Here is a 72,089-nt window from a genome sequence, read left to right on the forward strand (position 1 = left end):
GTCTCCTATTGGTTTCATGCCCCAAGGTCTTGTAATTACTCCTGGGGGTAACGTAAATATGGATGCATTTCGGCAATCCGTAATTTATACTCCTACATCTACTTCAGCATTTCACCCATTCCAACACCCTCTAATTCAACCATATCCGCTACCATTTCAAGGTTATGAATCACCTGATGCTACTCAACCACCATCTCAGAGTCCAAATAATGAGTTTTCTCATGAATATTGTTAGCCGTAGTTTTTTAGTTTGATAGGTTTGATAGATCGTTAATATGAATCATGCTTTGCTTTGTTAGTTTGTTTAAACCATTAATGTAATTGCTCTTTTTGTTTGATAAATAATAATTTTCATTCAAAGTTGTCTACATAAGTTAAAATTGAGAATTTAAAATTGATAAGCTAGATTAAATTGGGGCAACACTTTTAATATTTCATAACAACTTGCATATCGGAACTTCTCTACGTTGTCACGGAGCCACTTTACACAACATCTTTGATCAACCTCCAGCATGGATTCACCACTTCTCATGCTTGGAGCCTCTTCCCTCATCATCCGGATATACTTGTTAACATTCTTCGAAATTATGCTGAATCGACCACTCAACACCAGCGAATAACGATTCTCTAGGTTCCCTATTTCTTCTTCATATTTCATTAAAACGCGTCCCCAAAATGGAAGGGCCTATAATGCGCCATCAACAATTGGATGATTAGTGAATAAAACATAATTCATGCAGATATATTCATCTTCTAACGTGCTAAAGTTGTGCTGGTGTGCCCGATTATTTGCTCGAAGTTCAACTCTTTCATTTTTGGTCGCATGTTGCTCTTCTATGAATTAATCCATAGACATGTTTTGAACCATTGAAAAATCAATAAAATTAGGAAGAAGGTGTGAGTTAAAATGGAAGAGAAATTGGGTATTTATAGGGACAGAATTATAGCCGTTGGATCAGATTGTATGTAACGTTGTAGATTAGACCGACCGGTCTTATTAAAACCTCTAGTGGTTTTTTAAACATCGAGAGTTCGAGACTCGACCGCTCGGTTTTCCAGTCATCCAGTCCAATTTGCCTGTTTTCCAGCTCCATAGTGGGTGGATAAATGGCAAACTGTTGAGTTTGCCACACCCCTAGGAACTCGAATAACAGTGGATACCCAGAACACAAAATTTATTTGCATCAACCCCTGTTTGATAAAACGCTAGCTCTGCTTAGTGGTGATGGTGGACCAGCCCAAAAAATTATCTTCGTACAATACTTGCACTGTTCTTTGTATGACCACTGTTCAAAGGTTGATTTGTCAACACTTTGCCAGAGAAGAATCCATTAAGATAAAAACTGATCAAAAGAAAAAGAAGAAGATACTTGCTGAACTTTGGAAATTTTTGATCTCCCGCTGCTAGATCAATATCTAGCAGCATCTCAACCGTTACTATTGCTAGATATGACATCAGCTAACATGGCTACTTAACCATAGTCTCTTCCCAGTTCAAAGTATCCGTTTATCAATAAATATTCTGTATTTTGACAGAATTTTTATCAGGTTCTTTTGTTTTTGATTACAGAATTTACAAGATGGGTAACTGATAAAGATGCCTATATTTCCAAGTGTATCAATGATGGGGACCGAGTAATCATCAGTTAATTAACATTCTTATGTTTCCATTAACATCAAGTCATCAAGAACCAATAGCTGGAGCTCGAACCACAGACTTTAAATAGAATTTAATCTTACAAAGAAATCAAGCAAGATGAAATCACTGCAATGATATGAAAACCAATTACAAATTTTATTAATGTGACTTCTTAATTGAATTGGAGTACAAATATATAAAGATAAAACTTTCAACAAAGTTTCCAAAATGTGCATCATTCTGGATCCAAAAGCAGTTCTTCAAAAGATTTAATACATTTACCTCAAATCTTTGGTTTTATCATGTGCTGCATGCCGTTATCAAAATACAAAGAAGGATTGATGTTTCAAAGTTTCAAACGCTGTTTTCAGTTGGAATGCTTTCTTCCATTAAGTTTAGTTCCTTCTTGTATCCGTTCTGTGTTTGTTTTCTTTTTGATTTTGTCCAGTTCTCGTCGATTTTTGTTCTCTCTTGTATCCTTTGATTTTTCTCTGCAATAACAATCTCTCCTTCTCTTCTTCCGATCAAGAATACCAACCTTACAGGTAGGGTAGTAAATATCGAGAGATTTATTAGTAACAAACGTGTAACCGGAGTAGTAGCTTTAGGGAATAACTAAACATTGGGGAAGATAATCATGGTTAATTCTTTGGTTAAATGATGTCATATCTATAAAATTTAACGGTCTAGATGCTGCTACATATTTTTTGATCCAGCAGCGCGAGATAAAAAATTTTCCGTGAACTTTTAGATTTAGCATGGAAAACCGCTTATGTAAAATCCATATATTTCAGGTGATCACTACATATATATATGTGGATAGTCAGATATTTGTGGATATTTTTTCTACTATGGGTATCAACAGAAATCTCCAAAAATTCACTGATAGATCTCACATGAATTTAATTTTAATATATATTAATTAAAAAACCAAATTCCCTTGCATGTGGGACCCGGTTGAATTTAAGAAAGCAATAAAATAAAAAATATCCGGTCATCCAAAGAGACCGGATGAAATGAAAAAAAAAAAAAAAAAGATTATATGGAGCATCCACAATGATCCCCGCGAACAATGCAGAGTACCATCTGAACTTACATGATTTGTGGATATCAAAATCTATCTCGTTCAAAATCTTCCATAATAGCATTTTTTTCATCCAAATCTAATGGACCATCACAAAGTTATGGATGTTTTTACCTCCCATATGAGCTGTCCTATACTCCTAGTAACCGGTTGAAATAATACTTGCTAAAACATTTAAACAAAAATCTTGCCCATTTTTCAACCTGTTTTGATTGGGGTATATCCAAATTAATTGGGGCAATACCAAATGAGACAAAATAAGGTCATTTTGAAGTAAAACACAAAACCCCCTTATCCACATATTTACAAAAATTTCTAATCTACCCTTGATTAATTAATACTAATAAATGTGATTAGGATAATTAATTTAGTTAGTTAATTAGTTGATTAAAATTTTGAAATCAGTTTTTTTTTTAGATTGAACTCATGGATGTGAGTAGATTTTTAAGATTTTTTTTCTTTTTTTTTTTTTTAAAGAATTCTACTTGTAACGGAAATGAAATCGTACTACCCAAACACTTATAAATATGGGATTGTAGAGCTGCTGGGCGATTTTATACTCAAAATTATAGAAGGAATCAACATTTTCCGTTCTGAAAGTATGAAAAGTCGGCAAGGTCTACGGATGAAGAAAATGCCGATTATATCTGTCCGGCAAGGTCTGCGGATGAAGAACATGCCGACAACTTATGGCCGGCAAAGTCGATAAAAAAATGCACTGCCGACTATAAGATTTTTGACATACAGAGAAGGTGTTACAAATACATGATTAGTCGGCAAGGTATTAATTTGATAATCTGTCGACTAAAATATAGTCGACAAGGTATAGAGATGGATATCTTGTCGACCCTGTAACTGCTAATTTCAGAGATGAAAAGTCGGCATGGTATTCAACCTTATACCCTGTCGACTATATTTTGGTCGGCAAGGTCGACAAAAAATATCCTGTCGACTTTTGGTTCGTTTTGATTCTTCATTTTTTTCTTTTTTTTTTTTGATTTCACATGTATAGTTAGAGTGTAGAAGAAAGATTTTGATTTTTTTTTTAATATGTTTGGTCGGCATGGTTTTTTAATATGAGCAATTTGGTCTTTTAACACCTTTTAGACACCCCTTAGCACACTAGTTTGGATAGGAATAAAATGAGTATTACCCCAATCTCGCCAGGTTTTTCAAGGCTGCTAACACACCAATTTGCCTTACCAAATCCAAAGGCAAATTTTCAAGAATGCATAGAACAGTTTGGATAACTTTTCCTATGTAAGTGACGGTCCGAATTTATCCTTTATAAAGATAAATCTATGACTGTGGTTGATCTATGTATTTAGTTCTTGTATTTTTATCCGCGGACATTGTTAAGGGCATCAAAGGTCTGGTCCGAGGTGTTTTGTATTTCTTCTCTGAGAAAAGCTATTCAGTTCTTCTAGCCTTCTAGGAAATCTTTTTCTGTCTCCTTACCCCTTAAGTGAAGCAGTCGTGGAGGAGTGATGGGGTTTACATTAGTCAAATATTCTAAGTTGTTGAAGGTAACAATATCTTTATATATTCATGTTCATATTTTTTTATTGGATTTATTTACGGTTTTCTTTCTCTTTTGAGCTCTCTTCGTTTTCTTCAAAATAGAAAGAAGCCATTTTTCGTCCTTCATTTGTAATGATTTTCATTTTGATGATCAAAATCTCTTCTGCTTCAATTCAAATCCCATTCTTATAGACCTTGGTCTTATCTTCACAACAATCATTGTTTGGTCAAGGAATTTGAATGATCTCTCAGAAATCACTGGATAAAATAATACAAAATGGAGAGGTTTGAATCTCCAAATTTGGGTTGGTTTTTGTTTGTTGTTTGTCATTGAGAATAGAACCAACTTGGTGTTGATGAGGTTGTGTTCTGTTACAGATTTACAATCCTTGGTGAACTCAATCGTTTGCTGATGTCGGCCATTATTGAATACAACTTCTCTCAAATCTCCTCCTCCATATCCCGTAGAATTTTTCTGTGTCTACTTATCTCTTAGATGATATTCTTGAAATTTATCCGGCGAAACATGGATGAAAACGTAGCTTTTAAACTGTGATTTGATGATTCTGATGGACTCTCATATAAGGTTTGTAATAAAAGATACTCTGCCTTATTTACGGTCACAGGATATTCTCCTTAATTGACCAAAATCATAATAATATGTATGGCCATTATCTCTCGAAAGAGGGTAAGGCGTGTTATACCAAAACTCTAACATGGTATCGACCTAATAGCCGATCATCTCCTTCTTCTTCATCTTCTTCAACAACACCAACAATGACAGGAGATAAAAAGACAGTCCATCCGGCGTTTGCTATCAACAACATCAAAACCCTAATCCCTATTATCCTAGACATCAAACAGGATGAATACTCATCTTGGGTTTTTCTGTTTGAACTCCATCTTCAGGCTCATCGCCTTCTTTTTCTCATCAATGGAGACAAACCCCCCAAAGATGTTGACGCCGACACCGTGTTCCAACTCGACGCTCTCTGTCGTCAATGAATGTTCTCCACCATGGCCAAGGATTTAATGCTCACCGTCCTAAAATCTGGCAAAACTGCTAAAGAGATTTGGAATCATCTCAAGAAACTCTTTCAAGACAACAAAGGTAACCGCGATGCGACTCTTGAACATAAGTTTTTCAATCTTAAGTTTATTGATTGCACTAGTATTGATGATTACTGCGATAAGCTTAAATCCTTGTCCGATCGATTACTTGATCTTGACTTTCCCATGGATGATAAACGACTTGTTATTCAACTTGTCAATGGCCTTCCGGAGGAATACAACACGGTAGCCTCTTTCATCCAACAATCAATGCCGACGTTTGATGCCGCTCGATCCCAGCTGCGTACCGAAGAGATTCGCCGCTCCCAACAACAATCTCAGTCTGCACCTACTGCTCTTGCCGCTGCAGCTCCATCCACAGACCGCAGCAACCAGCGCTCACAGCGTGGTGGTCATGCCAGACGCGGTGGCCATCGCTCCTCAGCTCCAGCCACCGAACCGCCCCTGCTTCCAACACCTCCGCACCCCTACCAGCTCTACGGTGCACCCCATCTAACGTACAACATCCACTGTCCACCACAATGGGCAGTGCCACCTTGTCCGTACCCTACAACACCTCCGGCAACACCTTGGAAGCCACCTCCCAGTCGCGGTTCCTTCCAAGGCCGTGGCCGCACTGGTCAGTCACGCGGTCGAACCTCTGGCGTTGGACGTGCACAAGCATATCTAACTCCATCCACGGAATATATTCAACCCAGTGACATTGCCGAAGCGTACAGCTCCATGAGTTTATACTCACCTGACGATGCTTTCTATATGGATACCGGTGCCACATCGCATCTCACTGCGGATTCAGGTACTTTGCATACTGTTTTTAATACTAGTAATATTCATTCCATCTTAGTTGGAAATGGTCACAGTATTCCAGTCACTGCCTCTGGTACCAAGTTCATATATATTCCATCCCGCACCTTAAAGCTCAAAGATACTCTTGTTGCTCCCGACATAATCAAAAACTTGGTTTTTGTTCAAAAATTCACCACTGATAATCATGTGTCTGTTGAATTTGATCCGTCTGGTTTTTCTGTGAAGGATTTGAATTCGAGGAAGATTCTCCTTCGATGTAACAGTTCCGGGGAGCTTTACCCTATTACTGCTTCTGCCGTATCACCTTCAACATCGTCTCTGTCTCGTCCTATATCCCTTGCCGTGTGCTCTCATGACATTTGGCACAGCTGCCTTGGCCACCCAGGGAAAGCTATCTTAGATAATTTACGTGCAAACTCTTCAATTCAATGTAATAAAAATCAGTCTACCAAACTTTGTCATTCCTGTCACGTTAGTAAACATGTTCGTCTGCCATTTTTTGAATCAAATTCTGTTACTTTTGCTCCTTTTGATATCATTCATAGCGACTTATGGACCTCACCATTACATGTTGAGACTGTTTTTAATTACTATCTTATATTGTTAGACGACTTCACAAATTATCTATGGATCTATCCTCTCAAATTAAAATCCCAAGTTTATACCAAGTTCTTGGAATTTCGTTCTTTCGTTAAAACTCAGTTTGAACGAGAAATCAAATCTTTTCAGTGTGACATGGGTCGTGAATTCGACAACTCATCTTTTCATGATTTTTCTCACAAAAATGGGTTAGTTTTCCGTTTCTCATGCCCTCATACCTCCTCTCAAAACAGCAAAGCTGAGCGAATGATTCGTCGTGTCAATGATATCACTCGCACACTTATGTATCATGCATCTGTCCCTCCCAAATATTGGGCCGACTCCCTACATATGGCCGTCTACCTCCACAACATTCTTCCTTCCAAAATCCTAAATTTCTCTTCTCGGGTGTCCATTCTCTATCAACATCAACCAACGTACTCTCATATTCGTACTTTTGGTTGCCTTTGCTATCCCAATCTTTCCGCTACCACTACTCATAAGCTTTCTCCTCGTTCCACTAAGTGTGTTTTTCCTGGCTTTCCAACTCATCACCGTGGCTATCGATGTCTCGACTTAGCCACTAACAAAATCATCTTGTCTCGTCATGTGACGTTTGATGAAAACGTGTTTCCATTCAAGGACAATGTTTCTCTTCCATCAAACTGTCAAGACTCTCCCTCCACACCATCTTCCACTCTTCTTCCCATTCGCTTCCGTTACCCAACATCTCCTCATCCTCATGTCCAACCACCTTCCGCCACTACGTCAGTTTCTTCTTCCGCTACACAGCAGCGCCCAGACGTTGCTCCACCATCTTCCGCCACTGCACATACACCTTCTCCTGCAGTGCATCCCTACACACCTCCTCATCTTCGTTCTACTACAGCACCTCACCTCCACATTCCCCCACAACAGCAGTCATCTCCCACAGCTCCTGACAGCAACACTTCAGTGCGTACTGTCACTGCAACAGCGCCTGACTGCACTATCCAGGCGGTCACGCCTCCATCTTCCGCTCAGCCTGGAACTTCGGACAACTCCTCTTGCCCTGTTACTCGTGCCTCTCGTGGAATCTTCCGTCCCATTCACCGATTGAATCTCAATGTTCAGACACAACAACATATCTCCCATCTGCCAAAATCTCACCTTTATGCTCTTAGGGATCCCAACTGGACCAAGGCCATGCTAGATGAGTTTATTGCTATGTTAAAAAATAACACTTGGGACCTAGTACCACGACCTATTGGATCTCATGTTATTCGTTCCATGTGGTTATTTCGTCACAAGTTTAATGCAGATGGTACATTGCAGCGATACAAAGCCCGTCTTGTTGCCAATGGTAAATCTCAACAGGTTGGGGTTGATTGTTTTGAGACTTTCAGTCCGGTTGTTAAGCCTGCCACCATTCGTACCTTTCTCAGCATTGCCACATCAAGATCTTGGCCGATTCACCAATTGGACGTCAAGAATGCTTTTCTACATGGGGACTTGTCTGAGACAGTTTATATGCGTCAACCTCCGGGATTTGTTGACCCTGCTCGACCTGATTATGTTTGTCGTCTTCGCCGATCTCTTTATGGTCTCAAACAGGCGCCTCGGGCGTGGTTCCAGAGGTTTGCGACTTTCATCACAGGTTGTGGTTTTCTGGGTAGTGTTTGTAATCCATCTCTCTTTATTTACCGGTCCGGCCGGGAAACTGCGTACTTATTATTATATGTTGATGATATCATACTCACTGCCTCTACTAATGCTCTCCTAGCACGCTTTATCGACCTGATGAAACTGGAATTTTCTATGACTGATCTTGGCCCGTTACATCATTTTTTGGGTATTACTGCTTCTCGTTCTTCCTCAGGGTTGTTTTTATCTTAGTCACTCTACACAAAGGACATCATTGCTCGTGCATCCATGACGAACTACAATCCAGTAGCAACTCCGGTCGACACGCACTCTAAGCTCAGTGCTACTTCTGGACCTGCACTTTCAGACCCTACTTTATACCGCAGTCTGGCCGGAGCGTTACAATACCTCACTTTCACTCGACCCGATATATCTTATGCGGTTCAGCAGGTATGTTTATTTATACATGATCCTCGGGAGCCACACATGCAGGCCATTAAGCGCATTATTCGATACCTTCAGGGCACTATTGATCATGGTTTGTCTCTATCGGTTTCGAATATTTCTGGCCTCACCGCCTATTCTGATGCTGATTGGGCGGGCTGTCTTGACTCACGCCGATCAACATCTGGTTACTGCATTTTTCTTGGAGACAATCTTGTCTCTTGGTCTTCCAAACGTCAAGCAACGGGGTCCCGCTCCAGCGCTGAAGCAGAATACAGGGGTGTCGCTAATGCTGTGGCTGAAACGACCTGGCTACGGAATTTACTTCTTGAGTTACATATGCCATTACAGCGGGCTACTCTGGTATATTGTGACAATGTGAGTGCTGTCTACATGTCTGGTGATCCGGTTCAACATCAACGCACAAAACATGTGGAGATTGACATTCATTTTGTTCGTGAACGGGTTCGTATTGGTGATATCCGTGTCTTGCACATCCCTTCCGAACACCAATATGCTGATATCTTCACTAAGGGTCTTCCAAGACAATTGTTTATTAATTTTCGTTCTAGTCTTAGCGTTTGTTCCTCTCTCGCTCAGACTAAGGGGGTGTAATAGAAGATACTCTGCGTTATTTACGGTCACAGGATATTCTCCTTAATTGACCAAAATCATAATAATATATATGGCCATTATCTCTCGAAAGAGGGTAAGGCGTGTTATACCAAAACTCTAACAGTTTGCATTCTCAATCCAGATTCTGGCACTTTACTAAGCAAAACAAATTTTAATTTTTGTTTCCTGATTTATTGATTCCTTCCAATCTTTCAATCAAATTTCACCATTCAGGACACTGAATCTCTCCAATGGATTTTGAGTTCACAGTTCATGATGAATTGGTTTATTTACTCATAGTTTCATATCCGGGTTTTGATGTTTTGGTGTTTTCATGAATTTTGGACGATAACAATCTGAATGTAGCATGAATCAAGTACGTAAAATCCTATATAATTCACCTAATAAGATATTTTCAAGAGTCAGTTGGGTTTAGGATCTTGAATGACAAGACATAAAAAGAAACAGTTCAAACCTTTTTCCCAATAGAAGTCCTGGATTCATAGCGTTTTGTTTGCTGACACACAACCCATGGAACCCCTATAACCAAAAAGATATCTATTACATGCTCTGTGACTGCTAAATTTATGTAGGCCATGTGGTTGTGTTGTTGTTTTCTCGAAACACCATCCTATACACAGTAAGATATCTAGGCCATGCTATGCTTGGGTAGGAGAACTTGGAACAAACGCCTCTTTGTTTTTGGTGAAGAATAAAAGAAGACAGAAAGTTTTAGAGATAAGAGATAAAGGAGGTTTCTTCCCGTTAGTCTTAGGCTTTATAAATTTAGGTACTCATTTTACCTTGATTTTTGGTTTTGTCTTTCTTTTCACCTGTTTTCGTTAGTCTTAGGCTTTATAAATGTATCCATCACTGTGAACTTCATATGCGTCATTTACCCCAACTCAAGTTGACTTTGAGTATAACTGATGCAGTATTAAGGACCCTTGAATGAAAGAATTTGAGGTCTCTCTTTCCAGAATTTTGACGTCATGGGATGAGAATGGAATGGTTCTGCCTTGGATGATGGAGCTAAATTATCTGAATGGTTGTCCAATTATACAGGCGAACCATTTTGTTTAGTTCGTTTTAACACAGGTATAAAAAAAGTTCCCTCTCTAGATTATATCATTGAGCACACCCAATATATGGAATCTTAGTATGCCAACATCAGGTGGCGAAGATGTTGTCAGATGAGTTGGCTGCAAAGATAAAACAGTAATTTTGTTTGTTATCATTGAAATTTAAATTTTTGACATGAAAAAGAAAAATATTTTAATTTGCCGATATATTACTACTACTACATTAGAATGAAACATGGACAACATTGGACTTCCGTTCTTACTTGGCTGCAGGAACATATCTCACTTGCAGCTAATGGCTCTTTTCTAATTTATTTTTCCATGGTATGAAAGATATTTGGCTTCTTATGATGCTCCATATATTATAGGTTCTCTTCATGAGTTTTGAATCCATTTCAAAATCACATTAAGAGTTCCCATCCATCTCTGTGTACATGGACAAGAACTTAGAGACAAGTTTTTTATGATTGGTGGTAAGGGATTCAGTATAAAGTGATTAGTATGTTGCTGCAAAAGGTCATCCATTTGGTGAGTCTTGCTCCAAGAATTTTTATTATTTAGAGCAAGTCCCTTTGTATAGTTTAATTTGAGAAACTCAAGTATTACTCCAAAAATTCACCATTTTATTGTATATATTGTTCATCATAACCATTTTTTCATCCCGCACAATGTAACAGCCAAATGTGAGGAAAGTCTCAACAACTCGACTTTTTGCTTTATTTCCTTTGAATATTTGTTGTTTGAAATAGTTTTGTTGGATGATTATGTAATTGTGATATCTGTAAGTACAGTTTGTGGGTAGGTGTAATAGGAGTTTTACAGAATACTTCATTCGACCAGATGAAAAAAAAATGCATTGAGCTGCCAGTTTCATTTGGCTCAGTTGACATTCTTATTTACTTGGATTTTGGTACTAAATAAGTATATTTGTGTAGCACGACTATGCCTGTGTCTCGGGGTTGTAGTAGGATATAGGGACAAATGTGTCTAGGAAGCATTATTGGATGACTTATCAGGCTGACTAATGGGTCGTAGGGTTGCAGTAGATGGAAATGATTACGGTCGCCTTTGATGGCTTATGCTGCTTTTTGTTGAATTGCAGAAGAATTAGATTACTTGATGTACAAAACACCAAATGAGAGTTGGTTTGGTTTTAAACTTTTAATGAATATTGGTTGTCCATTAGTGGATTCAAGTTGTTGATGATTGTAAGGCTGCGAATTTGGATTAGACTAATTGCGCCCACATGAGTGCAATGAGCTAAGCTCCATCATGATTTTTCTTTTTCTTTTTTTTTTGAAGTAACTTCTTAAAACATCCTCCTCACGTGGAGGTACCAACGGGCCCTTTTTTGGGCCCTACAATTAAAAGTCACATGAGAGGGTTGTTTTTGTGGTATCCATATGTGTCCAGAATTTTCCCCGTTACTTTTTAGCGACTTTTAAATTCGTTTCAGAAACATTCATGGCGATTTTATACGGTAGGTATATTGGTACAGACCCCAAAAAATCTGGTACCTTGTTAGCAACCTTGCAATATGGTTCATATCTTTTGAAGTCTTAAACGTCGAAGCAAAAGAATTTCCGTCAACAAGACGAATTTGCCCTTCAAGTTTTCGAGTGAATTAGAAAACGAGAATGTTCGAGAAGTAAGGAGAGGTGACCGAAAAAACAGAATAGAGGCAGAAGGCGGGAAGATTACCATCAGGCGGGGTATATCCTTTTATCTCATCATTTCCCGTTTCTATTTATTTAGGTTACTTTTGATAGAGGATTAGCTTGTTGTTAACTAAGAAACGGTGAAGAAGATGAAATTGATGCAGTTATTTGTTGAAGAAATGGTGAACAAGAAGACTCACGCAACATTTTAAAGGTAAAATTCTGTGAAAACGATAACTTATTTCTCTATATTGTTGTTGTTGCAGTTCTTCATTGTTGTTTTTAATTCGACATAGTTAGGTTTATTCACTTGATTTTCAAATTAGCTCTTTTCAAATGGGGTTTTCAGTTTGTAATTAGGGCTTTTCAAATCAATTTTGAAATTAGGGTTTTGTTGATTTCAATGAGTTGGTATCTTATCTGTTTGTAAAGGTGATACGTGCATGAGCTGGAATGTTGTCCTATAGTTCTTTACTTGTTATGATTTGAAATTTCAATTAAGAAACAAAGTTAAAATGGATCACTGAGTCTAGTCATTATGTGAGTTTGTAGGAACTGGTGGAAACTTCATGGTCCATGTTCGCAGTTCGAATTTTGTATTTGCTGCATGCTTTGAATGTATGGTGTCAATTGATTTGGACTTGAAAACTTGTTAGAGTTATTAGTTACCATGAGTAGTACTGTATTGTTAGGCATGAATTGCTTTTAGCTTGCAATTTGATATATTTTGAATCTTGATTAGCTTCCGAGCTAGTTAACCTCGTAGGAGATAAGAAGCTTTTCGTGCTGAGTGGTTAGATTGGTGAGTTTTATGATCTTTGTCATATGAAACCGTAGGAATAGTGGTCACATCTACTAGATTATGTTGTTATTGGTCGAATATGTTACACAGAGTAAGTTGATTTATGGTTCCATGTTGAGAGTCTAGCTTTTGTATTGGTTGTATTGAGAGGAAGAAACTGTACACAGACTAAATGATGAAAGAGAATACTTTTGGGTCTGGAAAGATCACCGGGAAACATCCGAGGAGATATCAGAGAATAAGTTTGAATGTGCCACTCCTGTCAAAATCAACCTGAGAACAATTTTATAGGAGTGAAAGAGATAAATTTAACCAGGAAAGCACCTTATAAATTTCCAGACTCCTGTTTCTAGCTATGGCTTTTCACACTTAATGCTGCGCTTAAAAATTAGTCTCTATTAATTTGAAAAGCTATGTGCCAAGGATACAGAGAAATTTTGAACAAAGTCGACTATGCAAATGTTTTTCCTTTTCAGTTAATTGCAAGCAATTGAAATATGCAAGTAACAGGGAGTTGAAATGTGATGGAAATATATTTTTAAGCAGTAGTAAGTATAGCCAATAGTTTCATTCTGGGAGGGTTATATTTGGTGGCCAGAGTCGAGAGCAATTTTTAGCTACAAGAGGCTCTTTCATCTCAATGAGTGATATAAAAGTAGTATACCAAACCACTAATACATGCTAGTATAAACAATTTGGGCTACATAGATTGTACAGTTGCTTGACTTCCTGCTAATAATTATATTACTGTCGCAATTTCTCCAAGTTGCACAAGTAACAACCACTAAAACACATGTTTATTCCAATATAGTTCTGTCGCAATCCATAACATAGTTGTCTTTTACGCTATCATCCCAATTCTTTAATTTAATACTATCATTCTAATGCTTTCTTTCGATGACTTGTAATTAGTCATTCCCTTATCTTGTGAGCATGGTAGTGAATGATAATTGATTCCTTTTTCTTTAAGTTATTTATGGATATTCTTTTGCAGTGACATAGGCCTGATTCTGGAGTTTTGGTTGGAAAAAGTAGGAAACAGGCTCAAGCATATCACAGGTTATTCAAAGTGAGTATTACTCCTTTTTCTTTTCGTTAATTTCTTGTAAGTTCCTTTCTTAATTTGTTTATAGTGTTCAGTCTTCATACCACAAAAAGAGCTGATAGTAAGAGGTTCATTTCAATGATTGTAGGAAACCATCCTTGTCACGCGACTTGTCAGATAAACTGCAGCAGTTAAGCAGGAGTTCACTAAATCTGGGTAAGCATCTTATTTTATTGCTTGGGATTTTGGTGGTATGATCTTTGTACTTGTTTACTGCACTGCTGGTATCCAGTGTAAGCTCTCTATTGAGCTCATTTAGTCTTTTCTGTTGTGTGTTTCCTCTGAATTTTCTGTTTCTGTTGTGGGTTTCTTCTAATTTGTGCCTTTCTATGTGTTTTTTTGGTGGTCATATAAACCCTGCTGTTACTTTTGGACTATAGCAAGGAAACTGTCTGTAACTGTAGCTTTTTTCTTCGCGACGATGCAATCTTGGTACTGAAATTATTGGTCCTTTTATTCTTGTCTACACAGTTTTCTATGCTACTGGTACTAAGAGAAAAGCTAGCGATTCTCGTGCCCCTTTGTTTCTTTGAATTTTTCTTGATGTAAGTCAGCATGTTTAGTTGGTAATCTTAAGAAAGCTGAACCCCCAGTTGAACTCCCTCGCTTGTCAATTAGTACTTTCAATTTAGTCTTATCAGATAATGTTCTTCTACACTTGATCATTAACCATGATTCCAGGCGTGTAACCACATCTGTTGAAGTTAATGTAAGGGTTATTTTATGTATTTTGTTGTTTTTGGGTTTTACGTGGCAGGCAAAGAAGACTGACTATTAGGGTCTGCTGGATTTGCAACACGTGTTTACAGGTAACAAGAACTCTCAGATCTCATCCCGGCTGTCGACCTGTGAGTCCCAGATGCTCGCCTGATTCTAGAATGACTTAGGGTTTGGAAAAGCAGAGGGACTAGGAATACCAATTGGAACAAGAAAAGGATAGTGAAGACTATTATATATATTAAGTCAAAAAGTTGAGCGTCTCCAGATTCATCCACTACTCTTTTCTAGTGCTCTTCTTCAACTTCTGAAGAGCAACACAACCTTAACCAAGCCGGGCAGATATGGAAACCCCTAAGGAGATTTTCTTGAAGGATTACAAGAAGCCTGATTACTACTTCGATACAGTTGATCTGACGTTTTCTTTGGGTGAGGAGCACACAATTGTTTCTTCAAACATAACTGTTTACCCTAGAATTGAAGGTGCAGCAGAATCTTCTCCACTGGTCTTAGATAGGATGGATCTTAAGCTTCTATCAATCAAAATAGATGGCAAGGAACTGAAGACAGAAGAAAATTACCAACTGGATGCACGCAATCTGACAATCTCATCACCCCCAAGTACTGCAAGATTCACTTTAGAGATTGTTACAGAGATATATCCTCAGAAAAACACATCTTTGGAGGGACTCTACATATCTTCTGGAAATTTCGTTACACAATGTGAAGCTGAGGGTTTTCGGAAGATTACATATTACCAGGATCCCCTGACATCATGGCTAAGTACACTTGCAGGGTTGAAGGGGACAAGGCGCTATATCCAGTATTGCTGTCGAATGGAAATCTTGTAGAGGAAGGAGACCTCGACGGTGGTAAGCATTATGCAGTTTGGGAGGATCCACACAAAAAACCATGCTACTTGTTTGCATTGGTCGCCGGACAGTTGCAGAGTAGGGATGGCGATTTCGTCACTCGGTCGGGACGGAAAGTTTCGCTTAGGATTTGGACACCAGCAGAGGATTTACCAAAAACTGTTCATGCCATGTATCCACTAAAAGCAGCTATGAAGTGGGATGAGGATGTTTTCGGTCTTGAGTACGACTTGGATCTTTTCAACATTGTGGCAGTTCCAGATTTTAACATGGGAGCCATGGAGAACAAGAGTTTGAATATATTCAATTCGGTGATGGTTTTGGCATCACCTGAGACTGCTTTAGATAGAGATTATGCTTCAATTCTAGGGGTTATCGGTCACGAATATTTCCATAACTGGACTGGAAACAGGGTGACATGTCGTGACTGGTTCCAGCTGAGTCTGAAGGAAGGTCTTACCGTCTTTCGGGATCAGGAATTTTCTTCTGACATGGGAAGTCGTTCGGTGAAGAGGATAGGAGATGTTACGATTCTGCGTAAGTATCAGTTTCCAGAGGATGCTGGTCCTATGGCTCATCCAGTAAGACCACATTCTTATATTAAGATGGACAACTTCTACACCTCAACAGTTTAGGAAAAAGGAGCTGAAGTCGTCAGGATATGTAAAACTTTGTTGGGAAGTCAAGGTTTCAGAAGAGGGATGGATCTTTATTTCAAGAGGCATGATGGCCAAGCTGTAACCTGTGAAGACTTCTATGCTGCAATGCGAGATGCAAATGATGCTGACTTTGCAAATTTCTTACAATGGTACTCTCAGGCAGGAACACCCACTGTGAAAGTCACATCATTCTACAACTCTGAAGGCAAGACATACTCTTTGAAGTTCAGTCAAGAGGTGCCTCCTACTCCTGGCCAAGCAATGAAAGAACCAATGCTCATACCTGTGGCAGTTGGTTTGCTTGACTCAGACGGAAAGGATATGCCTCTCACATCCTTTTATCATGATGGAGTGCTTCAGGCTGCTAGTAAAGATGGGGAGCCAGCCTACACTACAGTTCTTCGGATAACTAAGAAGGAAGAAGAATTTGTGTTCTCTGAAATATCTGAACGCCCAGTTCCTTCTCTCTTGCGGGGATATAGTGCTCCTATCTGCCTAGACTCTGATCTTACTGATAGTGATCTCTATTTTCTTCTTGCTCATGATTCAGATGAATTTAATCGCTGGGAGGCAGGGCAATTCTTGGCTAGAAATTTGATGCTTAGTTTAGTTGCTGATTTCCAGCAAAACAAACCATTGGCTCTGAATGCAGACTTTGTGCATGGGTTCAGAAGCATACTGACTGATGGTACCTTGGATAAAGAATTCATTACTCTGCCCGGGGAAGGGGAAATCATGGACATTATGGATATTGCTGATCCTGATGCTGTTCATGCTGTCCGATCTTTCATCAGGAAACATCTTGCTTCTGAACTCAAAACAGAATTTCTCAAGACAGTGAAAACAATAGAAGCTCTGATCCATACGTCTTCGACCATTTCAATATGTCACGACGCACTTTGAAGAACATTGCTCTTTCCTATCTGGCTTCTCTTGGGTATCCCAAGATCACTGAACTTGCTCTGAATGAGTACAAAACCGCTACAAATATGACCGACAGTTTGCATCTCTAACAGCCTTGGTCCAAAACCCTGGTACAACCCGTGATGGTGTTCTTGCTGATTTCTATGGCAAGTGGGAACATGACTATTTGGTTGTAGATAAATGGTTTGGTCTTCAAGCCATTTCAGATATTCCTGGAAATGTCGAGAATGTAAGCAAGCTGCTAATGCATCCTGCCTTTGACTTGCGCAATCCTAACAAGGTGCACTCGCTCATTGGAGGATTCTGCGCGTCACCAGTTAATTTCCATGCTAAAGATGGATCAGGCTATAAATTCTTGGGAGAGATTGTACTGCAACTTGACAAACTAAACCCCCAGGGTGCCTCGCGTATGGTGTCTTCCTTCTCTAGGTGGAGGCGTTATGATGAGACTAGACAGGCGCTTGCTAAGGCACAACTGGAGATGATACTGTCAACTAATGGGCTGTCTGAGAATGTGTTTGAGATAGCCTCAAAAAGTTTAGCAGGTTAGTTATGTGTTCGGGTTCACTCCTATCCGCAGATTCATCCGCGGTAATTAGATATTATGCTTAAGTTTATATTTCTTATATGGATTTGTGTTTATTCATTTAATAGACTAGTTGGTCAACCGTGTTATGCACGGGCTAGTGTCTGGCTTATGATGTTTTAAAACTTTTTCTAGTTTTGGTATTTTTTAAATTTCTGGAGTTTATGCTTTCCTTTTTTTTTTTGCTTTTTAATGTATTTTATTTTTGCATTTTTTGGTCCATTCAATCACTATGTGCATGTATTTCATCAGCAAAAGCGTTATAGAGATCGCGATACATGATAATCTGCTCAAAAGATTGTCGTTTGGCCATTTGATTTTTTATAAGCCCCCAGTTTCGATGATGTCCTTCGATATTTTTGGTATATCATTGAGGTTAAATAGATGTAGTAATTTTTTCGATAACTTAATAACTTTTCTGGTTTTCTTTCTTTGCATAAAACTAAAAATACTTTAAATGAAAATTAATCACTAAATAAAGAATAATTAGAACTAAAATAACATAGAAAAATCAGAATCAAATACTCTCTCTGTCTTTTTTAATTTATCTGTCTTTTATTCTGTTTTGGTCTGTCCTTTTTATCTATTTGCTCTTTTTATAGATATATTTTCTCATTAAACTAATCATTTTTAATATAAACTTAATCCTAATTTTAAATTGTATCTCAATATATAAATAAACAAATCTATTTAAGATGTTTCTTATCAACTTTCATTCCTTTTTATATAAATAAAAATATTAACTATCAGATTCTTTTATAAAGTTTTTTATCTATCTCCATTCCTTTCTAAATAAAAATATTTGCGGCTATATTTTCTAAATAAAAATATTTATGGCTGTAAGACTCTTTTAAACATTCCCCAGAATAATAAAATTACCTGATACATTTCTTTTTATCAGTAATAATAATATAAGTTTAATATGGTTGGTCACGAGATTCTCACCGGTCTCTTTAATAACTTGACTTAGTCAAATAAGACAGTTAATAAAAAACATAAGAAATACAAAATAGAAATTACAAACATTCAAGGATCCACATAAGTTATTAATTAATTCAGAAAACATACTTACACAATGTTGTAACCCACTTGTATTTTTGATGGAGCAAATCATGTTGAACCACAAGCACTTTCATTTGTTCATGTACTTTGACTTATGTAGAAACTATAATCGCTTCCCTGGCGCAAGGCCGTCTTACTCGTCTAGGGTGTCCTATGCGAACTTGAAATTTGAGGTTTTTTATGGGTTACCAAATCATTGTAAGTGTTAAAATTTTAGATTATAGGAAAATAGATTTTGTATGTTTAACTCGATAACTTGAATTAGGCTATGGCCGTAACAAAAATTTCAGCTCTTTTGGTTAGATTTTGGGTTCTAAGCCGAAATTTTGGCATAAACTACCTCCCAAACTGGTTGCTGTTTTCAAAAGCTAAGATTTTAAATAACTTTTGTACCTGTTACAAACCATTTGCTAACAACTATAAGTGTTACAAATTATCTGTAATGCAAATAAGTGAGACAGAACACTTTACTCACTATATGTTACACATTAACTACTATTAGAAGAATCTTTTTTTATTTTGACCCCTTAAAATTTGGGGCCCTAGGCGACCGCCTAGTCCGCCTTTCCCCTAAGACGGCCCTGCCCTGGCGATTTCCACTGAAACGGATTACAGAGTCTCTCCAAATCATCGCCGTCTTTTCGAATAAAAATGTATCTGCGTCCACAAATCTCAGACATATAGTATACGCCAAGCAATAGTGGAGCGAGGAATTATTGTTCCTTAGTGGGGAGAGGGAGTTGATTAACCAAACCAAGGCTAGTTTTTTGATAAGCTTGTTTTATGACTGTATCTAGTTTATGTCTTCCATACAACGGTCTCATAGGTTGAAACTTATACATGCAATTTATAAAATAATATCTGATCTTTTTCAATTTTTAGTTTGGATTTTTGGTTCAGGTTCCATCATAAAGTTGGGTGCTCACATTTTCTTTAAAAACAACATTATCCGAGTATCTTAGTCACCCAAGTTATATACACCATAGAAGACAACATTATCCACGCATCTTATATGTTAAATGAAGTTCATTATATGGTTAATCATTTGTAATCCAAACCGACGCATTTTTAGTATTTGATGTCACTGTCACAGTGGAATAATCCAAGTACAATACGTGCTTCTCTATAAGTCTTCCAGAGGGCTACGTGGTCCTTCGAAAATGTTCAGCATACGAAAATACCTTTCTACTACATGCAGTATGATGAGCATTGTACATTCTTTCTTTTTTGATAAGATAGATGCATCTAGCACAATGAGGATTCAAGTTCCTGAACAACCGAGTCTACCAAATTCATTTCGTTTTGTTTTTTTTCTTATCATTCATTTTGTTGTTTTCTTCTACTCCACTGTGTCAGGTTATTGCTCCAAATGAACTTTGTTGGAAACCCTGCGTAAGTCAGTTCTCTAATCAACTCCCAAATGAAAATTCCCTTCTGCATCAACTACATATTTCAAGGAAAAATGACTATCCCTGATAAGTGTTCGTCCTTTGACTATCCTTGCAATATAAAAGCATGATACTCACGCGTGCCTGACGCTTCATCGTGGCGTCGTTGAGATATAAGTTTTGTGTATTTAATTTAGGAATTACAGACAAACTCAACCTGTACCCAAATCAAATCTTTGGTATCTCTTCACATGATTGCATCTCTATTCATGCTACGTTTACCCTTGCTTCTTTTGGATCCATCCTTGGCGATCTCGGAACTACTCCTATAACTGTATTCCTCCTTCGGACACTAAAAATGCATTTAAAACAGTAATTTAATATCTCATGCAAGTTGAACAATAATACACACATATATGTACATACATCTCACCGAGACGTATTCCACGTGTTCTCTTATTTTTCCTCTCTAATATCACACCCTACGTCGCAAACGATTTAGTCTTGCTTGTAACGGAGTTACCGGCTCCAACAGCCTAACTTGTTTAATTGATTTCCTGCATCAATTATTGCATTAACAAAAAAATAAAATTTTGTTCCCATGAAACTCAAGAATACGAAAGCATGCATCGGAATTGTAAATATGTGTATGTTAAACGTACATTCGGTTGATGTCGCTAACTAAATGAAAATTTTAGTTTGTTTTCCGCCACAATTTTCGCAATTATTTATAAACTTTTTAGAGTTGTTCCAAGGTACCGTGAGTTGCAATTTCAGGTTGATATCTTGTTGAAGCTTGTGTATATCCCAACAATAGTCTTGATTGGAAACTTCCCCACCATCTAATATATTTCAGGTAACATATCTCTTAATACAGTTGGAAATATGTGTTAGGAACCTTATCTAGTAATCAGTCCTAGCACCAACACTATCTTTGAATTCTCTTTAACATCCTAAAAAAATTTAACGAAAAGACGCGACTCTGGGTAGGATATCAACAGACATATTATTGTAAGAACCCACAATATCAATAGGGAACCAGCCACTAATTCGTAACTCTGAATTATCCTTAAATTGTAACTCAATTTTATCTTATCTGTTGGATGTGCTACCAGTATGCAAAAATGATATTCCTAAAGTAGGTTCTTGTAGTTTGGAATCACTCTAGTTTGAAAAATTATTGCCGCGCTAACCACACCGATGCATAAGGCCCTTTTGCATGTCAAAGAAACATTCCGTTAGAGAGACTTTTTATTATTAAAGTACCTGGAATCAGTTTTTTACTAACCCAAAAATCCATTGGATGCTGAAGTGTAAAAAATCTAATCAGCTGCATATCCATCAGCCCGTTTGTCACTTTTCTTGCACGACTTACGGTTAATATGGATATCCCGTTGGGCAGGCGGAGGAGGACTACGATTTGTTGGAGTAAGCAGGAGAAGTAAGTTTTGTTTTCAAGGCTTCAAGGAAGAGAAGTATCAGGTATGTCTGGGGACATTATAGCTCTTTTTTAGGGATAAGACGCTTGGATGTTACCTTCTTCTCCCCAATTAAGTCCTCAAGAGTATCATACAATATAATATTAGAGTGATGATACACACCTAAGGTGTGTACCACGATCTGCAGCTCAACCAAATCCAAGGGCTGTTAGGACAGCCCTAGGGGGGATTTGCAAGGGGGTGGGGCCAAAGGTGGGGCCCTTTTTTTCTCTCTCTCACATGGTGCAGACGCGGGATTTCCTCCACGGTACACCAATCATTTTCGATAATATTAAGTCTGCACCATTGTTATATATGCCATATCACCTATAATATTTCGTCTTCAAATCGATTGGGATTCGAGTGCAACCCTTACAACTATTGGTATTTGATACGAATGCAGATAAGCCAAGAAATTATAATGCAGTAGACAAACATGAAAGAGTTTATATCAGTAAACTGACTAAAGACTAAGACAAACCAAGAAAACTCAACCTATAATGTAACCGTGATGAACTCCTACGCCATATCACTTATTAGACCCCTTTGTCGAACCCTTGGATGCCACCCCATACAAATTCAGGGTCTTCATAAACACAAAGAACCTAAATTAACCTTTACGCAAAAGAAACGATTTAGTCGAACCAAACCAACAACATGAAAACACGCATTTGTTATTAGTAATCAACCAACAATAAGAAAAAGAAAAAACACGACCAACACCGTAGATGAAAAGCTTTTGAGCGTACTTTAAAAACAAAAACAAAAACTACGATCAATACCAAAGAACAAAAAAGAAATGTGCAATATTTTGTCCAATTTTAAGGTGCAACGTCAAACTTGCAAATAGAAAAGAGCTCGCGTTATCACCCACGGTGCCAAATTTCAGAATCAACTTATATTGAGTATCACAATATTTAATCAACTTGCATATAAGAAGATTCAAAAATTCCAAAGAGATATACCAAATCCTTTACCTCTTGCGGAAATTGATCAGGATTCCCATAAACAGTTTCGAGTTTCCCATGAAACACTTTTCAACGTACCTGGAAAACAAAAAACAAACGCAAAATATTGATCAACAAATAATAAAAAAAAAACTCGAACAATACCGTAGAAGAAAAAGCGACGTGCAAATAATGTCTTGTCCTATTCTTGAGTGCTTTATATAGAGCAAAGTCTGCAAAATTCATTAACTTAGTTTTGGAAATAATATAATAAATTTCTTATAGTTTTTAGTATATTTTTGGATAGCAGAATATTTTCCGATAACTATGTTATTTGTTGCAATATTTTGCCTAATTAATCCCTTATTTAACGATCCAAAAAATATATTTTGTACAAAAAATGTTAAATATCTATTTTCACGTCCAGGAATATAATTAATATTTTTTATTTTATTTTTTGTGTTTGCTTTTGTACACAAATGAGATATATTGAGCATTTTCTACACATTTAAGAATGAGAATCTTTTTTTATGGAATGAAAAATAATATTGAAACTCATTCATCATTTTGTATCTCATTCATCCTTGAATTGCTTCGATCACATATCACAAAAGTGAAGCAGCAGGGACAAAATCATAGGCGCAAAATCATAAAAGGGAAAAAATCATAGGAACGGTAGCAATAAAGATATGAAACAAAGATAACCATAGAAAAAGATGCTCATTACCTCACCTATACACTCGTACGAAAGTAAACGTCCAGATTTAATTTTATTATTTCAATATTGACTATGAGGAACGATTACGATCAACTGCAAAACAAAACCAAATATAAATTAAAATGAACAAAAATACTAAACAATAAAAGGAATAAAAAAAAAACTACGGTTGGGTAATAGAAGATGTTTAAGGAAAAACGGTGAACTATGAAAGATAAAAGTTCATCGCTTCATCCTTCGCTGCGAGGATATATCACCATAATCTGCAAAAAAATTCAATTTCCAAAATAAAAAACAATTAAATTATAGGAGAAGAAAAAAACAATAGGGTAAATGATAAGATTTTACCTTTGTGCAAGTGCTTTGTATAGAATTCGACCAAGCCCGGAAATTCAATAAATAAAAGACGATTTATTGGAAATAATATCAATTTATGATAGCCATATTTATCTTCTGAAGAAGCCAAAAACTAAATTTTGGAAATAATATCGATTGATATTCGTAAATTTCTTACCATAATCTGGTTGAAAAGAAACTGCATCATGCATTAATGAGGAAACAAAAAAAAAATATGAATTGGGAAAAGAAAAATAGAATAAGTCATGCTACTGTTGAAGGCAGCAAATGTAGGAAACAAACAAAAAAATTAAGAATTGGGAAAAATAAAATAAAGTAAGTCATGCTACTGCTGAAGGCAGTAACGATGAACCCAAAATTAGAAAAAGCAAGAATTTTGATTGCCAATGTAAGAATAAACAGAAAGTTGATCTGGTTTCAGGTACACATATTCTTCGCCCCAAATTCTTTTTTCCCATGGAAAACTAAAACTGCTCAAAACACAGATTCTAAGAAACAAAATATCAAACTCATCACCTCATCTTTACATGACATCATTGAATGTTGATTTATCGCCACTGAAGCAAAGAGATTCACAACCAACATCTGCAAATCAAAAACCAAACATCATCAAAAAGATCTGATATTCATTATTATTATTAACAATAATAAAAAAAATGAATAATAAAAAAGCAAGAAGAAAAAACCTTAGCGGAAAAAAACTCACCACGTGATCCCAACCTTGCAGAGCACTTTATATAGATAGCATGAGCATGAAATTTCCAGAAAAACAAAACCTCAAAATAGATAAAATAATATTTAATTTAAGGAATAAAATCGTGCTAGGTATCAAAATCTCTTTTAATTTTGGACATATATATTATATCCATATCATCATAATCAGTGGTTGGAAACATATTAATATACAAAACCTCGGGCATATCAAGACATAACAAAATTAACAATTCACCTTATTTAATCTTTCTTTTTTTATATTTATTTTACATATATTTTGTTTTAATTATGGTATAAACAAAATTAAAAAAAAAAGTAACGTGTAAATAACGTTAACTAATTCAACAATATTGCTCGTTTTTTTATGATTGTTTTGTATGACCTTAGCCCGTTATTTTTTTTGTTTGTTTGCTCGATTATTTATATGCTAATCAATATTTGTTCCTATTATTTTGTTTCAAATTCTAACGATTGCGCAATTTTTTTGTTGTCAAACAGGATTAACAGTAAAGTTATTTGCAAGAGAGACACATTTTTTGATCGAAAGGTTAGTATCCACAATCAATTTAATCATTTTTTTTAAGTTTCTCATTATCGGAAGTGTCATCGGGAATAATTGATTTTAATTGATAGAACGAAATTGTAATTAGGAAAAGAGAAATTCGAAGAATTGTAACAGGACATTGGACATTGGTTTTTCATAATTTTTTTTTAATTTATTAATGTTATAATCGATGATGCGATTGATTGCGTAATTATTTTCGTGATTGATGCATGATTAATTTAGTTTTTGGATGAAACCGTGAATGCATGACTTCATTATTTTTGTTAATATTTTATTTTTTGAGATAAACTTTTATTGGCAACAAAATATTTGTTTCCAAAAAAAATCCGTGAAATCTTTTTGCACTTTTCCTTATGGTACACGTCAAATAGACTTTCTTTTTAAAAATTCGGTGGAACCAGAATCAACCAGAAGCTCCGATTAACCAGATCGCTCGAAAAAACTCTGTTTTTATATAAAGAATAGATAGCAGTAATACGGTACCTTAAACAAACTTTGTTAGTATGGGTCAGAAAGATATTTCAGTCGTGTCTTATGCGCATATCTCTTTGAGCAACAAACATTGGTTTGTCCTATGTACTTTTAGTTGTCTTCCATTTAATTTAAAAAGATTTGCAGTTCATTTTTCAGAAGAGAAAAAACTTAAACAATGTCACAGTAAAACCAACAACACTTGCACGCCATGAATTCAAATTTCTACCAAGATACAACAGTTTTTTAAGAAGTTTCGTACTATTGCTACAAGGCCGACTTTCTATAAAATGATGTCGACGGAAGCTTGGAATGAGCCAGAGTCTCTGGCTTATTCGCCTGAAAAGATCATCTCAAAAACAAACTTATTCATGTCGAGCCTTGGCAGAGAAACTAGTACTAGACGACCCTTGCTCTACCGTCTATAAATACCATAATTCCTTTCAGTTTTCATTTACAACTTTTTTTTCCTTTTCTAGAGAGCAAACTAGAGCTATTTTTGTTTAAAAATGAGTAGTTCCAAAACAAATAGACAAACAAAAAGAAACGGGAAAAAAAAAGAAAAATCTATTGCAGATTGTATGGGCCCAGGATAAAGAAAATGAGTTGCAAATGTTAGGCAACTAGTTGGACCTGGTGTATTACCTTCGCATTTATCCAATCATCCCGAGCGAGTTGGTTTACCTAAACTAAGAGGTGGATGGTATGAGATAACCAAAGTGTTTGGGTTCCTCCCTGAAGCTGTTCAAGATCCTTGCGAAGATATCCTTGGCAGCATTAATATTTCATGAAAGGGAAAAACCACAGGACTCAAGTTGTACGAGTTATAGTAGAAAGTTGGTGGAACATTGCAAATACATTCTTTTTCATGGATTTCGAGTGTGGTAAGTTCTATTTTTCCATTCAATAGTTTAATTTTTAGTTCAGAAACAAATTAAAATATTTAGAGATTCAAATATTTAGTTTGATTCAAACTTTAGTTCCATATACAAACATTAATTTTATGTCCATGTTGTTTTTAAGGTTCACACCATTAATTTGTATATGTTGACGAGAATAAAATGTGAGGGTCAAATAGTACAATTTAACCAATTAAAGTGGATATCAAAAGGAAGATGGAAAAAACTACTTCCCTTGTACTCAAATGATACTGAAGGAAAGCCAGATTCCAAAATATTACACTCATATGGATTAAGAATGTCTGGGTTAAAGGATTTTTTGAACCGTTATGCTGCCAAGGGGATACACAGAGTTGAAGATTATCCCGAGATTGAACGTATTTTTGTGTTACGGTTGTTAGGCCAAGTTTTTCTCCCTAATGCTAGCTCAGTGACATTAATCGGTTTCTCGACTCTTTAGAAGATTTAACTAAAGCGCCAAATTATGATTGGGGTTCAACAATTTTAGCTGAGCTATACATAAGTCTTGGTGAATGCTCGAGTAAGGATAAAGATAGCTTGACTGGATTTTGGGTCGTATTGAAGGTAAGAACTACGATCCCTTTTTATTATTTGATTCATTTATCGAGTTAATTGTTAAACTGGAATCTACCTTAATGTGCCATTAATGATTGGATGATTAATGAAGAAATCATAATTCCTGCAGATGCATTCATCTTCTAACGTGCTAAATTTGTGTTGTTGTGCAATTCTTCCACTTCTTGTTCTTCTTATTTCATTTTGCACATTAGCTCAAAGTTCAACTCTTTGATTTTCGGTCGCATGTTACTCTTCTATGAGCTGAGTCATAGACATATTTTGAGCCATTGAAAAATTTAAGAAAAAAGGAAGAAGGTGTGAGTTGAAATGAAATTGTAATTGGGTATTTATAGACAGATGAATTTATGCCCGTTGGATTGGATCTAACGAACGGTCTTGTTTCCACCTATCGGCCTAGTCTAAGTCGCTATCGGTCTAAACAACACCAAATGGTCGAGACTCGACCTCTCGGTCGAAACTTGACCTTACCTGGCTAAGTGACATATTTTCCAGTTAGCCAACTCCATAATGGGTGCAAAAATGGCGAACTTTATATCATGCCATGCCCATAGGACCCGGCCTAACTTGACATGTTAGACCAAATTGGTTTGGTTTAGGTTGGATTATTCTTAGAATAACGTTGTCATAGCTGTTTGGTTGATGCATGTACATTGCAAATGGTTCAAGAATCAAGTCCCCGGGTGCGAGAGTCTCGCGGTAGTTATATATGCCAATAACCAAAGGGTTATTTCCAGGGACGGGTGTAGGAGGACTAATTTTTTCTACGCGCTAATAGCATGGCCATACAAAACAATAAGTTAAAGAAAATAAAAAATCAGGCTCATGGGATGGAAGGGCTACGTAGGGCAAAGCTTTGGTTAGCCTTCTCATAAGTCCAGTGTTGGATATTTGATAAGCGCATATTTCACATATATTTAGTATCATTTCCATGCTAGTATTTGTTGGTTTTTCTTGCAAATTATTGTATATTACGTTTGTTTTCTCTTATTTGTGTTTTGTTAGATGAATCATCCAAAAGAAGTGAAATAACACTTAATTGTGCAATAAAATAAGCTAGCTACAAGTGGAGAAGGGCCAAAGACCAATTGAAACTCGTTCAAGTAAAAGATTTCTACTTTTCATTCTGTAGAGGACGAGAAGGCAAAGACAATGGCGAAAGAACGGAGTCATTCTGAATTCGTATGAAGAAGTTATGAGCAAAAGAAGAACTTGGAAGCGTATGAGGGCAAAGTGGTCATTTTACAAAGAAGCAACTATAGACACCCCAACCAAATGTTATCTTCTTGTTAAGAGGCAGTCAAGTTCAAAGGAACTGCGAAAGGCAGTTCGGTCCTCTACAAAGGGGGAGGCAGGAATTCAAAATCTGTAAAAGGCACCCGACGTATTTACTCGGGGCACTTTTTCTTCATTGTTGCAAAACAACACACAATCAATGGACGCTGTTCTTGATGCTGATGATCATGATTTGATGACGATTTCTGATTGATGAGAGTTCGAGCAAGAATCCACATCATTGGGTTTCTGATGTTATTAAATGAGATGGGTCGATGTCTGATTCTCGATCTGGCAGAGCTAGGTATGATAGCAGCGATGAGTTTTCAGTCAAGCTAAAACAGGGAGGCGCTTCCATTGACGATGAAGTTGGTGGAATATTGACTGAAGATCCATTTGAATAGATAATGGCTTGCTGCCGTTGATGAAGGCAGTAAAGATAACATGATCTTGACAGTGGTTGCTGCCATTATTGATTGGAGCTCGAGCTAATGATGGGTCTGCGTTCGGAAGAGAAGATGAAGATGGCAGTCGTGAATGATGGAGAATGGAGCTGTGATTCATGCCAGCGATGGAAAGTTCGAGTTTCTGTGATGAATGGAGCTTGGGTTTGGCAGAGAAGTGAGCTCGAGTTTCTGCAAGACATGGAAGTAATGATGGTGCTCGGGTTTGGTGTTGATAATCATGGTTCAATGGTCTGTTGATTAACTGGTGAATGGTCGGAGATGGAGCCGAGCCTGAGAAGAAGATGTGCACGGAACAATGAGGGCTGTACGTGGATTTGAGCTGTTACTGCCGTGATGGAACTTGGAAGTCCAAAAGTTGTACAAGTCAGAAGAGGGAACAGGCAGAGGACGTGGTGGACCCCGGCTGCGATGCTTTGACGCGTTTTTGGAGAAGTGGGGATTTTGTGCTAAACGGTATACCGACGAAGAAGGACAGATTAACGGAGTAGATGAAGACATATGAGGTACCGAGGAGATCGAATGGATGAGAAGGCATGAAGACATTTCTAAAGTACGACCTGCTACACCGAATTGGCACTTGGATAAACTTCACCAGCCTTTTAATACTATGTTTCTGAAACACCCTCCTCTATTCCTTTTTTGTCGGTTTTAAAATTGTGTCCTTAAATTCTTTATAATCATAAATCCATTTTTAACATGACCCAATCTAAAATATTAAAGAAATCAGTATAATTGAGGAAACAAATATATCATTCATTGCTTTTAAGAAAATATACATTTAACTTTAAAATTTAAATTCCTTATAAAGTTTATACTTCATAAATTCGATATTTTTTTAAAATTTCCTTTTATATTTCGTATTTATAATTCTCACACAATTTTGGATACTTTTTATTGCTAATATTCTTATTAAAATAAAATAGATAAGTAACTGAGGGTAGTCAAGTAAAATAATATGATCTCCTTAATATTTTGAGAAAGTCAAAGCGGACTGTCTTTGTGAAAAAAAGGGAATACGAGTTTTGTGGATCGTGTGGGTATTTGAAAGCTATAAATAGCCAGCCAAAACCCACCGAATAAATCACTTCTTCTATTTTCTTATTACTCTGTAGCTAGAGCCAGAAAAGAAAAGAAAGGAGAAAGGTTCTTAATTTATATTTTAGGGTTTACCGTTTTAGGAAGAAACCAAGTTATTTTCTTCTTCTTATTTCATATATATTTTTCACGGGTTTTAGTAAATCCATGTGTAGCTGAATTTTTATTGATTATGGATGATTTCAAAGTCCTGATTAATAGAACTTTAATTCTTTTCACAAGTTTATTTTGAGTTTAGTTTCTCGTCGATTGTCTCTATTATTCTTATCGTTTAAGATTACTATTTGGTTATTCAATTGGCCATTTGAATTATTCTGATAGTAATTCTTCTACTAGTATTGGGGTTGGTGATACGTGTAATAGTCACTCAATTCCATAAACAAGTAGTAAATCGCAAAAGCTGACAGAGGGATTTTGTTAAGCAATTTGTATAGGATCAACCTAATTTACAAAACATAATACATTCTTTTGGGTTACACCTTGAGAGCTTGTTCATGGTGGCTCAGATGGATAGAATCTGGTAGTCGAGCGCTTCCATATCCAATGGAAACAGGAATTCCGGGGATAGCAGAGCTTATTGCTATTCTACGGTTGGTGACAATGGAAATTCTACAAGAAATAAACAAGTACTTTTATTAAGTTTCTTTCCAGTGACGGCGAATGATTCCTTAATCATCTTTCTTTTATTTGTTATTCTTTTCATTTTACTTTCATCAAACCAATCCCCCTTTTTACTTTATTTTTGCTCATTCAAATAACATATCAATTACACAGCTCTCACTACCGCTATATTACCAGTCAATTAATGAGAAATATCTTAATTAATTTTTTGTGGTTATGACACGCATCAATAATCAAATCATCTTGGTGCATGGAAAGATCTTTCAACGGGGAACAAGATGCGTAATTTGTTTTGGAGTCTGCTTTTCTTTTTATTTTTAACTAAAGAAGGTTAAAGTTTTATTTAACGAGGGGAAATGTAGTACAAGGAAAATACGCAAAAGAATTGAACAAAATAAAAAGGTGATCATAAAGTAAACAGTTAAGTAGGATTAACTTAAGAAATACATAAATATAGAATTTGGAGGTGACATATCCATGAGAATAACCTAATTTTTTTTTGATCAGTCAAAGAGAAAATTTATTAAAAAGAAAAGGTATTTAAGAGGGGTACCTCAACCCAATGAATACAAACCGAAACAAAAAAGAATAGACTACCGAAAATGAATTCGGCAATCCAAGACAATAAACAACGAGCTCAAGAAGGCCGAAAAAAAGAGTCACATAACGTTACTACCATATTCGCCGTTAGACCTAACATTTTTGTGTTTGACTCGTCCCAAAAGAACGCTTATATTTTAACGTTTCTAATGAGGCTAACTAAAATTTGCTTCTTGTTTTCGAAGACTTACATTTCGCTCTCTCCATATGCACCACCATATTGCGACCGGGATGTTATTCCATATTCGATTAAGTCTTTCGTCCCCCAATTAAACTTCCAAAACTTCACATTTGTGGTGAAATTTGAGTTATAAGTCCAACGAAAACGACAATCTTCAACAAAGTAATCCAAAATTCTCCGGGTCCTCCAACATTCATAGAACAAATGCGAGCTAGTTTCATCATTTTCGTCACAAAAATAACATAGGCTAGAAATATCCATACCCCTTCTTAAGAGCTTATCCGCCGTCATTATCCTATCAGGATAAAAAATCCACACCACATCGATAGGACAATTTGTCTCATTTGATCTTCTTCATTCCTAATACCATCTTTAACCGTATATTGACCATGATCATTTCCTACCCAAATTCGGTTATCCAAAATACCTTCTTGAATTGATATGGAAGAAAGAAGATTTGATATGCTTAACACTTCACTTGAAATAGTTTGAGAGTATCTTTTTCTAGACATGAATCCCCACCTTATACCATCTTCATTAACTTCATACATACTAGCCACCACAAACTCCTTGGTTCTTGAAGCTTCATATGCCAAAGGAAACATATCACATAATCTTCCTTCACCAGCCAAGCATCTTCCCAAAATCTAGTTTCCTTGCGCGCACCAATCTTGAATCTAATACTTTTGTTGAAATCTTCAAGCTCTTTATAAATATTAAACCACAAGCTACCACCTTTTGTTCCTTTTGGCACCGGTAAAGGTTTCGCCAAATTTGTCAATAACAATCTTCCTCCACAGTGCATCTTTCTTCAAACCAAAACGCCTCCACCATTTCTTTAGCAACTCCGAGTTCACTTGCTTAGTTCTCCAAATACCAAGATCACCCTTTTCCTTTGATTTTGTAGCATTTTTCCAACGAATATTATGAATTCTTTTCTTATTATGAGCATCATTCCATAAGAAATCTCTCACCACTGTTTCAATTTTCTTAGTAATGAAGTATGGAGCAAGAAAAATGGAGATATAATAAATGGGAAGACTAGCTAAAACACTTTTGATGAGAGTTAGCTTACCTCCTCTTGCTATTGTTTTCCCATTCCAAGAAGCAACTCTTCTCGCACAAGTTTCAAGCAACTTTTCCCATTTTTGTGTTCCTTGTACTTTGTCTCCCACAGGAAGACCAAGATAGATACTAGGAAAACTAGCAAACTTGCATCCTATCATGTTAGCAAACTTTTCAATTCCCTCTTCGAAGCCGACCCCAAATAAGCTATTCTTAGAGAAATTTATCTTCAATCCCGAAGTTAGCTCGAAGCAAAGAAGTAGGTAACGAAGGGCATCATGTTATTCTCTTTTAGCATCAAGAAAAACGATAGTATTATCGAAAAATTGCAAGTGATTTATTTTTGCTCTCCCCTCCTTCACCGAGAAACCCGAAATTTGATCAACATCTCAATATGCAACTTAGGACTTCACCAACGATAGTAAAAATAAAAGGAGAAAGTGTATCTCCTTGACGTAGTCCCTTCTCACTACCAAAGTAACCATAAGACGATCCATTAACAAGAACCGAGAACTTTGAGAAAGTTAAACAATTTCTAATCCAAGCCCTCTAAACACCACCAAACCCCATTTTGAATAGGATTATAAACAGATATAGGCCTGATTTTCAACCCGATAGACAACCATAGGCCTGTTTTTTTCAGTTTTGCAAATCTGGGCCTCCATCCATGTTTCCATCCAATTCCGTTACTTTTGTCAATTTCTCGGTCAACACAGTCAATTTCTCATCAGATGAGATGAGTTGATGACACTCAAATTACTGTTTTATCCTCGATACACGTGTAAGCTTTTTGGTGGATTATCTAAATCTATTGTAAATATCGGAAAAAATCAACAATTTAGATTAAATGAAATTGAAAGTGGCCACGTGTTGCAAGGTTGAGTATGGATCTCAGCTGTGAAAATCTCACTGAAAGTCAACGGCAGAGATTAGACAAAAGTGATAGTGGCACTTGTATTTATTTTGTCCACACATCTTATAAGAGAAATCTCCATGAGATCCAACGTAAGCACCGGCGACATCATCTTATTTAGATGCATGCTCTGATAGATATGCAGCATATGCTCACATTTTCCTCTTTTCTTCATAAGCACCAGCAACACCATCTTCTTCCGACTCCACCTTCTTCCGATTCAGAGAATGTCTACCACGTCCCTTCAGTTCAGCACCATCCCCACTCATTCCACTACTAGTACAACGACAGTCACCACCAATTCCTTCTTCTTCATCCTCTATTACATCTAATGATGATAATCACAAAATTTTTGATCAATTTCAATCAAAATTAACGGGTATCTGGAGAAATTAGTGATTATTACTGAATTAGGTATGAATCATTCTTCTATTTCCTACTTAAGCTTCAATTTTTTCTTGAATTTTAGCTAAACTGAAAACTTAGGGTTTCATAAGTTTGGGGATTTTATTGGGTGTTTTAGAAATTGTGTTGAAATATAACAATGGATACTCTGATATGAATTGGGTTTTCTTCTGTTTCGAGTTTTGTCTGTGTTACCATTGTTTTAACTTTTAAGCAGCAAATTTGTTGTTGTTGAGTTTGTTGTAACAGATGGTTAAGGAATTTGTTGTGGTTTAAACAGATAAAGATGAAAATGCTGCTGGTGGTGATGAATTAATGTGTATGAATTAACTTACAAGGAAATAGAGAATCTGTTCTTTCCAAGAAATGAGAAAACAGATGGTGAATGATGATGATATATTGGTACAAAAGAAGAGTTAGAGTCTGTGGTTATTGAGTCTCAGAGATTTGAGTTGAAAATGAATTTGTAATGGGTGATCTTGAAGCTGTAGAAAATTTATGGATACTGTGGTTTGGTTATGAATTCAGGGGTGCAATTAGTGATGGTATTTGATGGAAGTCTTGAGAAGAAGCAGCACAAATGGCTCAAGAATGGTGGTTGTTTGAGAATGTCTTGTAGAGGATCTAATTGAAGTAATCTGGGTTTGTAGTTGTTTGAGAAATCAAGGTGTTCAGATTTTTTGGGCATTGATTGTTACTAATTGATGGGTTGAAAGATGATGATATGTTAGAGATTTTTATGAACAAAGATATTGGGAAATATAAGATACATGATAAGATAAATGTTTGTGAGAAAGTAATGCAGCTTGTAAAATGAAGAATGATTACAGGATGTGTAAAAGATTAAGTGTATGCAAGCTTTGTTTTCGTGATATCGGTCGCTATATGAAGGTAGTTTCCTGTATACAACTAATGCATCCAGTTCTGATGCAAATTTCATTCAGTAATCTTGGTTCTATAGACGTTCAATATGATGCATATCTGTTTTTTTAAGCATAGATGCATCTTTTGATGATGTTGTAGTTTAATGAAGAACTTTCTGCATTTTACTGGTGCTGAGTGTGGGATTACTTTTTTCAGTGGCTATTGTGCTCATGGAATGAGTATTTGGTTCACTTTCATGGATATTGTTGCTAGTTAGTTCAGTTGGAGCTGATAGTGATGGATTCAGAAGTTTTTCGTGTGCTATACTTCACCTGCTACTTGTATTGAGTACTGCATGTGTACGTGTGAGTGCAAGTGCGCATTGGTGATTGTTTGCAATAATTATGATGGCCTGGAGTTAAGTTACAACACTTTTGTTGGTGATTCTATTGATTGTTTGCGTGTTAAAGTGTTGGTACAGTGGAATGCAGATAGTGATAGTGACATGAGCTGCAACAGATAGTGACAAGAAGAAATCGTGGTTGCTTAATAGGTTTTGCTTGTGATGCTGCAAAGCAGAGTTGAGATAGGTAATAGCTGAGAAAGAAATGGGTAATTGCAGGTGAAGTTCTTGTAGTGTTGCAGGATTGAATGACATGATTGCAGGTAAATGTTGTTGAAGATGGATTGCTATTTGTATAGAGCAGTTGTTTATCGGTGGTGATGTGTATTTGGTCATCATGGGTTGCTAGAGAATTTTGAAGCCAATTCATGAGTGGAAAGCGTAAAACAGATGGTGACTTTGATGACACGTGAAAAAAATGATGACGTGGACAATGTACACGTGTATACCCAGTCAGAATCGAGTTATTGGTAGAATCGGTGATTTAAATGACAACTAGGCGAGTTTAAGGATTCAAAGGGCTTAACAGTATTTTTACTCTACACTAACGGCGCCAAAAAGGTGGATAACCACCGTTACCCGTTTTTTCAATAAAACGGTCAAAACCGGCCTAGATTTGTAATTTTCAAAAAAACGGACCTATGGTTGTAACCCTGAAAAAAACAGGCCTATATTTGTTTTTAACCCTTTTGAATAAGACTTCGTTTAGAAAATTCCAATTTACATTGTCAAATGCCTTTTCAAAATCGAGCTTACAAACCAACCCCGATAATTTTTGGCGAAGTGTAGAATCCACACATTCGTTTGCTATCAATACTCCATCAAGAATTTGTCTTCCTTTAATAAAACTAGATTGAGATGTTGAGATTAGAGTAGGAAGGTATACCTTTAAACGCTCCGCCAAAACCTTTGAGATGATTTTATACACACTCCCAATGAGGCTAATTGGACGAAAATATTTTACTTCCTCTACTCCCGCCTTCTTAGGAATAAGCGCAATGAAATTTTTTTTCAACGACGAATGAAGAACATTGTGATCATGAAATTCTTCAAAAACCTTTATCAAATCTTCTTTTAGGAAGCTCCAACAAACAATAAACAATTTCATAGGATATCCATCCGGATCCGGAGCACGATCAATTTCCAAATCTTAAATTGCATTCGTAACTTCCTCTTCACTAAAAGGTCTCTCCAACCAAATATTTGCATTCTCATAAATATTCTTTAGACACATATTTTTTATTCTTAGACGGTTGTTTGAAATTTCTTTAAACGCTAACACAAAATGATTTGCAATACCCATCTTTATTTCATCCTTGTTTCCGGTCCAACGTCCATTGATGCGAAGGTTATTGATGTTGTTAAAAGCTCTGTGACCTTTCACCACTCGGTGAAAATGTTTGGTGTTGCGATCGCCATCTCCAAAATATCTAATTCTTGACTTTTGCTTCAACAAAATGTTTTGACGACGATGAGCCACCTCAAAATCAACTTTAGCCGTCACAAGCAAGTCTTCTTCAACTTCGGTGAGACCCCTATCATCATCTTAATCGTCAATTCTTTCAACTTGGTAAGAGCCGTGTCTAAAGCCCTATCAATACTCCCAAAGACATCGCTATTCCACACCTTTAATTTATCCTTTAAAGCGTTTAACTTTTTTGCGAAACATTCACCTGCCGTACGTATAAAAGAAAAAGACTCCCACCATTCTTTCATTAAGGGGATTATGTTAGTACCTTCAAGCCAAGCTAATTGAAATCGAAAAGGGAAAGCACCCCAATCCGAATCCAAAGCGCACAACTCAACAGGAAAATGATCCAAAAAAGGCCTTGCAAGGCGCTTGAAGATCATATTTGGAAAAAGATCTTCCCAATCCGAAGAGAAAAGAAAACGGTCAATCTTGTTCTTCTTGTTAGGCGGTCTATTTCACGTGTACTTAGCACCGGAAATAGGAAATTCTACAAGATCAAGATCATTACATAAATCATCAAAGAGTTTCATTGAATTTGATGCTCTACGTAAACCTCTTCTCTCCGCCATGTATCTTACCTCATTAAAATCTCCATCGAAACACAAAGGCATTCCATCCCAATAATCATGTAATGTAGCTAGCTCCATACGAAATCGTTTTTTCTCATTCACATTACATGGACCATAAACACCAATTAAATCCCATCGAAAATTATTCTCAATACTTCGATAAGAAATACTTATAAAAAAAATACCTTCAAGAAAGTCGTCAACTTCAATCATATCCGAATTCCATATCAACAATATTCCACCCGATCTTCCATACGAGTTTAACGCAATCCACCTACATGGGAGTTGCACCCCAACATTAACGCACAATATCGTCCGTACAAGAGCTAAGCTTCGTTTTTTGAATCATAAGAATAGCAGGCTTCCACCGTTTCACAAGCTTTTTTTAACTTAGAGTGCTTGTCCGGGTGTCCAAGATCATTAACATTCCAAGAAATTATCTTAAACATTTAAAAATAACCCAGTAAGCACAAAAACCAAATTAACCAAACATTATTTTGTAACACTAGCTCCCGGAGCCAATTCGTCTCTAAATGCATTTGCATGAGAAAGAAATTTATTTGACACAAAATTGATTTCTTTATTTGAGAACTCAATCCCCGAATAGTTATCGGATTCTTTGAGTTTGTCGAAAAGTACCTTGAATTTCTCGGGTAAACCTTTCGCCATCTCCAAAGCATCACCGTCATCTTGTCGTGATCGCTTTTTACTATTACTTGTTTGCGACGCCGCATTATCACTACCATCACAATTTTCTTCATGCATTTTTTGAATTTCATTATTATCACAATTGTTTTGCTTGGAATTGACCTCCCTTTCCATAACTCTTTTTCCTTTCTTACTTGAAACTTCCCCATTTAGAGTGTCAGAAAAACTAGATCTAAGGGAAACTTTTTTAGATAATTTCTCCTTTAGTCTCTTTTTTAGACTTCTCAAAGATGAACTGTCCAAAGAAACGGAGCTGGATGCATGACTGACAGTCAAAAACCCTGCTGCTACTGTTGCCGCAAAAATAACTTCTTTCTCTTTATTTATTATCGAAGTTTGCTTTGAGCCCATCAAGGGGAGCCCAAGTCCATTAGAAACAAAATTATTTTCAAAATTTGAATTAAAGTTATTCCGTACTGAAACAGAACTGACCGGATAAGGGTGTACAAAATGTCCCGAAGCCTCCGGCCTGCCATTTATCGCCCGAGTCCGAAGGAGCTATGGGCACCCCACGATCTGTCACGGGCTTGTTCGGTCTGCCCGATAATTATAAATGGGTGAACCCGGATTTCTGTTCAAATATTGGAGTCCGGCCTGTTAGCCTGCCCAGTAGCCTGTTTAGTTACCCGGCCCGCCTTACTGCCGTTAGATAGGAATAAAATTTTCTACTGGTGTGATGGATTTTTCAAGAACTTAAATTTCAAATTTGGATAATTTATTGGGGTTAGAGAAAATTTTGAATTACATTTCACAGTAATGAATATGAATTGCTTGAACTATCATTTGAACGAGTTACAGATATGGCATCATTCATCAAACCAAAAAGACAAACCTATGTACCTTTTAAACTTTTGAATTATCTTTTGGACCCGAGGCCTGCCCGGCTGGCCTGTATTGTTTCACGGGTATGAGCGAGCGATGGGCATTAATATTTTGCTACTGCCCAAACCGGCCTGTCTTGTTAAACTTAATGGATAATAAGGACCACAAGTCCATCCGACCCGGCCTTACTATAATCGGGCTTGGGCTGGCCTGCACGGCCCGATGTACACCCCTGTGACCGGACTATGTGGCATAATTCTGCCTCCACAAGTACCTCTCTGATGCCTTGACTTTCTTTGTGACCAGTAGATTGTTTATTAACTTCTCCCAATCCTGGATTGCCACGTTTCTCTACTTCTTCCCCAAGTCCGATCAATGGAATCCTTCTCTGGCGCCACAGATTGTTATCGATTTGATGCATACGAGATTTATCGATATAAATTGGTTTAAACTCAGATTTTGATGTCTCCAATACCTCACCGATCATTCGAATTTCTACCCAAATTTTTGTATGCTCCAAAGCCAGCTGCTCACACCATACACCGTTACTAACTGGACCATTCACCTTCACTCTGACCTCGGACAGATCTGTTGCTATTGAAGTTTCCGGACAGACCTCCAAACTTATCTCCTATAGGTTTATATGTATAGAAATCCCACATATTAAAAGGAACCCCACCTACTCCAATCCATACTTTTTTATCTCCTATCGGATTTGGCTTGTGGATTGCATTAATCCCTGCAAACCAAGGATAGATATGAATTTCAGTATCTCCAACTTTCCCCATTTTAATTTTTCTGGCCCTAGAGAATTAATTCATCATTGGTTTTTATAGTAAACACAGCTTTTAATCCATCGATTGGTTGTAAATCAAAACCCAAACTCCATCCAAATTTGTCCATCATCCAAAATCCGACTTCTTTCAAATCAAATTCATTTGAGATAATTTCCACTACCATAGTTCTTTGCCAGAGAGAATTGAATTCCTGATTAGAGATTGACTTAACCGTAGTTGCTTGAAATTGAGGCTTAACAATGGACACTTGCTCTTTTTGAGTTGCAGGTGACCAAGCATTAACATCTGACTTAGCCCATGAGACCTTATTTTCATTCCTTGCCTTTGTATTTGACAATCCATTCATCAAACCTTCAAGAATCCCACCATCCAACTCCATTAGTACCGGAAGGAAAGTACAGAGTAGATGGATGCTCTTTGTTATGAGAAACTTGTAGACATATAAATTTCCCATTATCATTCTCTTTTTGCATAGCCAACATCCAATCATCATCTTCCTTGAAGTTCCATTTAGACGTGTTTCCATCACCACCATTAGCCTCCTTCTTTAGAATACGAGATAACCAAATTCCAGCCCTAAAGGTAAGCCAGCAGAATCATCTTCTTATACCTGACCATATTGCAAGATGGATAATGTCTCTTGATCCCTTTTTCCCCATGGAACCTCCTATAATCTTTCTTTCCACCTTAATTGATTTCCCTTCTCTTGACTGAAAATCTGATCTTCCGCTGCCATAACTCCACAGCCCCTAGACGAACTCGAAATATTTATAACAATTCTTGATCGTCTTCTTGTTGCCGTAATGAAACCCTCCTTATCCACTGTTCTGTTGAAGTTTACCATATTTATCCGACGAAGAACACTAACCTTTTTTTTTATGAAAAAAACCCACTGAAAAATCCTCACTCTTTCTTAATAAATTAAATTAAAAATAACGGAAAATGATTCATTTGTCAAAATATTTTTAAAACACGGTTCTAATGGACGAGTAAAAATTAGTATGAGTGAAATAGATACAAAAAAAAGAAACAACAAGGATGAAACTGGATTCATCCTGGCTTAAACTTAAAAAATAGCGAGGACGAAACTGGATGCATCTTGTGTAAATTAAAAATAAGAAAACGTATTTGAAAATGGGTAGGATGAAACCGTTTACATCCCGACTATTTTTATATTTTTGTCCATTTAAACAGTATCAAAATCTAGATATCTTTTTCACTCAGAAATTGTTGATTTTGGTCTTTTTAACCAATTTTGTGTAAAAATAAAATTTCTGAAGAACCCATGTTTGATTCCTCTCTCTTCTTGAAACCGGTCATTAAGATAATATATATTTATAGCCCAAAACATGAGATGTGGGGTTAAGATTAATGGTTTAAGATTGAATTTAGGTTTCCATATTTTTCGTGAGACTAAATAAATCTTAATTAATTACATAATATTAACAAAAGAATTTTTTTAAGAAAAATCCGTTTGAATCCGAGATTTAGGGTTAACTTTCAACTAAATATAAGCTTCCATTAATTTTAGATCCGAGACTTAGGGTCAATATGAGGAACCCATGTTTAGAAAAGCAAAAACGTTATTTTAGGGATTAAAATCAGATCAAAAAGATTTAAAATCAAATCAGTCCATTAATAATGGCCGTAATTTATGTAAGTTAATTATTAGCATTATTTGGAAAGTTTCACCATTTTACTCTCTCTCTCTCTGTGTCAAAAAAAGTCTGTCTGGTTGTCCATTATCAGATTTGTGTGATTTGTGTGTCTATAATTTACAACCAACATGCGATGAACATATATGATTCTAAAAGGGAAGATAGCACTAAAAGCGAAGATTTGGGTGTAAATGGTTTGAAACGTGTATTGGTAAAAAAGCTATATGAAAGTTTCTTCTGTACAAGGCTTCCGCTCTAGGAATTGCTATTATCGACGTTTAGTATGAACGTTTCTTTTCTTTCTTTGTTTTCTTCTGTTTTTTCTTTTGAAAGACAATGATTGTGCAACTTGATTTGCTAAATATGTCTACCAAAACGTAACCCTTACTAATGTCTATGTATATTGTTCGTTTTTCACGTTTTGCATCTGTATCAATTTCCAAAAAATCTCATGTAGGTGATTCTATTTAGTGAACTAGTGAAAGTGTACACCATGCTTGATGATCATCAGAGGTGATAACTGAAATCTATACGTGTGATAATTAGACTTCTCAATCAATCTGCGCGAGTGAAAATTGGATTTTCTCAACGGTAGCACATGATGCTTATCATGGGTAAAAACAAGAGTTTTCTTGAATCCTAATAATAGTTATGGATGAAAAAAAAAATCCACTAGATAGTTTTGTGAAAATTAGAATTCTCACCAATCTAATTGCATTTTGGCTAGCACTAATTATGGATGAAAATTAGAATTTTCCATCTCACGTTTTGTGAAACACAAAATTGGTCAAAAAGACCAAAACACAAAATTCCTGGGTGAAATAGATTCTTAGCTTTTGATACTGTTTATATAGCCAATTTGGATATTTGGCCCAGGAAAATTAAAATAAAAAAATATGTCTTACCTAAAATACCCTTAACCTTCTAAACTCTTCTTTTCAAAGAGAATTTATTTCTCTTTTCAAAACCTCCCCGTCCCGGCAGAGCTCGTTTATTCCTCACCTGCAGAATTCGATCAAAGTTTCAGAGCTCGTGTCTTTTTCAGATCTGGTTGATCAATCATGGTGATTAATGATTGTTGAATAGTTTGTTGAATCGAAGTTTCAATTGGAGTTTCAACTGTTGAATCGAAGTTTCATCTAATAGCGTCGAACGGTAAATTTCAATTGAAATAATTTTGATTTGGTTTTTGTCCAATTGAAGTTTCTCTGTCGATTTTGAAGTAATTTTTAGTTGTTGATGATTTTTTATGAATTTGAAGATTAATCTTTGTTAATTTTTGATTTTAGTTGTTGATTTGGAATATCCAGGGTTTAGTTGATTATGTGACATTATTTGGGTTTGTCTCGAATCATGTTTTCTAGGGTTTAGTAATCTTATTTTCAATGCAATATACACAGATGCAAACCAATTTTGGGTTTAGGTTATTATTAGGATTTCTCCTTTACGTTACACAACCACAGAGATGTTATTGAAAGACCTAGAGATGTTATTGTGAGCAATTGGAATCAAAAATACCTTACACAACCACAGATTATGCATGCAGTTGTTGATGCTTATGTTACTTTCAATATTGGTGATGAACTCTGGACTGATTGATTGGTTCTTGTTTTTTTGGGTATTTACTGATGATAACTTGGTTGAGTGTTAGAGGCTTAAGGGAAATATAACTTTGCTAGTAAGTACATAGTAACTTGCTGAAGGAGAAAGTATTATATGGAACTGTTTAGAGCAGTACTTGTAGTCGTAGAAGTACATAGTAATTTATGACAGCTTCTTTGGTGGTACATTGTGCCAAAATGGTAATTTGATGGTACACAGATGCAAATCATTTTTGGTTTTAGTTAATTTATAGGGCATTGTACACAGATGTTCGTTTATTCGTGATGAGCAAATCAGGATTCCAGGGAGGAGAACATCTGCGTTAGGAGATGTTGCTGTAGCGAGATTATAATGGTTGTTGAGAGAGTGGAAGAGATGTTGGAGTATGGGTTGTATGAATGCAGTAAGATGTTATGCAGTTAAACAATGTTTGTATTTTAACTGCATAAGCAGTTATGCATAATAAATTATGCAGTTCACCATGTTTGCTTTTACTGCATAACCAGTTATGCATAATAAGCTACGCAGTTCAGCATAGTTGCTTTTACTGCATAAGCAGTTATGCATAATAAGCTACGCAGTTATGCATAGTTGCTTTTACTGCATAACCAGTTATGCATAACAAGTTACGCAGTTATGCATAGCTGCTGTTACTGCATAAGCAGTTATGCATAACGTTATATATAGCTGTTTTTACTGCATAACCAGTTATGTAGATACTCTAAACAATGCATAACAAATCATGCAGTTAATTTTGGATCTGCATAACAAGCTACGCAGTTATGGTTGCTTTTACTGCATAAGCAGTTATGCGTAATAAGCTAGCAGTTATGCATAACAAGTTACGCAGTTATGCATAGCTTCTCTTACCGCATAAGCAGTTATGCATAACGTTATGCATAGATGTTTTTACTGCATAACCAGTTATGCAGATACTCTAAACAATGCATAACAAATCATGCAGTTAATTTTGGATCTGCATAACAAGCTACGCAGTTATGGTTGCTTTTACTGCATAAGCAGTTATGCATAATAAGCTACGCAGTTATGCATAGTTGCTTTTACTGCATAACCAGTTATGCATAAAAAGTTACGCAGTTATGCATAGCTGCTCTTACTGCATAAGCAGTTATGCATAACGTTATGCATAGCTGTTTTTACTGCATAACCAGTTATGCATAACAAGTTATGCAGATACTCTAAACAATGCATAACAAACCATGCAGTTAATTTTGGATCTGCATAACAAGCTACGCAGTTATGGTTGCTTTTACTGCATAAGCAGTTATGCATAATAAGCTACTTAATTATGCATAGTTGCTTTTACTGCATAACCAGTTATGCATAACAAGTTACGCAGTTATGCATAGCTGCTCTTACTGCGTAAGCAGTTATGCATAACGTTATGCATAGCTGTTTTTACTGCATAACCATTTATGCATAACAAGTTATGCAGATACTCTAAACAATGCATAACAAATCATGCAGTTAATTTTGGATCTGCCTAAGATGTTATGCAGGATAGATATGATTTGATTTTTTAAATTTGATCTTTGCTGTTGTTGATTTGATATTTTAATTTTGAGTAAGAACTTTTTTTCTGAAGCAACATGCAGGATAGATATGCATAACAAGCAACATGCAGGATAGACAATAAGTTATGCAGTTCACCATGTTTTCTTTTACTGCATAACCAGTTATGCATAATAAGCTACGCATTTCAACATAGTTGCTTTTACTTCATAAGCAGTTATGCATAATAAGCTACGCAGTTATGCATAGTTGCTTTTACTGCATAACCAGTTATGCATAACAAGTATTGCAGGAAACTGATTTTCGGATGGTTTCTGATGAATCTGCTACTGTTGATGGTTAGGAGACGGTGGAGGAAATCGATTTCTGATGGTTTTTGGTTTAGGGAAACAGTGGACGAATTTGTTCCTCTTCTAGTTTGTGAGAAGATGAAGAAGAAGGATGTTGGCGGTTTTCATTTGAAGAGAGAAGGAGAACGTGGTTTTGTTGAGGAGACGGAGAACGTGCAGTTACAAAAGGGTAATTGGGTCAGTTTCATTAAAAAGTTGAACTGTCCATTTGACCCAGACGAAACTTCTACCAGTCCATATGGCCCAGAAAACTTGTGTTTTTGGCTATATAGCCCATTTCCGGTTTGTGAAAACTAGAATTTGGTGCCAATTTAATTAACGTGAAAATTAGAATTCTCCAAAAATTATGGATGAAAATTAGAATTTTCATCACACATTTTGTGAAAACTAGAATTTTCACCAATTAGAATTCTTCAAAATTACACACGTGAAAATATATATATTTTTTTTTTTTGGAAATCCGTGAAAATTTGAATGTTCACAAATTCCTCTTGTAAAACATGGAATTTGAAAAAGTAAAAATTTAACCGAATTTCCAGAAAATCTCATATATTTTAGGGATCTCACACATTTTGTGGAGTTATTTAAGGAATTATGATTCTTAAGAATTCTCACGTATCTAACGTATTTTTGGGAGGTATTTTAGGGATTATGATTTACCGTTTTTTATTAATTAGATAAGACTAATTTTCTTAATTAAATAAAAGGTTATTTTTGTAAACAAAATTTATTACTACTTCCGTACCTATTATATAGGCGGAGTTTAAAATTTTTGTAGTACCATTAGATAGGCGGAGCTCCACTTCCAAAGTTGGTTTTTCCACATAAACCCCTATTAATGATGCATGAGTATCATACAATCTAGTTTTAATGTGAGATAGAGATATATAAAATAATATTTGTATTGGAACAAGGTAAGGATAAATTTGGAAAAGTAAAAGGAAATTTATGAAAACTAAACATTTTCTTATTCTAAGAGAATACTACTTCTCCGCCTATATAATAAGTACGGAGGGAGCCTATATAATAAGTACGGAGGGAGTATAACTAATTATGGGTTTTGTATATAAACAATCTTATTGGTGGGTATCTTATATAGAAAAAAGAAAATTGGGCTAGAAAAAAAGTTCCCCAAAAATAATTAAATGCTCAATTTCAAAATTTTCACTTGGCAGTCGGACAGACTAGAATAAAATCTACCACGTAAAATCTAGTCCTTCGAGACTTGAGTTATCTACTTCTGACTATTTCAATGCAACTGGTATGATTGGTGATGCATTTAGCCCTGTTTGAGATTGCTTTTGTTCGTATAAAAACACTTTCTAACCAATTTGTAACAAACTTTTTAGAAAAATAGAGTTTGGTAAACTTTTTTCAAAGCACTTTTCTCAAAAAACACTTCTATTTTAGGCCAACTTTTAAAAGCTACCCAAGGAGTAGTTTTTAAAAACAGCAAAAACAGAAATTGTGGACCCACTCGATTTTAATTAATTGATTCTCTGTTTTAACCTTGTTATTATATTAAAAAGACTAAATCTAACCTTAAATATTTATTTTTATATACAATTATTTCACTGCTCAAATTTTATTAATTTTTGTTATGAAATAATAATTACAACAACAATAATAATAATAGTATTTAAAGGTAAAAATTAAGAATTAAAAAAAATAATAAATGATTAAAATATGAATATCAATAAGAATCATTTTTTTAATCTTTATTTAAATAATATTCAAAATAAAAAAAGTATTTTATTATTAATAAATGTAATTTAAAACCAATTTTTAAACCATGTCTATTTTCGTCATTAGCCACATCATAAGCACTTCAACATGATAATTTACCAAACAGAACAATCCAAACTAGGCTACTTAGTTAATGCAGCTGAAGCGCTTATTTATTTGTTCTTGCAAGGACCCGAAAAATGCAATACCAACCCCGTCGGCTCCCGCATCTAAAGGAAGTATTGCAGCTTTCCCGACATGGAAAACATCAATTTAACTAAACCTATCTTTTGGAGCAGGACTAAGAATAGGTTACACCTAAGATTAAACAGTTAGAAAGCAATCATTCCCTCATTTTTTGAATTTTTGTTGTGGATAAAAAAACTTGATGCCGGAATTATGTTTGTTTGGATGCATAAATTTGCTTCGCAACGAACAACATAAGTGGTGATTTATGGTTTCTTCGTAACAATTAATTTTATGGTACCAAATATATTTTGACTTCTACGTTGTTGTGTTGCCAAACTTACTCATTGATTTTTCAACTTATAAGTCAAGTACTTGCCAAATTATAATTTCAGAGAAGTTTAGAAACACTTCCAACTTCTGCTTCTGTATCCAAACAGGTTATAATCCTGGTAAACGAGGGAAGATATTTAGAGGATGGGTCAAAACATACAAGGGTAATAATTTATATGAAATTAGCTTTTTTGACCTCATAAACATTAAAATTTTCCAAGAAATCATACATATTTACCTTTAACATTTAAAAAAAGTGGGGTCCTGGGACCCCATTTGTCTCAACCCTAGTTAGTAAGTTCGCGAATGATTCACGAATCATTCGCGAATTTTTCCGTATCACGAATTTTATCGTCTTATTCGCGTACGTTTGCAACTCCGAACCCAAGTCGCGTATTATGTGGCATTCCCGGATTATTCGTGAATCGTTCACGAATTTTACGTATCCGAATGATACGTCCGCTTAATTCGCCATAAATTCTTTAGATTTTATTTTTCAAAGACTCCACTTTTTGGGCTTTACTGCCTCCATAACATACACGACCGAATATTAGACGTGTTGTAATTTTTATGAAACAAAAACGACTGAAGAAGAGATTTGAAGGTGAAGGGGAGAGAGATCTCAAACTCACTAACCAAGCATCTAAACCACTATACGACGTCCTTTTGGATAACTAATGTTGTATATATTATTAATATCATCATATTGAGTTTATTTTTTCCTTAAATAACTCACACATATGCATAAAAATTGGTCTATGACCTTATAAATACAAATTATTTGTTATATATAGATACCGAATTTTCAGAGCCGAACTCACATTTATAAATCGAATTATACACGTACGTATGCGTTCCGAATTAATGACGAATCACGTCTCGTTGACCGAATTTTGGACCGAATCTGGATTTTACAAAACCGTATAATACTCGTACGTTTGCCGTTCCGTACGTTTGCCGAATCCCGAATTGCTAACCAGGGTCTCAACATCGCTCCGCCAGTGCCTAACCTTAATATCTAAAAGTACACAATACTCCACAAGTATACGGAGCTGATGTTGTTGGAGTGGAGGTGCGACCGTGCGGCGAGGGCCCGTGAAGATGCTGATGTTGTTGGAGTGGAGCTACAGCTGTAAATAACTGAGGTATACGGAGCTGTTCTTGAAAAATTTAGGTTTTATCTTTCACAATTTCATCATTCATACAAAAGAAAAAAAGAAAAATCATTGTCGTACTATTTTGTTTCGCAGTGAATATGGTTATTACCTGCGTTTAATTTTTTTACCTTCTAGATATTTAGAGAAATGATGGAGCTAAAAAGCAATTTGGAAAATGCATCTAAATGCTAAAGTAGGATTGGCGATTCGTGATTTCCCAAAACTCAGATTTAATTTCATCTTCGATATTCAAAACCAACACATAGTTATAACTATTGGTGTTAATACCAAAAGCATAATTAAATACATACGTGATCTTGCACATTAATCATTAAAATATATACTGAGACAAAATGAGAAATAATATGTCTTGGTGTGAGTTTTGGGTAGTCCATACGAAATCCTTCTATAAACAATTTTGAGAAATCCTGCTCCAAGTTTTTTGAGTTCCACCATTTCTCCTTGAATATCCAGAATGTAAAATGACTAGAAGCTAGTGGTAGCACTGACTAAATAGAAACTAACGTAGAAGTAGAACCAACCAACGCGGGGGGCAAATAAAATGAGAAAGGTTAAGAAAACAAGTCTTACGTTCCCTATCACGAGATCTTGTATTTGAATATCATTTTTATACCACTGCATCAGTTGTAGTGGCTGTTTCCACTCACTCGTCTCGTACAGGTACATGATCTGTAACGGCGAACCATGCCACTCAGAAGCGATACAGCTGAATAGGCGTGCAAAAACTATGGGCGAATCTGATGCGCTATCCAGAACAGCATGTCCCATGGGTACATTCCGAACGAAATGATTCAATGCCACCACTTCTTTATAAGGGCAGGATTGACTTTCAATGCTATTTGTTTAAACAAATATATCCAGCTCGTGACGTTAGGCAAAGGTAATGTAATACCATTATCAGCACAATCGTATTCAAGGTGATCTTGGTGAGGGAATGTCTCCACATTGTTATTCCTTCTACTCGCCAAGACTCCACTTTGATGTGTACCGCTTATGCCTATAAAGAGGATTCTAGACTAGAATGTGTGTCCTTCCTAGCTAGTGTAGGAACATGTTTTAGAAAAGGAATGGGAATAAGAATATCACTTGGAACAAGAAACTAAACAATAGTGAATCAATTATATATTGATCAAAGTCGTTAAAACCAAAAAGATTGATTCTTTTTTGAATATATGATTGGATATATTGCCAAAGCAAAGAGAAAACAGGAAAAGCATAAAAAGCCTGAAAAGAGTGTTGTGGTACTGTCACAACAGGAACATGCTCCCGAGTATGATTATAGACAACATTCTTTCATCATAAAGCAAATTAAAAGTAGAGTTGTGACTCTCCATAGGAGTTACTGGCTAAAAACCAACAATATTTACATAAGCTGACTGCTGACTGCTTTCATTAGAGATACTACTATTTTTACTGTCAACCAAAAGAAATTGGGATAAGAAGTTCGGCGAGTGCTCATTCCATGTCATGAAAAGAGAAGATTTCCTCGCTTCCGTTGCCAATTTGTCTTCCACCTGATTTTCACTTCTCCTTGTGAACCTGAAACCCAAAAAAAATTTCACACCTTTTTAGAATGTCCATTGCTTCCTTGACAATACTCTGATTCTGCCAGACCATCATTGAATATTTTCCTTCTACAAACTTCATAATTCTTTCACAGTCTCCTTCCATCCAGAAATCCTTTAGATTTATCTCTTCAACCCATCTTGCTCCTTGCAGCAAAGCTAAAACTTCAGTTTTTTCTGGACATGCAGTTCTGAATACGCCAGACTTAGCTTTGATTCCATTTCCTACACAATTTCTTAGGATCAGGCCATATCCAACATTCGTAATAGAAGAAATCCATGAAGCATCAAAGTTTAATTTGTTGCAATTTGTATCAAGTTTGATCCATGGGGTTTGAGTTTAATACTTCCTGCATTTAAACCCGTGGACTGGTTTATCTGATGAAGTTGACTACATCAGAAATTTAGGTATCTCTGAATTCAGATTGAAATCTATATTGAAGATGTAGATTTATCTTCAAAAATTCTGGTGCATCTCTCCTTCAAGATAAACCAGCATTTGATTGCACAAATTTCAACCATCTTGTCATTATTCCCTGCATACCACAAGTTATAGTGATCTTTGAAATTCATGTCAGCAGTATTAGTTAAAAAGATTGATTGATATGACAATTAGTTAATGACCACTCATTAATTTTTAAATTTATTCGGAAGAAGAACGAAAAGGAAACAAAGCAACAGACTCTCGTACTTCCACTCAAATCCATTATGTTTTTTTATGAGAAATTGGGTCAACTGATCAAATATTTTTAAAACATGTTTCTAATGGACGAGTAAAAATTAGTATGTCTGAAATGGACACCAAAAAAATAGCAAGAATGAATCTGGATTCATCCTGACTTAAACTTAAAAAATAACGAGGGTGAAACTGGATGCATCCTGATGTAAATTAAAAATAAGAAAAAGTATTTAAAAATGGGTAGGATGAAACTGTTTATATCCTGGCTATTTTTACATTCTCGTTCATTTAAACAATGTCAAACTTTACATGTTTTTTTCATCCAGAAATTGTCGTTATTGGGTTAATTGACCAATTTTGTGTTTTTTTATCTTCACTCTATGCCTCTCACTCCTCTGCCTCTTATAAAACACTCGAATTTAGCGTGGCTTTCACTTTATTTGTTTGGATTTGAATTTAACTTGGTGTCTTATTCGACTGTGATCACATTTTAAATGTTAAATTATTATTTTTTCCATCTATTTTTTCGATATCTAATTCGAGGTCTGACTTGTCTCATATATCCGATTTATAAGTATTTGAGTCAATTATTATTTTTTATTTTATATGTTGGGCACATATCTGACTAGATTTAAAATTCTTTTGTGATTATTTATACGAGTCCGTAGACTCTAGATTGTGGATGATGGATGAAAACAATATGGTTGATGCTTATATGGTTAAGTGTGGGTTTGATTCTCTTTGTGACCAAGGCGATAGTAACTTCCCAAATGAGATTATTTGGAGTCGACATTATCCGTAAAAAGTAAAATTTTTTCTATGCTTTCGTACCTTGAAAGGTTGATGACGATAGACATAATTTTTAGAAGGGGTATGGATGTGGATAGGGTGTGCTGATTTTGTGAAGAAGAAGATGAAACAAGTGCCCATTTATTCTTTGATTGTTGGCAGACAAAAAGAATTTTGGATTATTTTTCCGAAGGATGCAACTTCAATTGGAATTACAATATTAATATTTCCACAACTATAAAAGCTTGGAGTTATGATTTGGGTGATGGGAGACTTGACCGCATATCGAACAACTTGCTAGTTGCAATATGGTGGTGCATTTGGAAAGAAAGAAATTTAGAATTTTCAACCACAAAAAGAAAAAACTGGAAAGTTTAATTCGAGATATTAATATCCAAGCTTATTTTTGGGCGGAGGAAAACACTAAAATGTTGGATTTGACGGCTAACATGATAATAGCTTTATGGGATCCGTATTTCTATCGGCCGCTTTGAGGCGGATGTGAGGCGTTTAGTGTTTTTTTGTTGTTCTTAATCTCACTTGGCTCTTTGTTCTTTGTTCCTTTTTTTGGGTGATCGATTCCGAACTCGGTCTCCTTTTTTTTTGCGTCGGTTGTTTTTATTGGGTGAGGTACACCTAAATATGAATATTTTCCTATTGACCGATATAAAAAAAAGATTATTTACAAGAGTCAATAATTTCTCTTAGACTTTAGCTCTCTGCAGATTCAGGCTTCATGTTTGATTCTACCTCCCTGCAACACTGGTTACTTATTGTAGTGTAATTTTTTTCTAGTCACAATTCTATTTCTACCTCAAAACTAGAACTAGACTGTACTACTACATTCGATTGAATTCTGTTACAAATATTTAGCCTCTTGTATTTGAATTGGTTATTTTGGGTTGCTTCTTTAATTAACCAAGAATTATACCTTTACCCTCAGCATTTTCAGCAACTGAATTCTATTTCAATAGTCAAGACAGGCTTGCTAAGGCACCCACTTACTGTGAAACAACATTTCAACCATGACTTCGACTCTCGATTCATTCAAGTTAACATCTTTCAGCTATTACCAAATATTTCATATGCTTTTTCATTTGTACTCATAAAAATTGTTTGTATTACTAACACTGACCGCGCTCATTACTTCCTTAATCATCACTAATAAAAGAATACTTGATTTTCCTTACATATGTTACCTCCAAGTTTTACACAGCTTTGTTTTTGTACATCTAGTACAACTAGCTGTTATAAGTTTCTTATAATTTCAACAAAAAAAAGGAGGTAGTTTAACTTACGCATACTCAACAAGGACACAATATCACCCTACAGCAAGAGCATACGATACGAGTTACTTGGCATGAAATTGTCAAGGAATTAACTAAGTCACTACAATTCAACATTTGAGAGGTTTGATCACTACTCACGGACCTTTTATAGTTTTCTAGCAGAAACACTTCCAATCTGAATACCATAGCCTCCCACTAAGAATCACTGCAATTTCAGCACCACTTGTCATTCTCTAAAATCGAATACCGAGGTGGGATTTATTTTTTCTGGAAGAATAACCTAAACGTAAAAGTATTTATATTCACTTAAAAGGTTACATCCATGCGTGTGTAACACCAGCACCACCTGGACAATCGTAGCTATTTACATGTATCTATGATCCACCGCATCCTTGGGCGAGAAATGATCACTGGGATCACTATCTCAGAGATTTAATGGTATAACAAATTATTAGGAAATAATATAGGAGTCTATATTTAGGAGATATACACTTTAAGGAGTTTGAGTTATATTAGGAAAGTGTCTATGTTTAGAGTTTGATCTTAGGTAGGAAAGTGCCTTGAGTGGTCGTCAAGTTTGTGAACAATATAAATAGGCTGTTAAGCCATAAGAATTAGACACCAAAATTATTATCAATGTAGTCTTTTACGCTTCCGCGTTTATGCTCTCCTCTCTCCATACGAAACTTCTCTGCATTACATTAATGGCAGCAACAGTAAAACCAATGCCATTAACTCGCTGTAACTAGCTCCATTCTTCACCACTTCTTTGTTTAATCCAAACTCGCCATTGTTAGCAGCAACGGTAGCAACCAACTCACCTTGCTTATGGATCTCGGATATCGTAGGGACCCTTTTACCTAAACGAACTTCCTTGCACCTTTGTGCTTATCACCAAAAGGTAAACACAGATAAGAAGTGGGTGCATATGGTCACTGACAAAGCCCAAAACAAATGAAGAATAAGACAAATCACAATTCAAGGCAACATCAATCAAAATTCTTCAAGCAAGGTTGATTATAAGAGAAACCCAAAACCAATAAGAATCATTCAAGTGTTTAAGATAATCAATATCAGCATCCAGAAAAAATAAGGAGTCATCTGCAAGTTGTAGATGAGTAATTGAAGTCCCATTATCTTTAACAATAAAACCAAGAATAAGGCATTGATCTTTAGGTTTCAGCATCATTAAACAGAGAATTTAACAAAAGGGAGGAAAGGGAATGATCACCTTGGTGAATCCGTTTCTTACTAAAAAAATATCCCTCCACAATCCAATGATAAAAATCGAGAAACAGACACATTGCACACAAGTTATTAGACCCACTTTGGCCCAAATCCCATTCGAGTCATAACTTCTTTCAAAAATTCCAACTCACATTATCCAAAGGTTTTTCGAAATTAAAAGACCAATTATCACATATTTCGTTCTCAAATCAATTTGTTCATTCTTTATCAATACCCCATTGAGAATTTGACATTTTTTAATGAACGCAGATTGTTGTTGAGAGAGGAAAAACTTGCTTTAAACGATCTTCCAATACCTTAGCCAAAATCTTATATGTCCTTTAAGAACTATCCGTTGCTCCTTTTGAAAGCAAGAGTTGTTAACTTCGTTGTGTTGCCTGCTAAAGAAGGTATGTCACTTTTTAGCCCTTGAAGGCAAGAGTTGTTAAGTTCGTGTTGTTCATAACTAAACCCAACCTTTGTGTTTTTTGGTAGGTTAGTTAATCATCATTTGCTTTCCCAGCTTTCGTTTTCTCTCTATATACACTAGTTTGTCACCCGTGCGATGCATGGGTCTGTTTATTGTTTGTGGAATATTGAATGCTCTTTTTATATAGAGATTATATATCACAAAACCACAGTAGTCCCAATAAGTGTGCAAGAAAATAAAATGAACAAAAAAGGGTCAAAATTATTGATACTAATAAAATTTTATTATTGTTGATTCATCAACCAACAAAGAATTGATCGAAAATAGCAAACATTATTTGTTGTCTATGGTTTTGATGGATCCTTAGCTGTATTCCCGATTATTAAACTTGTTTTGGTTGTTTGAATAAAACCATACCATTCTTATCAAATCGAAGATTCACACCCTTTCGCCTATAATTTCTTCGTCGTCTTTGTATTTCTCTTTTTTTTTTCTTGTCGTGAAGTTCTTCAAGGTAAAGATGAGTATACTTCGCCTTTTCATATTGTTCCGGTCTATGTTCTTCTTTTTGTGAATCTGTTGTTTTCTGTCATTTTTTTTTGTTCCTTTTGATTACCGCGTGTAGGTAGTGATACTCGTGCCTGTTTTTACTATGAAGATTTTCTAGTTTCATCATGTGAATTTTTTGGGCTAAAGATCGCTTACATTTGGCTTAGATAACAGGGTGTAATTTCTTTCTTTTTTTCTTTGTAGTCTTCATTTATTTTTCCTACTATCAGTCCAGCGTTTGCTCAGTTTTATGTAACCATGCAGATATAGATAGAGAAGAAAATCTCAGGAGGAATGTGTTTGTGAAGGAACATGAGGAAAATGCAGGTTCGTCAAAGAAGCATGCAAGTGTGTCCTTGAAAATACAGGGAAATGCAGGTTCTTCTGAGATGCGTTATTGTTTGGCAATTGCGGTGCGTCTAAGTGCGTAAGAAAAAAAATGAATAAAAGAAGGCTAAATATGACATTTACTAAAAGGGAACCATAACATTTCCTAAAAGGGAAACTATAACAAAGTTGTAATTGTTTGTGATTTCTAAACAAATCTATTTCTAAGAAAAATAAAAGCAAAACTCATTCCTAATTAAACATAAAGAAAAACTCTAATTAAGGACCCAAATCACTCTAACCTTCCCATTATAGGCCATTGCTTGGAGAATTATACGGTATATAGACCCGGAATTTTCAGGACTGTGTTGATGGACAATGGATATGGTGTATCCATTTGGTAAATCATTCTTTCTGATGATAGTTATTTTTGTTTTTGATGGTTCCTTAACTGTATTTGAAAAGAAAATGTATGACGGATTGTCATCCTCCAAGTAAGACCTTGCATCTGTCAGTGTGCATTGCAAAGGAAATTTTCACCGGAAACTGACATCTAGTTAGTGGTATGGTGTCCCTTGATTTCATCACACTTCTTCCTATCACCACTTCTTCCCCGACTGCAGCTCCTGTTAAAACTTCCGCAACAATTTCATGTTCTAGTAGATCTGTTATAATCAACCTTGTGCCCGCAGCAATGTCTTGGTCCCTGGTTAGTCCACTCAAGAAAATAATTGGCAGTCCAATTTTTAATTTTAGTTCATGAGGCGGCATGTACGCATTTCCAATCTTGTTCAGAAATTGTTTAGGATACAACTGAACTGCTTCAGTGTGATTATTAGCAGTAAAAGATACATAATCCCTGCTCAGGTATTCACGATCCTTCTCCTGGAAACAGGGTCGCGATGCGCTTATTTATTTCATTGATCTTGTCATCTTGAAGAGAGAGAATAACAACATGAGCGACGTATTGTTTTCTGAATCTATTTCTTACGAAATCTCCATATGAGGCTGCGATTACTGCATTGAGAAAATCATTCTCAGTGGACAGAAATGGACAGAACTTTGTCCGGGTAGTAATTACTGCTTGAGCTCCTCCGTTAATGGTACTTAAAAGATTTCTCAAAAACTGATTTTCTTCCATAACTGTGGTTCAATAAACAGTAAGCCATAAAAAAAAAATCTAGAAGACATCAAGTATTGTATAGGTATTTAAGCTTGTTTTTTTTGGCTTTGAAATGCAGAAAAGAACTTATTTCTTAAATTGAGAAGAATGTGCTTGATGATTTCTCAATAAAAGCTACTTTCATATGATATATAACACTTCAATTACATAAAAGATACATAATCGAGTTTATCATTGAGATTAAACTTGAATTAGATGAACACAAATCATGTAAAAGTATAGGAATACAATCGAAAAAATGTCTTCTAGCTTTTGTTTCACTGTTCAAGATGCCTTTGTTAATTATGATCGGATTTTGTATTGTTTTGTGACTAAGTGAAAATTGAACAAAAACGCTATCAAAACTATGGAAGGATATAAAGTTCATGCATCGAGACGAGGCGAGGCAAAGCCGAGCCGTACCAAATCAAAGATCCTAAGCGACGAGGCGAGGCGAGGCGAAGCCGAGCCATACCAAATCAATAATCCTAAACATGCATCGGGACGGGGAGAGGAGAAGCCGAGCCACACCAAATCAATAATCCTAAGACTACATCTGGACGAGGCGAAGCCAAGCCACACCAATTCAAAAATTTTAAGCGACAGGGCGAGGCGAACCCGAGCCACACCGAATAAAAGATGTACTATAAAAATATATATCAGGACGGGGCGTGGCGAAGTCGAGCCACACCAAATAAAAAATTCTAAGCATGCATCGGTACGGGGCGAGGAAAAGTCGAACTATACCAAATCAAAGATCATAAGCTCGAGGCGAGGCGAAGCCTAGCCACACCAAATCAATAATCCTAAGCATGCATCGGGACGGGGGGAGGCGAAGCCGAGCCACATCAAATCAATAATCCTAAGACTACATCTGGACGAGACGAAGCCAAACCACACCAAATCAATAATCTTAAGCATGCATCTGGACGAAGCGAGGCGAAGCCGAGCCACACCAAATCAATAATCCCAAGACTACATATGGACGAGGCGAAGCCAAGCCACACCAATTCAAAAATTCTAAGCGACAGGGCGAAGTGAATCCACATCACACCGTACCAAGAATATGGTTAAATTATATTAAAGATGAAAAATAATGGTGGATGATTCGGGGTCCGTCTGGTGCGTAGCACAGGCACAAAATCTAGTTTAGAATATAAAAAAAGCATCTCATAATATGAGGGTATATCATGATCATGTTAAGACACTTTTCTTGAGGTGTGTCTCGAGCCCGTCAAAGATAATAAGTTTATTTATTACTTTAAGAAGACATTTTAGATCCTAGTTAGCAATTCGTCGAATCATTCATGATCTATTTTGTTAATATTGTTTGTGAATGTGTCGTCATTATTATTCTGGTGTAGGATTATTTAGAATATAAAAATAATATCTCATAATATGAGGGTGTATTATGATTATTGTTAGAGCACTGCTCGGTTGAATCCTCAACGTTGGTATGTCAAGTTAGTTGTCAATTTTAGTTGCCAAAATGCATTCTTGATTTAGCATACTAAAGATAGTTTCGGACTAGATTAGGTCTAATAAGTTGAATCGAAGCTATCCTTAAAGGATGAAGATTGAAGACTACAAGAAGACATCAACAATTACTTCATCAACAAAGGTATGTGATTGATTTCATTTGGATTCTTGTTCAATTCTACCTTTCTAATCTATCAAGATAAATGCTTACTCTATGGAACAATTCCAATGACGGTAAATGTACATTTATGTATATATACTTGAGGTTATTTGATTCATGACCTTGGAGACAATAACCTTTATTCTTATAAATAATCTCATGTTATAGTGGATGATCTTACGAATCCAAGGAGCCAAGAATCACTCAATTCCGAGTTATAAAGATGAAGTTATGAGTGATTTATTAAAGTTCGTTAGTAGGAAACAATCCATGGGCTGTTTGTAACAGTTCACGGACTTGGGCCCAATTACGTGGCTAAAAGCTATTTTTGGTCAAGTTGGTGATGTTTCCTTGTCTAGGCAAGATGGCTATTAATCCAAACATATTTGATTACCATATTAAAGTGTTTGTGATAACTTTTAATTTCTGCCTAAGTTAAAATGTGATTTATTCACATAAATAAATATTTACTAATTAATTATTGTTTGAGGGTGAAAACAGTTTCTGCTGATTTTGGTAATTTCGGGTGTGTAGGTGAGAAACGAATTTAAACCCTAAACAATATACTGCAAGGGAATACTTTAGATTCGAGAGATCATTCTGTACAAATCCGGCCTAAACCAAGAAATGAATGTTCCAGACTTGCTTCGGTCATAAAGTGAAGGAGAAAGGTTGGTTTTAGGGAGGGAAGCGAAGAAAGTGTTGAGACCAGAATAGTTGATTCTGGAAGAGTAGTTGTTTCACGACTTGTATCATAAAGTGGGAAGCTAACAGATGGAAAGCTAGGAAATGTTTTCTGAGTGTTGTATCCTCCTGATCTGAACTTGTTGTTCGGTGGAAATAGGTAATGCCTATTTATACAAGTCGAAGTGAAACGTACTCTGGTCTCATTAAGAAATGGAAAACGGGTGAGTAAATGGGAGGAGGTGGTAACTGGTAATGCTTGGAATTGATATTCCATACAAGAAAGCGTTTCACCATTACTCCCTGTATTTACTAACCGCCTCATCCTTATGACACTTTATTATAACGAGCGTAGTGTACGCCGCACGCTGTAAACCGCCAAACTAATACCCAATGAGCATCCCCCAGTTTGTGACATGTGTTGATGTCTCAAGTGTTTTCGTGGAAAACATGTAGCATGTTGTCGTTTTCTGACAAGTTGAGCTTGGGAGACTTTCCGGCTCGGTGGTGACCTTCAACGATCGAGATTTTGCATCTTAAGAGGAAGGTAGCCGTTGATTATTGTAACCTTTCGTTTGGTATCCAGTGGCATGAAAGTATGATCAGTATGGCTTTAATATGGCCCAGTTTAAGCGCGGCCAAAATTTAGGGTTTTGGCTTTGTTTAGGCGCGACCAAACTAGGGACAAAGGTTGCCATGTGTTAGCTGGTAACCTTGGACGGCTAAGATCTGCATCTTAGATGAAAAAGTGGCCTTTGATTGTTGCAGGCCTTCGTTTTGGTAGACACATAGGGAAGGCCGGCATGGTATGGCGCGACAAGGTGGTTGGCATGCCATTGGCACATCTGGCGGCGCGGTTTGGCGTGGCCAAAACTAGGGTTTTGGGCCAAAGGTTACCATGTGTTTTTCGGCGACCTTGGACGGCTAGAATTTGCATCTAGGATGGAGGGGTGGCCGTTGATCGTCGCACGCCTTCGTTTTCGTAGTCGCATGGGGAAGGCCAGCATGGTATGGTGCGGCAAGGTGGTTGGAATGTCATTGGCACATGTGGCATGGCATGCCTTGGCGCTGTTTTGCATGGACAAAACTAGGGTTTTGGGCCAAAAGTTACCATGCATTGTTTGACGACCTTGGACGGCTAGGATTTGCATCCAGGATGGAAGGGTGGCCGTTGATCGTCGCACGCCTTCGTTTTGGTAGCCGCATGGGGAAGGCCGGCATGGTATGGCGCGGCAAGGTGGTTGGCATGCCATTGGAACATGTGGCATGGCATGCCTTGGCGCGGTTTGGCGTGGAAAAAACTAGGTTTTTTGGGCCAATGGTTATTGGACGGATAGGATTTACATCTAGGATGTAAGGGTGGCCGTTGATCTTCGCACGCCTTCGTTTTGGTAGCCACATGGGGAAGGCCGACATGGTATGGCGCGGAAAGGTGGTTGGCATGCCATTGGCACATATAGCATGGAACGCCTTGGCGCGGTTTGGCGTGGCCAAAACTAGGGTTTTGGGCCAAAGGTTACCTTGCGTTGTTTTGTGACCTTGGACGGCTAGGATTTGCATCCAGGATGGAAGGGCGGCCGTTTATCGTCGCACGCCTTCGTTTTGGAAGCCGCATGGGGAAGGCCGGCATGGTATGACGCGGCAAGGTGGTTGGCATGCCATTGGCACATGTGGCATGGCATGCCTTGGCGCGGTTTGGCGTGGCCAAAACTATGGTTTTGGGCCAAAGGTTACCATGCGTTGTTTGGTGACCTTGGAAGGCTAGGATTTACATCTAGGATGGAAGGGTGGCCGTTGATCGTCGCACGCCTTCGTTTTGGTAGCCGCATGGGGAAGGCCGACATGATATGGCACGGCAAGGTGGTTGGCATGCCATTGGCACAAGTGGCATGACATGCCTTGGCGCGGTTTGGCGTGGCCAAAACTAGGGTTTGGCGACCTTAGACGGCTAGGATTTTCATCTAGGATGGAAGGGTGGCCGTTGATCGTCGCACGCCTTCGTTTTGGTAGCCGCATAGGGAAGGCTTTCATGGTGGGGCCAAGGCCAATGAAGCAGATGGCTTGGCATAGTGGGTCCAAGGGTTTGGTATGGACGGCTTGGCATGATGGGGCCTAGGAAAGGTGCGGTTGGCTTGGCATGGTGGGGCCAAGGGTTTGGCATGCCATTGGTGCATGGTGCGTCTAGCATGGTCGGGGCCAAGGAAAGGTGTGGTTGGCTTGGAATGGTGGGTCCAAGGGTTTGGCATGCCATTGGCGCATGGTGCGGATAACGTGGTTGGCATGCATTGGCGCGGTAGACGTGGCTGGCATGGTTTTCCATTGGCACAATGGTGCGGCTGGCATGGTTGGCATGCCTTGGCACAGAGATGTGGATGGCATGGTTTTCCATTGGCACAGTGGTGTGGCTGGCATGCCTTGGCGCGGAGATGTGGCTGACATGGTTGGCATGCCTTAGCGCGGTATCATGAGAATTAGGGTTTGTCATAGATGATGTCGGTCAATGTTAAGGGTTCTGTCGTGGAACATGACGCATAAAAAAATATACCATGGTAATTCTTACGTAGGCATGCTGATCGATTCAATAAATATGCTAATGGTCATAGTGACGTCATGTCAGTTGTACGGTTTTACGATTTTAACCCTAAGCTAAAAACCACCATCAATATTAAGTCCCCTTCTTAGCTCGAAACAAGAGTATTGAAGCAAGGTAAGCCTAAGATGGTGACAGGCAAGGACAAAAATCGAAACGAAAAGTCGTGGAAAGATGGTCCGACTAACCTTTTTCGAGAGGTAAGGAGAGTCCATGATCCTCGTGTTTGGCGGCCTTGCATAGATTCTATTCGTGGTGTAGACCGTGAAGTGGTGAGATGAAGATCGTCGGCTTAGTCTGGATATGCATCACCTTGGCTGGGTTAGGGAAACATCATGATGCTGGCTTGGAGAGTTGTCGGTGTTGGTGCGGCAAGTCATGGCGCGGACGGCTTGGCATGTTGGGGCCAAGGAAATGGCGCAGTTTTGTGAGGCAAAACATGCGCAGACGGCTTTGCATGTGGGGCAAAGGCATGGCGAGGCAAGCATGGCGGACGGCTTGGCGTGAAGGGGCCAAGGCAATGGCGCAGACGGTCTTGGCATGGTGATTGGTCTTCGCGGGCCCGATTGCTTTTTTTCCTTACTTGACTCAAATAGGAAGTCCTTTCCTTATTCAAACTCCCAAGTAACACGCCTATAAAAGGAGGGCCGGCCTCTCCTTTTACTTCACAGCTATTTTTTTTTAATTCTGTCCATGTGGTAACAGTAAAGCGGATAAGCGAATCCCATGTATGTCTTCCAAAACTTCCTCTTTAACTTGTTTTTTTATTGTTTTTTTTTTGCGTTAGTGCAAACCCTAGCTGTAGGCGTACCTTTTCATGAACTTGTAGAAATGTTGTCCTTCTGCGTTGGTATGAATCCTAGCCATAGGTATGTTTTGCACGAACTTGTAGTAATATTTAGGCGTGAATACCGTAGTGATGTTGGACGCCTCAATTACCGTGCAAAGTAGGCATGCATGAGCTGGTAATTGTCATTCCCTTCCCGCGAAAACCTAGATTCTAGGGTTTACTCCTTTTTCCTGGTTTGACCGTGTGTATGGTTCCCGTGGTGGGGCGCGCCTCCTCGGCCGGGCGCAAATTTCCCGCAGCAGGGTATGGTCTTGGCATGAGGTGGTGATGCAGGGTCTGTCAGTCCCCATTTCTTTTCCTCTACGCATTATGACTTTGAAAAAAATTGGCTTGCGTCCAGGATGGATCTCCTGTGTCTGATAAAATAAATTCCATGCACTTTCCGTAAAAATTTCTCTTCGTATTGTTCTATTGTAGTTATTTCGAAGGTGGAAGTAGGGTGAGAGAATTTTCATTAGGATGTCATTTGAGAAAAGTTCTGCCGTACCGAAAGATGTTGGAAATTCCAAGCCAAACATAGATGATGAGTTCTTTACAACATCCACCACGATTAGGAGAAATCATCCCAAGTATGTGTCGATTCTTCTGAATGGTCCAGAAAGTGAAGGAGAGGCCCGGTCGGTTCGTCCAGGAGGTGTAATAAGGTTTTGTCTTCATAGGAAAGAGTATCATGCTTCTCCTATTGACTTTAAAATCTATGTGAGTCCGTTGCATCCCTTTGAGAAATGGATGCGATTCATGATGATCCAGGAATGTGTAAAAGCCAGTTTGACCAAGGCGAAGATCATTGATGCTGTCGTGGCTTCCGCAGTGCTTCAAATTAGGAAAGATATTCCAGGCTTGGTTGCTTTTATTTCCATATGATGTCCAGACACTCACACGGCCATATGCAGGTGGGGTGAAATGACTATCTCCTTAGAGAGCGTGGCCGTGTTGCTGAACCTTCATGTAATAGGAAACCTCGATGTCAAATTGTCTGCAGATAAAGAAGAAATGCGCGCCGCTCTGGTTGAGAAATCAAAAGGATTCGTTCGGAAAGAAAACTAAACGAGGTGGTTTTATGGCTGGTGGGTGTCTCAGTGGTTTCCCGATGAGTTGGAGCCGAATCAGAAGAATAGTACGCTTCATGTAGCGGCGTTCTTGGCTCTTTGGTTATCCAGAGATATTTTCGATGACGGCTCGGGTAAGAAGGAGATAAGACATGAACTTATCAAATTTGCCATAAAATTGGCAAAAGGTGTCGTTCTCCCTATTGGCGGCTTGTTTCTTGGTTCTCTGTACACACACTTGGATCAGCTGGTCGCGGACATGTGCACTTCAAATGGTTACATGAAAGTGGATTCATATATTCATGCCGCTTTCTCCAAGCGTGGATGTGGGAGCATTTCGAAAGGTATGCTCCAAAACCGTTGGCCGTACTTCCGGAGTCTTGGGATGTCTCTAGGATACTGTGCTGGTCGAATAGGCGCCTAAAGATTGGTTCGAACCTGGTTGGATTCCTTGAAAACTCTCACACGGTCAATTTTCGTCTATGGCCTCCGGTGCATGCGTCCATAACTCAGATCAGTACCTTTTCTCCTGCTCCGAGCATGTCTTTGTCTTCTGATAAAGAGGATATGAGTGTTGGAGAGATGGTGTTCCTGCTAAGATGCACGCCCGGTTATGTGCCGTATTTCTTTCGAGGATCTTGCAAAGCAGTCTCTAACAATATCGATAGGGCGGCTCGGCATATGGGTTTTTGATGAGTGCCAAATATTGTATATATTTATCCCTTTTTGTTGGCATTTAACTCATCTTTTGTGCATTAATTCTACATTTTATCCCATATTCTGTATTTTCATTGTTTTCAAGAATAAATATTTTTCTTACTTAATTTTGCATTTTTAGGTAATAAATAAAGTCGGATGACTTGCGGAGCAGAAAAGAGCAGAAAAGTAGTGAAAAGCCGGGAGGAATTACACAAGGAAGCCGCGAAGAATGTTGTGCACAAGACCTAAAGGCTAGAAATGGGCTCAAGAAGGAAGAATTGTTCTTAAAGAAGATATGGGCTTGGCATACCCGAGGCCCAAAACCCTTACCCAAACCCATTTTCTATATCCATACCCGCCTCCATTCTCAGCCGTTAGATCGGATCCATCTCATCATCCAATGGTCGCTTCTTCATCGTTCATCAAAATCTGAAGTCCCTGAAAAACAACATAGTACCTAAATTCCAAGCCTTCAGATTAGATCATATTTAGATCCTACGGTCGCTTCTTTGCCTGCGCATCAAACCTCGATACTTCCGCTTAACACTACAACACCTAACTCCATCTGGTGTCGTCAATTTTGTTGTATCTCATAATCCAACGGTCTCCACATACCTCTCCATCGTAGCCGTTCGATTCAATCTATATGGGATCATCCAACGCTCTTTACTTGCTGTTCATCAAAACTCGCTACACCCGCTTTATACCGTAGAACCCGATACCCTATACCCAAACAAACACTTCCTTTCTCCCAAAACAGTCGAGCTTCTTCCCCTTCTCCCAAAATCAGTTGCAGAACCACCACCACCTCCATGCCCTGTCTCTGCAAACTGTCACTACCTCGCCTTCTCCACCACCATCACTTCTTCCCCGACCGTAGCAGATACCACCATCACGTCCCCTTCTTCTCTAGCCATCTATTACATCAACTTCTCAACCCGACAACCCTAGTTTAGAAGTTGATGAAATAGGTGAGGTTAGAGACAGAAATTGAAGCATGAGAGAGGAGCAGGAAGGTCAGAAAAAGCATGGGTCGAGCACAGGGGAGACAAATTCAGAGAATCAGTGAGTTTAATTTCGAATTTAAAAATTAGGGTTTGCAAAATTGGGGATTTTCAATTTAGGGTTTTGTTGTAAACTATAAATAGGAACTGATGTAGGATGTTAAAACTTGTTCTTGGGTCATCCGAGATACCCCCTAATTGGGTTAACTTCATGTTTAATTTCAATTTCCATTTCAAATCAATTTAGGGTTCTTCAATTTTAATTTTTAGGGTTTACTGTTACTGTTAATTCTGTGATGTTTGATACTTTAATCATATTATGTTAATCACCATGTTTGTTATGTTCTAATCCACCACTAGGGTGAGAAGACCATTGAACCATGTTGGTTAGCCATTTGGGTTACATCCTGTTGAGCTCAAAACACTTAGGTTAGTGACATTCCAAGGGTTCACTGGCTTGTGATTAGTGGTGCTTTAAACAGACCATTAATGCTAGGGGTCAGTGATAGTCTGAGGGATTAACAAAGCCATATTAGTTAGAGGCCTAGAACCTAATTGACCTGTGATTGTTTATGCTTTAATCATATAGGCAATGCTAGGGGTTAATCCAAGGACTTTAGGTAGTTAACTAGACACATGACAAGGTTAACCTAGGTGAACTAGCTAGGTGAAGGGAATTCTCATCCATCTCCATACACTTCATTCCCATCCACAATTTCTCTCCCATGTTCTGTTTTGGTTACGTTTTTCTTATTCTTTGCCACTGCCTTTGGCTCACTGCCACTGAATTTTCTTTGTTTCTTTGTCTCTTAACTTCACTGCCTTTGTTTAATTTCCACTGTCACTATCTCACTGTCACTTAGTTACTTGTTTAGATAACTTTAGCTTAGGAAGATTTTAGCTTACTCACACCTTGTCTCTGTGGATCGACCCTGCTTGCCCTGTTCTATACACTAGACCCTGTGCACTTGCAGGTATAATGTTTGTGACTCTTTTAGAGAGCCACCAAGTTTTTGGCGCCGCTGCCGGGGACTTGGTTGTGTTGTGTTGAATTTTTCTTGGCTGTTTTTGCATATTGTTTCATTCTAGCATACTCATCATGCATTGCATTCTTGCATTTTAGTGTAACTTGCTCTTTTAGTAGCTGCTGTGTAGTGCAGCTGAATTTCTTAACTTCTAGCAAGAAACTTACTTCTCTTTTTGAGCCAACAGGTGTTGCTGCTGCTGCTGCTTCCTGTTGCTGCTTTTCTTCCTTGCTGTCTGCTGCTACTGCTGCCAAGGCAAGTGCTGGAGAAGCTGCTGCTGTGCCTGAGAGCCTCTTGCTGCTAAGGCTGCCCCTGAATTGCTGCTGAACTGCCCCTCCTGAGACTTGCTTGCCAAGAACTACTGCCTGAAGCCTTCCTGCTAACTGCTGCTGCCTTCTGATGTGGCTCTGCTGTGGCCCTGTGAACCTGCAAAGCCTGCTGTTGTGCTGTTGCTGCTGCTGCTGATCTGCCCCTGCTGCTAGGCCTGAAGTGGTGCTGCTGCCATTCATAAGCCAAGCCCAACTGAGCCTCAACAAAGACAAAAGCTTAGGATGATCCAAAGCCCAACTGGGCTTTTGCAACCAAACTGAGCAGCTGGGCTGTGCTTAAGCAAGTAAGCCTAAACCCATTAAGAGAACCCAACCTGTGGGCTTCCATTTTTAATTTGTGGGCTTGTAATAATTTTTTCCATTTTTCTGTTGGGTTTGTAATTAATTTCTTGTGGGCTTGTGTTGTTTAATTGCTTGTGGGCTTGTGGTGTTAGATTGATTTGGGCCTGTAGTTTTAAATTAGAAAAACTGAACTTTTGAAAGCCCAACTGGGCCTCAGACCAAACAAGCAACAGTTGGGCTATTTCAAAAGCTACATTGGGCTTCAGTTTGCATACACATTGTGGGCTTAGTTCACCTTCCCTTGGCAAAGCAATTTCTCCCACCTATGTGGGCTTGCTCCCAACACTAAAACCAAAATTCTTGCTCCCAATACTAAAACCAAAATTTTTGCTCCCAATTAAAAACCAAATTTTTCTACCTCTTTAAAACCAAATTTGCTCCCATCAAAACCAAAATCTCCCAAATGGGCTTTGTCTTCAAAGTCTAAAACCAAAGTTTTCAAAACCCAGTGAACCAAAGTGTTTTCTTTTCCCATTAAGTCCAAATTTTCTAAAACCCATTAAAAACCAAATTTCTTTTTCAAACCCGACAAAACCAAATGTTACCCATAAAAACCAAATTTTTCCAAAAATCCAAACCCATTAAAAACCAAATTTTGGGCTTTGTAACATAGTTACTTAGCTTTTGAGCCCAATCATGTCTAGATCTTGGTCTACAGTTGGGGAATACAACAAATCCCTTAGAGAACTTGCGTGTGGACATACTTCACGTTATGAACCTCCCATAGACCATGATGTCAATAGTCATAGGAATTATTATGGGCATTTTCAAAGTCCCGAGCCTCAATACATGAACCCTAATGACTATTCACACATGCATCATTCGCCACAACGTGAAAATGAACATTTTGCTAATACCTCACTCACACAATCATCTCTTGTGGATCAATTAGAAGCTCGAATCGCAGCTTTAGAAATGCAATCACATGAGGAATCTGTCACATCTAATTTTCTTAGGCAACCTGAAATCTATGCATGTCCCGCATGTGGTAGTTTAGACCACCCTGTTGAGAATTGTCATATTTTGTATAATTTTAGGCAATCTAGAGAAAATCCAAGGTATGAAATGCCCATAAATTGTGAGAATGGTAGTCATTGGGACCATAATCAATCCTTTGAGGGTTGCGATCAATCTTTTATAAACCCTAATGACCATGCACACATGTACCAATCACCACAATTTGAACATGAAGAATTTGGTACTCCCATGAATTTAGACTCCACCACAGAAGCTTTAAGACTCAGTGAGCAAAACTTCGATAGATCTACATCACGAATTCAGGCATATTTAGATCAGATTTTGCTTCACCTACAAAAGGAGGAAATTCATGAGGAAATGTATGTTGTCCCTAATGAAGTGTCTAGTCCCATTCATGTAAATGATGTTGAATATGAACCTAATTTAGAGGAACATGAATCGACTAATGACACCACCACTGTTAATGAGGACCAACATGCATGCTACCATGATGATGATTATGATGATTATGATGATATGTTAGAAGAACATGAAAATATTGTGGAACCTGTGGGTTCAATAACATATGGCTTCTCGCCCTCGACCTTCATGCATGTTGTTCTTTCTAATACTCATTGTAATTCATATGATTTTGATATTGACATGGGATTCGTACAATTATTCTGTGAAGATGAGCATGACATAGGAATAGTTGAATCTTATGTAGACACTAATATGCATGAAAATATATTTGATGTGTCTGATTCTCTACCTAGGTCACATTGTGATATTTCTCCTGATTTGCCGATGCATGAGAATGAATCTGTTGATGATGTTGATGACTCTGATTGTGATCTTGCCAATTTGTTTGATGATTGCGAGCATGTTGTGACACTTGTAGAAGACTTAGGAGATGTTGATGTGATTAGTAATGATGTGCCTATCGTCCTACATAAGTCACAATCTGATGGCCTTCCACCCAACCTAGATTTGGTTTGTACCCATATTGTCAAACCGACTTTTCTGAGAGTCCCTAATCTAGGTTTGGAACTGTGTGCTTCCCAAGTCCTCTTGGACTATTTTGCTTCTAAGTATAATATCTTTGAGGAGCCACAGTTGGAATTAGCATGTTTGCCCGTCCCTAGCAAAGTTCATTTCGAGCTAGACCTTGTGCATGATGAACCCCCAAAACTGCGAGATTTTGTTTCCAAAATTTTATCCGTTGAAAAATCCAGGTTTGGGGGTAGCTCATTTTGTTTCACAGTTTCACTTGCGTTTCTTTCCTGTTATATTTGTGTGAAGCTGTTGAAACCTCTACACTTTGTCTTTTGGGTTGATCCTCAACTCTTTAGATTGTTAGTGTATGGTGAATTTTTTGTATATAATCCAGTAGATAAAATTTCTTAAAAACCTTTTTGTTCCTTTTGTATATATTTTGCTAATCCAATATGATCTCGGCTGACATATGTTGGATTCTTGCCTTGAATAACGGAGTTCTAATATTGCTTTCGCCGAAATCGGGTATTCTCTTTCCTTTTTCTCTACTCAACATGATCCTCTTAATATGTTGTATTATAATTTTGTTCATATTTTGAAACATTGAGGACAATGTTTAGTTTAGGTTTGGGGGTGAAAAGTAGATACTTTGATAATATGCCATAATTGAAAACAAGAACTCCTTCTTTTTGAAAAAAATGAAAAATGAAAATAAAAAATAAAAAATTGAAAAAAAAAAAACATAAAAATGGAGCTCATTTACCTTGAAATGTTGACTCTTGTGCAAATATGTAATTATTAGGAGTCTTAGTCTAGATATTTAGGCACCCTGATTCTAGCACAATTCACATAGTGATAAGAAATTTGCACGCGCACGATCTACCAATACATGTATAGCCTCGATCTTCAAGGTGTTTGATAGGAAGTCACGATTGCCAATCACTTTAGAATACTGAACGAAACTTGACTAGCTTGTTCTTTGGTTGGTTGGGATAGAAGGTGGAGGTAACATTAAGAAAGATAACCATCGAATTTAACTGGGTGCATCAAAAAGGGCTACCTCTTGCAAAGTGTCATGTAATCTTTTGTTTCCTTTTGTATATGTATCAAAAGTATTGCTTGTTAAAAAAAAAATGATGTATATATTCAGAAAAAAAAAAAAGTCAAAAAAAGAATGAGAAAAATGAAAAAATCAATCAAGTATTTATCAATTCCATCCTCTCTTGTTCCAAAAATAAAAGAGAGTAGTCAATGTAAATAAGAGTCATGTAAAGAGTCATCTTTTGTGTTTTATTGTAATAAGCAAGGAAGGGTGTATGCCATTGATGTACAACGCGAGTAATTGTGAAATACCTCCAACTCATTCACAATTCTCGTAAAGTCCGGACAGCTAGCTAGATTTCGACCTTGGTTCTTAGCCTGAGAAACTATCTCTTGGTGATTAGTAGTCATAACATCCGATCTTTCTTTACACATGTGTAGATACACTTTACACTCTTATCACATGTCCTTTTTTTGTTATCAGTGCTAGGATTGTGCCTTGATAGCTAGATTGACATCTCCATTTTGCTGTGAGCTTAACTGACTTGCACATGTCACATTTGATGGAATCTGAGCTTATATTTTGACCTAGAACTTTGTAGGTACGTTCTAAGCAAACCTTCACGAGACTTCAACTCGTCCACTAGGGACACTTAGTGGTTTAAAAGGCTTAGTGCATACGCTAAATGCATTCGAGAGACCAGCGACAGTGGTATAGGTAGGATTTCCTTAGTTTTGTTTTACTTGAGGACAAGTAAAATTCAGGTTTGGGGGTATTTGATGAGTGCCAAATATTGTATATATTTATCCCTTTTTGTTGGCATTTAACTCATCTTTTGTGCATTAATTCTACATTTTATCCCATATTCTGTATTTTCATTGTTTTCAAGAATAAATATTTTTCTTACTTAATTTTGCATTTTTAGGTAATAAATAAAGTCGGATGACTTGCGGAGCAGAAAAGAGCAGAAAAGTAGTGAAAAGCCGGGAGGAATTACGCAAGGAAGCCGCAAAGAATGGAGCGCACGTCCAAAAAGCTAGGAATGGGCTCAAGAAGGAAGAATTGTTCTTAAAGAAGATATGGGCTTGGCATACCCGAGGCCCAAAACCCTTACCCAAACCCATTTTCTATATCCATACCCGCCTCCATTCTCAGCCGTTAGATCGGATCCATCTCATCATCCAATGGTCGCTTCTTCATCGTTCATCAAAATCTGAAGTCCCTGAAAAACACCATAGTACCTAAATTCCAAGCCTTCAGATTAGATCACATTTAGATCCTACGGTCGCTTCTTTGCCTGCGCATCAAACCTCGATACTTCCGCTTAACACTACAACACCTAACTCCATCTGGTGTCGTCAATTTTGTTGTATCTCATAATCCAACGGTCTCCACATACCTCTCCATCGTAGCCGTTCGATTCAATCTATATGGGATCATCCAACGCTCTTTACTTGCTGTTCATCAAAACTCGCTACACCCGCTTCATACCGTAGAACCCGATACCCTATACCCAAACAAACACTTCCTTTCTCCCAAAACAGTCGAGCTTCTTCCCCTTCTCCCAAAATCAGTTGCAGAACCACCACCACCTCCATGCCTTGTCTCTGCAAACTGTCACTACCTCGCCTTCTCCACCACCATCACTTCTTCCCCGACCGTAGCAGATACCACCATCACGTCCCCTTCTTCTCTAGCCATCTATTACATCAACTTCTCAACCCGACAACCCTAGTTTAGAAGTTGATGAAATAGGTGAGGTTAGAGATAGAAATTGAAGCATGAGAGAGGAGCAGGAAGGTCATAAAAAGCATGGGTCGAGCACAGGGGAGACAAATTCAGAGAATCAGTGAGTTTAATTTCGAATTTAAAAATTAGGGTTTGCAAAATTGGGGATTTTCAATTTAGGGTTTTGTTGTAAACTATAAATAGGAACTGATGTAGGATGTTAAAACTTGTTCTTGGGTCATCCGAGATACCCCCTAATTGGGTTAACTTCATGTTTAATTTCAATTTCCATTTCAAATCAATTTAGGGTTCTTCAATTTTAATTTTTAGGGTTTACTGTTACTGTTAATTCTGTGATGTTTGATACTTTAATCATATTATGTTAATCACCATGTTTGTTATGTTCTAATCCACCACTAGGGTGAGAAGACCATTGAACCATGTTGGTTAGCCATTTGGGTTACATCCTGTTGAGCTCAAAACACTTAGGTTAGTGACATTCCAAGGGTTCACTGGCTTGTGATTAGTGGTGCTTTAAACAGACCATTAATGCTAGGGGTCAGTGATAGTCTGAGGGATTAACAAAGCCATATTAGTTAGAGGCCTAGAACCTAATTGACCTGTGATTGTTTATGCTTTAATCATATAGGCAATGCTAGGGGTTAATCCAAGGACTTTAGGTAGTTAACTAGACACATGACAAGGTTAACCTAGGTGAACTAGCTAGGTGAAGGGAATTCTCATCCATCTCCATACACTTCATTCCCATCCACAATTTCTCTCCCATGTTCTGTTTTGGTTACGTTTTTCTTATTCTTTGCCACTGCCTTTGGCTCACTGCCACTGAATTTTCTTTGTTTCTTTGTCTCTTAACTTCACTGCCTTTGTTTAATTTCCACTGTCACTATCTCACTGTCACTTAGTTACTTGTTTAGATAACTTTAGCTTAGGAAGATTTTAGCTTACTCACACCTTGTCTCTGTGGATCGACCCTGCTTGCCCTGTTCTATACACTAGACCCTGTGCACTTGCAGGTATAAGCCGGTTGTTCCAGAAGTCTCGTTGCCAACTGTTCTCGATGCTACTGTTCTTGTGTCGGGTAAAAGTCTCCCTTTCCGCTTGCGGAACAGAATCCATCAACAACCTCCAAATATAACATATTTTGGCAGGATGAGTTTCTCGTTTTCCATGGATTCGTGAATGATGTGGTAGAAAACCGTCGCGGTAAGCCTTCTCCTGCGGTTTTAGTGGAGCATCCACTGCTGAGGGATCCTTCTTCGCCCAAGCGAAAATACGTTAGCCCGAATGAAGATAGTCCCCAGTGAATGAGCGA

General features: G+C 37.3%; 2 protein-coding genes, 2 long non-coding RNA genes and 1 pseudogene across 7 annotated transcripts; 2 read left to right on the forward strand and 3 right to left on the reverse strand.

Annotated features, from left to right (window-relative positions):
- Positions 1–11,909: 11,909 nt before the first annotated feature.
- LOC113347732 lies at positions 11,910–17,940 on the forward strand (annotated as a pseudogene).
- A 1,960-nt stretch (positions 17,941–19,900) lies between these two features.
- LOC113353342 lies at positions 19,901–24,408 on the reverse strand. 3 transcript variants are annotated; one of them, XR_003361217.1, is made up of 5 exons: positions 23,730–24,408; positions 23,396–23,644; positions 22,694–22,762; positions 20,672–20,795; positions 19,901–20,590 (listed from the first exon to the last, which is right to left on the reverse strand). It is a non-coding gene; the product is annotated as an uncharacterized LOC113353342 (long non-coding RNA). The 3 variants fall into 3 exon arrangements; XR_003361215.1 differs by having other exon boundaries at positions 20,665–20,795; XR_003361216.1 differs by having other exon boundaries at positions 20,665–20,795; positions 23,391–23,644.
- An 8,748-nt stretch (positions 24,409–33,156) lies between these two features.
- Positions 33,157–35,385, forward strand: LOC113347735. The gene is made up of 2 exons (XR_003359213.1): positions 33,157–33,615; positions 33,887–35,385. It is a non-coding gene; the product is annotated as an uncharacterized LOC113347735 (long non-coding RNA).
- Positions 35,386–35,546: 161 nt separating this feature from the next.
- LOC113347733 lies at positions 35,547–40,269 on the reverse strand. Of its 2 annotated transcripts, XM_026591401.1 has the most exons (3): positions 37,553–40,269; positions 36,923–37,187; positions 35,547–36,831 (listed from the first exon to the last, which is right to left on the reverse strand). In XM_026591401.1, the coding sequence occupies exons 1-3, from the start codon at positions 37,768–37,770 to the stop codon at positions 36,721–36,723; spliced, it is 594 nt and encodes a 197-aa protein (XP_026447186.1). In that variant the 5' UTR covers positions 37,771–40,269; the 3' UTR covers positions 35,547–36,720. The 2 variants fall into 2 exon arrangements, with proteins under 2 accessions (XP_026447186.1, XP_026447187.1); XM_026591402.1 differs by having other exon boundaries at positions 35,547–37,353; positions 37,553–40,266.
- A 14,874-nt stretch (positions 40,270–55,143) lies between these two features.
- LOC113351112 lies at positions 55,144–55,801 on the reverse strand. Its single transcript, XM_026595166.1, has 2 exons — positions 55,652–55,801; positions 55,144–55,545 (listed from the first exon to the last, which is right to left on the reverse strand). Exons 1-2 carry the CDS (start codon positions 55,799–55,801, stop codon positions 55,144–55,146), a joined length of 552 nt encoding a protein of 183 aa, XP_026450951.1.
- Positions 55,802–72,089: the final 16,288 nt, after the last annotated feature.

Source organism: Papaver somniferum, chromosome 2, assembly GCF_003573695.1.
Source record: "Papaver somniferum cultivar HN1 chromosome 2, ASM357369v1, whole genome shotgun sequence".
Lineage (NCBI taxonomy): Eukaryota > Viridiplantae > Streptophyta > Magnoliopsida > Ranunculales > Papaveraceae > Papaver > Papaver somniferum.

Coding starts and splice junctions, on each gene's coding strand:
- LOC113347733 (XM_026591401.1), bottom strand. CDS start 37,770: ATGGGGAAGTTTCAAGTAAGAAAGGAAAAAGAGTTATGGAAAGGGAGG. Junction 37,188..37,552: donor GTTTACCCGAGAAATTCAAG/GTACTTTTCGAC, acceptor ACTCCCATGTAG/GTGGATTGCGTTAAACTCGT. Junction 36,832..36,922: donor TCGATGGAGATTTTAATGAG/GTAAGATACATG, acceptor TTGATCTTGTAG/AATTTCCTATTTCCGGTGCT.
- LOC113351112 (XM_026595166.1), bottom strand. CDS start 55,801: ATGGAAGAAAATCAGTTTTTGAGAAATCTTTTAAGTACCATTAACGGA. Junction 55,546..55,651: donor CAGCCTCATATGGAGATTTC/GTAAGAAATAGA, acceptor CCCTGTTTCCAG/GAGAAGGATCGTGAATACCT.